At 49.0% G+C, this 72,089-nt stretch overlaps 1 protein-coding gene across 1 annotated transcript; it reads left to right on the top strand.

Moving 5' to 3' along the window:
- The first annotated feature begins 12,697 nt into the window (after positions 1–12,697).
- LOC139048882 (serine/threonine-protein kinase SBK1-like) lies at positions 12,698–70,496 on the top strand. Its single transcript, XM_070523794.1, has 6 exons — positions 12,698–13,913; positions 57,061–57,185; positions 58,563–58,751; positions 64,962–65,141; positions 66,523–66,704; positions 67,337–70,496. Exons 2-6 carry the CDS (start codon positions 57,066–57,068, stop codon positions 67,719–67,721), a joined length of 1,056 nt encoding a protein of 351 aa, XP_070379895.1. The 5' UTR covers positions 12,698–13,913; positions 57,061–57,065; the 3' UTR covers positions 67,722–70,496.
- The last annotated feature ends 1,593 nt before the right edge of the window (positions 70,497–72,089 follow it).

Below are 72,089 nucleotides of genomic sequence, written 5' to 3'. Positions count from 1 at the left end.
TCAGCCGAGCTTCCACCAGTTTGCTGAAGCCGGTCTCACCACTTGTAGTTCCAATATAGTTGGTTAGGGTCTTTCGGTCTGGAAGCTTCAAAAGCATGTCCCCTCGAATATGTTCATAGGCTTTCGTTGATAAATGCCTCAGCACCACACAACGTCGAGTAGTTTCTTCAGACCAGGTAGGCCTTTTTTTTGTAATTGGTAATTTGGTCCACGAGAAACAATGCTGAAGCCTCTTTCTCTGCTGCTCTTTCTCTAATGTAGGAAACGTCTGCAGTCAAAGAGTCCTCCTGCAGTTTCTTGAGCTCCTCTTTGTACTTGTCAATTGTCTGATGTAGTCTCAGTATCTGGCTCCTCAGATCTCTTTCTTTTCTCTTCCATTTGGCCTTTTCGGTAGAGAGCAAAGCAGAGGCCGAATGGCTGTTGACCTGGACACTTTTGTCGCATGAGGCAGCCTGGTCAGCCCTGTGCACGCATTCATTCTGGCACTGTAGACCATGATGGTCTCTTGTTTCGCAGGTAGCGCTTGTAGTATCCATCGGCTCCGATTCTTCAGCTTCGGGACCTGTTGTTGCCTGCGTTGCACATGACAGCGGTCGCGAGGCAGCATGGCTACTGGTGCAATCATTCGTTGACTGTTCGTTCACAGCACGGTCACGTTTAGTGATACTTGCCATGCTTCGTTTAATTGTTGCCTTCGGCTGCAAACGTGAAGGGTAGTCTGCAAAGACGGACGGAACTGCATCCTTCTTGAGCCGCCGTTTTTTTCCTTCTATGAAGTCTTCTGTTCTGAAATGGCGGCTGCATACTCTAGTGTAGTTTGAAGTTGTATTAGGCGACCAATCACCCCGCCTAATTACTGCAAGCCACCTCTCTCGTATACCAGCGGCAGCTGGTATTTCGTGGAACGACAGCCCGACAGTCTTTTTCTTTCCGTTCGATTTGCACAATGGTACACAACAGTAAGACATACTGAGGCATAGGGAACACGTGCTTGCAAAATCCTGAAAGAAGAACAATACGAATTCAAAGTTTCGCAGTGTTAGCGCGGCCGGACAGGCTGCATGTGCAACACAAGCGTGCAAAAGCTTGAGAAAAAAGAAAACGGATACTATGAAATACGAATGCAAGTTTCGCATTGTCAGTGCGACCGGACAGAGTGCATGCAGAATACGTACCTGCAAAAGCCTGAGAAAAATCGGAAATGCAATCGAACGCGGATGCAAACACGAATTCGTCTGCTTCGTACTGCGCGCGGCCCGTCAGCGCCAGCTTACTATCCTACTCACACAGCGCCGCCACGCGGCGGCGGCGACGCGGGCGCCCGACGGCCTGGGGAGAGCGTTCGCCCAGGCACTGAAAAAATAGAGGAGGCACTGTTGTAACGCACGCACCGAAAACTGCAACGAAATGTGCAGCCAGGACCGTACGGCTGCTAAAGATGTGTGGCTCCCGCTACTGAATTTGCACCTGCACTTGCACTGCACTTGCAGTAACGATCAGAGTGCACAGAAGCGTTCCGACAACCTTCGGAAGTGGCATGCTTAAGACCAGCAAGTGGTGGCGACGGTGAGACTTCTTGCTGAAGCTGCGCTAATGCGGCTGTTCGGGCATGTTGGTGTGACATGATTGAGGCGTTTAGCGCGACGCATGACGATGACGAGAAGTAGTGTTCCTGTATATGCTCCCACAGGGAGCAGAGTTGCGCATACCTTTTCCGGCGCCGCTCGCACCGCTATTGGCTGAGCGCGAAAAATGACGTCAAATGATCCGCGCCGCTGCGAAGCCAACTTTACGGGCGCATCGCCGACTCATGCGAACTCGTCTTTTCCATCAGTGCCATCGCCATTGCAATCAGCGGACCGTCGATCGTGCGTTGAGAGGAGCAGCTGCGGGTTTCAGGTACGGTATTCGACGATGTGAAGGACCTTGGTGAAGTGATACGAAACACATCGTACTGGCACTTGTATTCCAGTATGACGGGGTGCAGCGCACCACACTGCACAAACCGCATGGAAGTCAGCCATAGGAGTAAATGCTTCAGCCAAGCAAACTAGCTGGAGACACACTGATACTATAGTGAGAGTGTTGTTGCTAACAAGTCTGGGCTTCTTGACTGAATGCACCCTTCAGAGTTTAAAATTGAAATTAATAATATGTACCTCTCTCGTCAACCGCAATTTCTGAAGAGCTAGGACATCTTTGCAGAAAGCACACAAGGGAACAAGGATAAAACAGGTGCTAAGTTGGCATATGCATATTTAGCTCTCGAGCTGTGATAATTGTAATATATTCCTTCTCCGTGTGAAGTTTTGAGAACAGTAAAATTGATTCTAGTCAATTTATTGTCTTGAAGTGCACAGGCTTATTTATTTTGTTAACTAATTGCTGCCATAGAAGCTAAACCGCGATTGTATGTGTGCTAGCTTGTGAGCATCATGTATCAGCCAGTGGAACAAAAACGTGTCGTTCATTTAAACACGCTAGAAATCTACGTTGTGCTTTGGTGAATGCTGTTTCCTGTGGGTGGGAGTGGAGTGAATGCACTGTTCAATGACGTAAAATTTCCTTGCCTCTGATGCGATAGGTCACAAAGCTTTGTAACCTGGCTTTTTGGCCAAAACCTGCTACAGTGATTTCATTGATTTGATACAGTGTCTTCAACTACTGGCTTTTCTCCGAGTGGTAAGAGATCAAGAAAAATGTGTTGTCAGATTACAGTCTGCACTGTGTGAATAATTACTCTGCAAGTTTGCCATCTTGATATGATTAGTGCAATAAAAATAACCTGTTGTTACTCTTAATAGCTTGTTGCCTTTCCAGTTTCTTTGAATTCTGCCCCCAAGGTTCCATGAACCAGCACACTTGGCCTGCTGCCAGCAGCCGTTCATGCATTCCCTTGTATGAAATAAATTTGATCTAGAAGCTCTTGCATCTTGAATCTTTTTCTACTTGCAGATTTGCTGCTACTATATGGCTGATTAGTCTGCGGTATGAATGAATCGTAAAAGTAAGTAAAATGTGCGCATGTGAACATTTGAAATGCGCTTAAATCTGTGTCTGCACCGCATGTATCGAAAACGTGCAGCTGTTGTCAACGATGGTTAGTGATAAATGACGCTCTGTTAACGGTCACTGACATAACTGCAGGCACGATAGCCCTTTTGGCGACGGTCATTAATCGGCTGGTTTCGGCAGCCAAAATGCGCTAAGTGTCCACCTTACGTGTGTGAAGTTTTAAACACTCTTTAAAACATTTCGTGCTTTCTGACAGTGATAAGACAATTCATATGCATGCTGAAAATCATTGCACCGCCTTTTGTGGCAACGTACTGCGCGTTTGCGAGCGAACTTTGGAGCTGTTCGAGCCACGGGAGTATTTTATTTTGTGGAATCGAAGGCGGTCCTACCCCCTATTTGTACGTTCATGTGTGTGTTTGTATATGCGTGTTTACATAGGTACATACAAAGTTTCGGTTGGTTGGAAGCCCACCCCTTCCGACTGCACGAATGACTCGTTCGAGCATAGCCTGTATTAAGAAGTGCCCTTTGCTAAGTGCCTGCGAAAAATTGGCGCTTGTAGCTCGCGACCACTAGAGAAAAGGGCGGAACACCGCGCGGCATTTGGCTCCTGCGCGCACGAGGAGTGGCTTCGCTGCAGAGCTGGATCACGACGGCGGACCTATGCGCAACTCTGCTCCCTGCGGGAGCATATACAGGAACACTAACGAGAAGTAGACACGAAACACTCTACAGCGCTCACTTAGAACTGCGTATTTTGAAACGCGGGACCATATATACAGGAAAAGGCCTGTTCCACATCACACATGCGCAGCCTGTAGCATTTTTTTTTATGCGAAGCATATTACGAGAGCTCAACCCAGCTCCTCAGGCGCGGCGGTGTCGCCATGAAACCACGTGACACCGTGACGTCACGACAGAGGAGAAGTGGCTTTGGCTCAACTCTTGCAAGACGGGCTGGGTGGGAATCGAACCAGGGTCTCCGGAGTGTGGGACGGAGACGCTACCACTGAGCCACGAGTACGATGCTTCAAAGCGGTACAAAAGCGCCTCTAGTGAATGCGGTGTTGCCTTAGAAACGAGCTGTTTCTAAGGCGTGCGTCTCTTGCTCAGGCGCACATTTCGTTGCCGCGCCGAACGCTGCTTTGCTCGACGCTCACCGCGTCCAATGTGGGGCGCGTAGTCGCTGCCCTGTAGCCCATTGTCTTACACCCCTTGGCGGGTCGACGGGAACGCTGTCGCGTTCCACTCTTGAAGGCGAAGCAGTAATGCATGAGTTGTTTCTTCGTCTAGCCGAACCAAATATAGCCAAGCAACAGCAGTTCACCAGGCTAAACAGTGGTTCAACAACTAAAATAAAGGCTAGTATGCTTCGCATCCTGGGCTTGACCTTACTTAAGCCACAGCCATTTTTTCGTCATTACGCAAATACGATAGCTCTTTGCGAGGCCGTTACGGTGCCTTGTTTCAAAATAAACTGTTGTAAGTCAGCGTTCGTGTGTTTCGTGTCTACTTCTAGCCATCGTTTTTTTTTATGCAACGAACGCTTGAATCCTGCCAGTGCCATTCGTGTGTAGTTGACGAGCAAGCAGGTGGCGACCGCATGGAAGGTGAGTACAATTAAGTGCTGGAAGTACTCTCTCTATCCAGTACTTGCAAGACTCAGTAGCAGCAGCAATGTGCCACTCACTGCATCTTTAAAAAAAGAACAGAAAAGAAAGATGCCAGAGAGGCATGCGTTTTAGACAATGCACAACCAGGTGCCGTTAGAGCAAGAAATACTTGGATACTCCTACTCTGTTTCTCTTTTTATCCCCCTTAACCCTTCTCCCTGCGCAGGGTAGCCAACCGGAACTACCTCTGGTTAACCTCCCTCCCTTTCTTTGCATTATTTTCTCTCTCTCTCTCTCTCTCTGTATTAAGTGGACACAACGCACGTATGCGCTAAATGCTGTCGCAACGCTAGTTCGATACTTGCATGGGATCTGCGTGCCTGCGAGATAGTGTGCAATAGTGACGCGCGCCGCTTTTTATGCGAAGCATATTACGAGGGCTCAACCCAGCTCCTCAGACGCGGCGGTGTCGCCTTGAAACCACGTGACACCGTGACGTCACGACAGAGGAGAAGTGGCTTTGGCTCAACTCTTGCAAGACGGGCTGGGTGGGAATCGAACCAGGATCTCCGGAGTGTGGGACGGAGACGCTACCACTGAGCCACGAGTACGATGCTTCAAAGCGGTACAAAAGCGCCTCTAGTGAATGCGGTGTTGCCTTAGAAACGAGCTGTTTCTAAGGCGTGCGTCGCTTGCTCAGGCGCACATTTCGTTGCCGCGCCGAACGCTGCGTTGCTCGACGCTCACCGCGTCCAATGCGGGGCGTCCAAGGCTAAGCAGAGTAACGCATGAGTTGTTTCTTCGTCTAGCCGAACCAAATATAGCCAAGCAACAGCAGTTCACCAAGCTAAGCAGTGGTTCAACAACTAAAATAAAGGCTAGTATGCTTCGCATCCTGGGCTTAACCTTACCTAAGCCACAGCCATTTTTTCTGATCCACGTTCCGCCGTGCAAGGTAGCAAACCGTACTTTTTCTGGTCAACCTCCTGACCTTCCGCTCTCATGCTCTCTCTCTGAAATTAAAAGCTTTGTGTCCCAATTGAAAGTACGGAGAACTGCATAGTTCACCTGGACATCACTGCACCTCCTGAGAACCTGCTTTTTGTTAAAGACCGGTCGCCCCTTGCTCTAGAGTTGTAGTGGCACTTCTAATGGTCCGAGGGTCCGACAGTAAGCTGGGCGGAGCGTAATACCCGTCAATAGATGCCTTCCGTAGTTGTTTCATGGGCAAGGGGAGTTCCTTCATGAATAGGCATGCCGTTTCCTGCCTGTGGCTGATAATCGAATATAGCTTAGTTTTCGACCGGTCTGGTTCTTGTAGCCATGCCATAAAAACTATTCACTAAATATACATGTACGTAGGAAGGTAGGTGCCCGTGATATCATTGTGCTCTCGCATGCATGATCATCTATATATATGAGCCTCTCATAGCATCGCTACAAAATTATGTAAAGTCACATCATTATTGTACATAACCTTTGTGAGCACTGTATATATTGAACATCATTTTGCATAACGTGACTATTAGTTTGTGCAACTGTGCGTTTCCGTGAGCCTATGTAGTTATACGTTAGTGAGTGTGGGCTCGGACACTTATTTCAGAACGGGCCATGTATACGACGCTTCGTGCTTAGCATACGTGATCGTCCTGGTGGAATTGTGACTCAGCGTTCGTATCGTCTCTTGTTGAAATAAACTTTTTCCTAAAGGTTACCCGTTCTCTAGCACAATATGACGCGACAGCCGTTCTCCACAGATTTCGCCGATCACGTGGTTTGCCGCCGGCATCAGGACTTCCCAGCGCCGGTCGGCAGACGGTGCAGGGTGTGCTGGCAGCGACGCGAACGCTGTGTTCGCTGCTTGTCGTCGAGCTGTCTCGACCATTGGCTGCAACTCCTACTAGTGTTTAGACTTCTCTGTCTTAGTGCCATGGCAGGAGATGCGCATGTGGTTGGAGTAACCTGACGGAAGCCGCAAAAACAAAACTATATATCTCTCTCTCATTTCTTTTTTTCAGGTCTTGATCTTTAATGTATGGCCAGAGTCCATGGAAGGACTCTGGTATGGCACAACAGCCGTTCTCCAGAGAGTCCGCCGATCACGTGATTTGTCGCTGTGTTCGTTGCGTGTTGTCGAGCTTTCACGACCATTGGTTGCAACTCCTAGTATTCAGACCTCTCTCTCTCTTAGTGTCGGGGAGATGCGCATGTGGTTGGAGTAACCTGACGAAAGTCACAAAAAGAAAACTCTCTCTCCTTCTCTTTTCTTTTTTTTTTGCATCGCGAGAAGGGGGAGCCTACCGGATACGCCGCGTCCGTAGAATTGGACGAATGGGCTTCGTCCCCATCTCGAAACACCCACACCTGAGAGGGGTAAATGTTCTGCAGCCGTTTCCCGCCTCGTTAAGGTGCTGCATCCTAAGCGTCGACCCAAGCCAGAGCTTCAACTATTCAGGCGACGTCGGCGCGACGCACTTTCAACGTGCTGTGGTCAGATTTTTCATGGTACACCACAGTGCGTTGGCAGGCTAGTTGGTGCGAATCCATAATTACTTTGTTTAGCGCAAGGCAACGGACACAAGATAGACGACAGAACGAGGCGCTACTGTCAACCGACATCATTTTGAAGGAGCGACGCAATAAAATGATGTCGGTTGATAGTAGCGCCTTGGCCTGTCGTCTCTCTTGTGCCCGTTGTCTTGCGCTAAACAGAGTAATTATTGTGATGGTGCGCACGATCGGAAAGGCGCGTTTTGTGGATTCGCAACTATTTTGTGGGAATGAAATGCGCACGCAGCGTCGTTTTCATGCGCGCTGAAGAGTGAGTGAAAACTTTATTCAAAATGTCCAGCGATTTGGTCGGGGTGGGGCCGTAAAGTACGCCAGCCTAGGGGCACGGCCTCGAGCCCTTGGACACGGGCGGCTTCCTCAGCGTGCCGGACGGACGCACAGTTTTTCGGTGGACCTCGCCGATCAACCGCGCGCTAATCTTAATAAAAAAAAGGGGGGGAGGGAGGGGAGGGGACAAAAACGATGAGGGCGGGCGGGCGGGAGTACACGACTCTGAGATACCTCTTCAGTGTCGTTCGTGTCGTTTCCCGCTGGCAATAGTTTTCGGTGATACTGAAGCTGCAAGAAGCGCAGGCGCAGTGACAGGCTGTCTGTTAAAGCCAAACCACTGGACAGTTTCGAAGAAATCGCGTTAACGAAGTGACTCTGCGCCAAAATCACCTTGAAAAAAAGTGACGTGGCCTGATTCTTAGTGATCGTTATTGACTTCTCTTTAAATATGAAGAACCTGGACTTGGTGCAAAAATAAGCTGTAACTTATTTCCAGTGGCATACCTACCAGCTTCTCCCCCCGAATTTATCGTAAAGTTCGCCGTATTCGGGCGCTTTAAACAATTTTATGAATGTTACATCAAGTTTTACGAAAAGTAAAATTCTTTTCGTGAACACGCGTTGAAGCTGTTGAAGAATGGTGCGACGGAAGATTGCAAAAAAGAAAAAAAAACTGGCTGTGGCTTAGCTAAGGTTAAGCCCAGGGTGCGAAGCATACTAGCCTTTAATTTAACGCGACAGCGTTAAGGAGCTCGTGTCGCAGAAAAGCCGGTGTCGTCGGCTCAGGGGTGCGGCGCTTGCTCAGGCGCACATTTCGTTGTCGCGCCGAACGCTGCGTTGCTCGACGCTCACCGCGTCCGATGCGGGGCGCGTAGTCGCTGCGCCGTAGCAAAGCCACCTAGAAACAGTCTCTGTAGCACGCCGCAACCTTCGCTTCTCATTCCAGCGAGCAGCTCTGTCTCCAGGAGGCATCTCACCTCGTGAGTGTCTAGCAGAGGCAAGCGCAGCTGCTTATATCCCGCCGCGACGCCGCGAGCGACGGCGCGAGTTGGAGCCCCGTTTCTCCTCTGTCGTGACGTCACGGTGTCACGTGGTATTGAAGGCGACACCGCCGCGCCTGAGGAGCTTGGTTGAGCTCTAGTAATATGCTTCGCATAAAAATGTGATGCGCAGAATGCCATATACTCGCCAGTTTGCTTGTGCGATATTGTTGCGGGATGTTGCGAGCATAGACAGACTTCATTTGCGATATATACACAAGCAGAGTCAGTGTAGTTAAGCTGGCTGACCAGCAACAACACGCAGCAGCCAGCGTCTCGCGATCTTTCTCCTTTCTCTTCTTTCATACTTCCGTAACAGGACCCCCGGGTGCTGAAGCGCCGTCTCGGCACATGTTAGGCAAAGAATTGCGAGCGAAGTATGGCTTCAGCCGCGAAACGTGCGCGATGTGAAACAGGCGTCGGTCTTGAAGATGGTTCAAACTGTAAGGGCGATATCTCGCAATAGACGTCGTTAGCTTGACGTAAGTCTTCATAAGAGCCTGTGTAGCGAGAGAGAAGCTTCTGGGAGAGGCCGACCTGACGATATGGTGACCAAAGGAGCACCCAAGCACCCGGGGTGAGCTTAATATCACGATGGCACCGGTCGTAGAGAGAGAGCGAGAGAGAAGGGGAGAAGGAAATGCAGGGAGGTTAACCAGACTGAGTCCAGTTTACTACCCTACACGGGGGAAGGCGAATAACGAGGGCGGGGGGGTCGTAACGCTATTTTTGGCCTATTAGGCTAATAAACGCGATCGGGCGTCTTAATTGACGTGCCATATGAGCTCGATCGATGGCTTCACGAGCGCAGTCAGTTAGAACACGTGGCACAGAAGGGAGGATGGTGTCAAACGGCGATGTGGGGTGGCGGTCATACAAAAGATAAGAGTGACTATTCTGCGGTGCCATGTCGGGACGGGTTATACGCGAATGTCACGTAGGCCAGCGTGACGTCCTAGTCGCGATGATCGCTGGAGACGTACATCGACAGCGTCTCTGCAAGTGTTCGGTTGAGACGCTCCGTAGGACCGTTCGTTTGTGGGTGGTAGGCGGTGGACGGCTTGTGCTCAGTGGCACAAGAGCGGAGGAGGTCGTCCACCAACTCGAGACTGGTACAATAAAACTCGAGGCTGGTAAATTGTGTAAATGCTGGTGCCCTGCGCGACAGCCGAGCACACTACCCACTAGTGAGCGCGAGGGCCACCACTCAATGCGCCGGCGCTGCAATCGCTCCTGCGTCGAAAGTGGGATCACGTGACATCGCTTCGACGCGGCGAGAGAGAGCGCGGCGATCTTATCCCGCGATTTAGGAGGCCTATCTTATGTGTGATTGTTAACAAACGTTGCCTCTTGTCATTGAATAGTACCAACCCTCGTAAACAGAACAGGGAAAAAAAAACGCTCAGGACCTTTGATATTTCTTTTTAAAACGCTCATTGCGGAATTTGTGCAACCGCGACCGGGGCTCGTGTTGTTTTGGTCAGATTGTTCGTTTAGAATGCACCGACAAACCCGCCGGGGTTGCTTAGTGTCGCTGCGTTGCTAAGCAACGAAGTCGTGGGATCAAATCCCGGCCACGGCGGCCGCATTTCGATGGGGGCGAAATGCGAAAACGACCGTGCACTTAGATTTAGGTGCACGTCAAAGCACCCGTGCTGGTCCAAATTATTTTGGAGTGCCTTCGCTACGGCGTGCCTCGTAATCAGATCGTGGTTCTGGCACGTAAAACCGCATAATTTAATCCTAATGCAGAAGATTAGTGTATATGTAGAAGTAAACTGGTCAGGTATTTTTTCGAGAACGTTGTGGGGTTATAGACCACTTATCGCTTATTTTTTAGTCTGAAGTTAATTTTTTGTCCAAGACTCGGCATTGAAGACCCGACCGGGTTACAGTTGGTGATGACGTTTGCCACAAAAAAAAAAAAGAAGCAACTCACTTGTTTTTAAATTATAATTTCTTTCATCAGCAGCGCTAATAAAGGCGGACTTTATGATGCAAACCTAATATAGAATTACGTAAATTTTACAGTACAGAACAAGGCAGTACGCTTTCCACTTGGTTGTTTCACGCCTTTCTTTTTTCCTGTATCGGTGTTTTCTGCGCCAAAAAATTTTAAAAAAGGAAATATACATCGAGGTCCGTGTTATGGTAGACTTGGGCGTATGCTAATGTATGACACACGTCTACGCGTCACAATACGCCTCTTATGCAGGCTAAGGCACGCGCCGGTACCGAATGTTCGAAACTGCGAGGACGATGATACTATAAAAAAAAGAGATTAATCGGCCAATGATATTGCTGGTAAGTCAAGCGAGGAAGATGGTCGGAGCAACAAGTTCGCGCAGAGAACGAAGCCGCATTTCGTCGACGTGGACGGCGAAAGATAACGATTTGACTGATACAGGCGTGTTCACTCGTTGTCCGCGAGAAAGTTAGAAAAAAAGGGAAAGATAATAATAATAATAATAATAGTAATAATAATAATAATAATAATAATAATAATAATAATAATAATAATAATAATAATAATAATAATAATAATAATAATAATAATAATAATAATAATAATAAAACGCGTCAATAAATTCTGAGCATCAAGATCCCTTCGCATATTGCGATCAACCAAACGCCGTCAATTTACAGTCGATTTACGAGGTGCGACGTTTTACCGCGCTCACATGACTGGGCTGCGTTATATCGCGTATACATCTCGCTTCGCGCGTTCAACGGCTTCGCTCTTGCTAACGGAACTTGCTATCGCGTATACGTGTATATGCGCGCTTTGAAATTTGCCACCGGGACTTTACGACCGTCGAGCTTCCCGTAGAACCTACCGTGCGCTCTGTTTCCGCGACAGTACTGTACAGCGAACTCCGGCCCGCGTCGCCACGGAGGAACACCGTACGTTCTCATACAGTGTACAGAACCATAGGATCGGAAATAAAGAGCAAGCGCTGTTGCGTAAAACTACCGCAACCAGCTGGAACTCCACGGCCGTGAAAGGACGAAAAAAAGACCCGGAACTTTGCACGTCATGCGGGCGCTGACGGCAGGTGGCGCCACGGTGTGTATCGTTTGTATAGATACACCGGCCACTTACGTAACGTCGCGGCGGAGACGTACTTCTTTCGGGGTCAGCGTCTCTCTAGGACTCTTTTTCTTTTCTTTTTGTGCGCGAAGGCACAGGGGGCAGGTCTGGTTTTGTGGGCGGAGCTTAACTACGCTGAATTAAGTTCGCGCATAGTATATATATAACGCCGACATTTGTGCCGCGAATACGGCATAATAGGTCTTTAATAGTGCCTAACTGGTACTACTGCCTGACGGGTGGTCATGCAGTTTTTCGCATCACCACTTGAATTTTTTCTCCCATTTTAGGTTCCCGAAAGCGCGCTTCTCCACAATAAGGATGTATGTGCGGTGAAGACATTTGCCTGGTGGAGGCATTGGTCGGGATGCTCTGCTCAACTAAACTGCGCAGCTCTCTTTATCTGTTACCACTTGTTATTATAAGCTAGGGTAACTGTTTTCGCAACGACGCGAACTCCTCAACGAACGAGCACGTCCTGGAACGAGCACAATGTTGCCAGACGTGTGTTCGTGTTTCCCCCCGGTGACTCTGACACGTTAGCATACTACGTAGCGTAGACAGATAAAACGCGAATATCGTAGAGATAAGTAGAAAGCGTTATTTCGTTTCTGGCTTGGCGAATTCGCACGGTGAAGGCGTGGTTTCGGTTTAATCGCGCAGTTTCAGATCTGCGCTATCATTAGTAACAGAACAGGTGACAGCGCACAAAATCGTGCTGTCGTACCGCTGAGAGACGTTCTAGTTCATAATTTTCTGTCCACGCCTCGTTTGTACACGAGATTAGGTACCAAAACACTCGAAGAACAAGTGGCTATGCATTCACTGAATATCGCTCCGGTTTCTGTGGTTTTCTTGAGCCGTAATTTCTTGTGGCCATGCACCGTGGACACCGATGTCAGAGAAAAGCGAATCTATGTTACACATTTCTGTATTTTTTATTTTCGATATCTGCGCGAAACTAAAGCGCCATGAATGAATTGAGGTTTGTTGAAAATGTCACTTTTACTCTGAGCTGACATCAGTAAAAATTAACAGCACGCTAGCTATCGTGTTACTTTCACCTAGAAGAAACAGGCCCTTATAGGGCTTCGTAATCTCCCCAAAAATAGTCTGATGAACCTAGTCTAATGCTACAGGCGTGCCAGCGGTCCTTCAAGTTAGAGGCCGGCCACTCGAAGGAAAAACCCACTCCGAAACACACACGCTCGAGAGAGCAGCACTTCTCGAGAACTGGCACCCGGTTTTCGCACGTAGCGCCGTCTGTCATCGCTGTATTGCAAACCCCAGGCCAGCGTCAATACTCTTCCCTACCAATCTCCGTCGTCGCTACAGCTTCGGCAGCAGCATCCCTTCTTCCCGTCGTTTTACTGTGTGCTTTCCCCATCGGGGAAAAAGCGTGGGGAAGGGAGGTGAAGGGCCCCGCAGCCCCGTGACGCGGCACCGACGTCACGCCCGGTGACGTCACTCTCTGCGTCACGACCTCCGTCGTCCCATTGACGTCACTGCCCTCGCCACCCCTCTTCACCCTTCTCCGCATCCTTCTCTCTTCTTATCGGTCTCGCTCTTGCTTCTCCTGACCGTGTTGCGTCCCTCCCGGGCTTGTTTTTAGCTGCAGTCTCGGCGCAGAGACGAAAAACTCCGGGTACGAACACGCCCCTCTCCCTCGGCGTCCCTTCTCTCCGCTCTCGGAGCCCGAGCTGAGCGCGAACCATCGCTTCGTCGTCGCCGTCAACCCCGTGGCATTTTCGGGTTTCACTCCGCCCAGTGGTTGGCTGGCTCGGCGTCTTACGTTGCGCTCCGGCACTCACTCGCCCGCTCGCCTGGTCGCCAGCCCGCCCGCTCGCTCGCTTGTCCCTGGGCGCAGACACTCTCCTCCCGTGGAAGAACGGCGGGCGCTTTCGTCCATGTTGCGCGTGCATCAGCAGAAGCAGCCGCGATCGCCTGCTTAGTTCGACGGCGGTGTCGTTCGACGCTACGGTGACGGTCACGATGAAGCCGACGGAGGCAGTGGCGTCCGCGACAGGATCGCTGCGAAGCGGCAACGAAGCCGGTGTCGTCTGCTTAACGTCGTCTGCTGCCGCCGCCCGGTGAGAGGAAAAAAGAAGAGGGCCCTGCCGCTCCCACCTCGGGGCCTGCGCTGCAGTACGAAAAAAGAGAGCGACAGAGCGCCGCTTCGGTGGCGGGACGCTCCTGGCGCGTAAAGGTCAAACTGCGCTCCAGTCGACGCCGTCGGCGAGGACGGCCGGCCGGACGGTGCGGGATTCGCTGACCGTTTTCGACGCGGTTGGATACGACGGCGCCGGACAGGTGAGTGCACGCTATGATGAGCTTTGTTTTTTGTTTCTTTCTTGCGTTTTTGCCGCGCGTACGCTGACACGCAGCTTGACCTGAAGACTGGCAGGTATGTGCGATCTATTCTGACTGCATCCGGCAGCGCTTTGCGAGGTCTGGACTGGGCGGGACTGGACTCCGGGACAACAGTTTGTCATCGAGTCTTGCCCTTAGGCAGACGTCTTGTGCAGACGATGTCAAGCTCCGTTAGCGATCCATCTCGCGAAGGAAAGGAATTTGCTAATACTGGCCTAGGTGTTGTACTTGCTAGGGCGTACTCGTAGGTACGCCCCGCTTCTTAAAGGCGTTCAGTTCGGCGTGTAGTTTTGTCGCGCGCAACAGTGGTTTTCAGTCGTTCTCGTGTGCTTGCTCGTGTGACAAGAACGAATGAAAGTTATATCGGTAAAAAAAGCGACGGGGATTTGAAGTGTTGTCAAGGGGAAGTAACGCGGGCTTTGAAGATGCACCGAAATGACCCTTTAGGTTTGTCATTTTCTTGCGTTATGTGTATGCCCTAACCCCCTAATTTACAGAACAGTACTGCCAGGCGTCAGAGTGCCCTAAATAATTTACTCTAATGCTTGTTTCTGCGAGCCACTTTTGGTTTCGCTACCCAGGTGGTGGACGTGTCATGACGTCATGATACATCGGCTCGCTCAGTTCCTACGATTGCTGCAGCTGCCACGTGCGAGTACAGTTGGAAGAGTCGCACGCCGCACTCTTGCTTACTGTTTTTTTGTGTGTGTGAACAACTTCGTCGTGTATCATCTTATAAATGCACGGCTTCAGAAAACCTCGAAGGCTATGTTTTTTTGCTGACTGCATGCGCCGGAAGTGATTGCGCCGCCGGACACACGCAATGAACGCCATGTTTACGCACAACGACTTGTCAGGTGCGAGAAGCGCGTGGTACAGCTTCTGTGGAATCTCGAAAATGCGTCAGTGACTCCTTGGAGCAGAAGGCGCGAAGGCAATATCGAGGAAGGTCTCAACTCCGGCGAGATGGGAAGGAAGGAAGGAAGGAAGGAAGAAAGAAAGAAAGAAAGAAAGAAAGAAAGAAAGAAGGAAAGAAGGAAAGAAGGAAGGAAGGAAGGAAGGAAGGAAGGAAGGAAGGAAGGAAGGAAAGAAGGAAAGAAGTAAGGAAGGAAGGAAGGAAGGAAGGAAGAAAGGAAGAACTCCGGCGAGATGGGAAGGAAGGAAGGAAGGAAGGAAGGAAGGAAGGAAGGAAGGAAGGAAGGAAATCAACTTTATTCGAGGTCCTGCAGGCCACGAGAGCTTTGGGGCTCTCACGGGGTGGGCGTCTCCCACGACGGATAGGAATGCGCAACTGACGCGGCGACTGATGCGGAAATGCGACTTAGATGACGTAAGGAGCTCCACGTGTTTTCAGTTCTTTTGAGCGTTTAGACGCGGACGACAATTTACTGCCAGATACACCACGTGAGTATCAACGTTCCTGCGGCGTTGGTAACGGGAACGTTGTGTGCGCGCGACTTTGTAATAAATGAAATGCACTAAGGAAAAAACAAACTACGCGCGCAAAGCGTTACGCGACAAGATCACGCACCGAAAGAACGGCCGTATCTAAAGAGCTGCGTGCAGCGTTGACGGAAGTTAGATGTAATTCTGGGCTAACTCATCCCGCGTATCGTGGCGACCAGCGCTCTAGAACGAAGGACCATACGCCCGCGTCCCCATCGTTCAAAGCGTACGCGATACCAGCTACATGCATTTCAATATCAGCACAATTCCCTGCCAGGAACGTCACGTGGGTATCAACGCACCGCGGTGTTCGTAACGCGAAAGAGGCATGCACGTATGTTTAGAAGAAATGAAATGCGCGAAGAAAAAGACCGCGCAAAGTGTCACGCGACGAGATGCCCGACATTTTTTTATCTGTCGTGAGACGTAGATGTCGCTTTAGAACTGCTGTTGCTACGGCGGCAGCTGACGGTTTTGGTTCCGTGGTTTAAACCTATTCTTATGTTTGACTATAGGAATGCCGGTACTAAATTAAAGGCCTTGCTCAGTTAACGAAGTTACTTGTTTCAGCCTAGCTTCATTAATTTCTTCCAAAGGTTGAGCGTGTAGTTTTCCAGAAAAAGAATATACTCTGCCAGCGATACCGCGTTGGTCATACCGGTCGGTTAGCAAAGCAACCACGTCTGTAGATGACGTCGCACCTACAAAATCCAAATTTCTTTTAAATAGTTTATTATTTCATTTGCTAATCTGTTTTGTTTACATCAAGTATGATCTATTACATGTGCTATACCTTATATTGTACTTCACGTTCATACCACAGTTGTAACCGTGCCTACGGGTGAATACATGTCCTTGTCAACTACGTGCATTATTTGTAAATCAGCTTAAAAATAAACGTTCCCTGCACTACGCTCTCAAGCAAAATTGCACCCTTTTGCGACACAACAATAACTGTCATATGTCTTGTCTGCGTTTCCTTTCTTTAACGCGGCGAGCCAGGTACTTCCCAGTAACGGACGGCATGCGCGTTATCAGCACGACATAGCATTCCCGACAGGAAAGTAGCCGGCGCGGCGTTTTCAAGAAAGGAAACGCAAGCAAGGCAGATGACGATTATTGTTGTATGGCAGAGATACACCCCAAAGGGTGTAACATTGCCTAAGAGAGTACACTAAGAAAGTTTACACCCGATGTAGAATGTCGCGGCAGGCAGGGGGGCTACCGCGTATCGCTGGCTTCCCGCGTGCTGCTTGCTATCCTGCTTTTCTGCAAGTTTCTGGGACGCTTAGTCACCCCACGCTTTACGCTGTCGTGACTCCGGATTCTTCGACCGCGTTGTTCAAGGAGGAGAAAATAGGGAGAGAAAGACAGGGATGTTGGCCAGTGTAAATGCTAGCTGGGTGTATACCGCGTGCTGGGGAAAGGGGTAAAGGGAATAAAAGGCGATAAAATAAGTTTAAAGAAAAAGAAATACACACAGTAAACGCGATCCAGAGCGCTACGACTTACAAAGTCGGTCGCGCAATTCGCAAGTCCTTGAGAACCTGAGCAGAGCGTTTAAGGCCTTGAGGGCCGAAATCCGCCTGGACCAGTGTCCTGTGGAACTTTTTTTTGCCTCTGTCAAGGAGCGACCGTCCAGTTTTTGCGGGCGCTGTCGCGAGAACTTTGCCACTCCGTAACGGAGGAGGAGGAGGATGAGGAGGAGGAGGAACTTTATTATTGCAGAAACCGTTGCGCGGTTTGGGTGGTTCCCTCTGACAGGGCTCCACTGGCGATCGCGGCTCGCCGGGCCTGGCCGAGGGTCGCCAGCTGGCTTCCCAGGTCCAGTTCGGAGGGTCTCGCGTAACGGGGGACAGTCACAGAGGAAGCGCTTGGTCGTCTCCTCGCAGCCACGGTTGTCGCAAGCAGGGCTGTCGGCCCATTCCAAGGCGGAAGGAATAGGCGCGTTCGTGGATGCCACGCCGAGCCACAGTTCGAGAAACGCAACTCGACTCCTTCCTTCGAGCATTTCAGTGAAAACTCGAAGTTTATAGGTTCTCACAGGAAGTTGGCTAAGACTATCGGCGAATGTTTTTTTCTAATTCAAGCGATAGCGTCGTGGAGTGAACTGAAACATCAAGTTGCGTTTGATGAGAGCGCGTGCGAGAAGGTGAAAAAAAATCATTTTAGTGTTTCGCTTGCCAAAACCAATATATGCGGCACGCCAAAGGGGAAGGCTCCGGATCATTTTTGACCATCTGGGAGTTCTTTAACGAGCGCTTAGGTCTATGTGCACGAGCGTTTTCCCTTCTTTTTTTTTATATTTCGCCTCCATCGAAATGCGGCCGCCACGGCAGGAATCGAACCCAGGACCTCGAGCTCAGCAGCGCAGCGACATAGAGACTGGGCTGTGCTCGCGGTGGGTGACAAATGCCTGACGACGAATGCTTGGGGGCGACGAGGAAAAGCCGACGATGGAATGGCGATCACGGATACAAATAAATGACAACCACGGATCGACGGTGGTGGTCTTATTTATTTATTTATTTATTTATTTATTTATTTATTTATTTATTTATTTATTTATTTTGGCGGCGTCCGCGTTCACGCCACCTGTCGTGCTCCTATGCGGGCCAGATACCGACAAACGACCGAAATTGGATGACGTACCGCAAGAATCCCATAGCACCTAAGAGAGAAAGAAAGAAACGTTTATTGTACGAAACAGTGTCCCGAGCGAGGACGGGTATCACCCTAAGGTGGGAAGGCTCCTTAGTCCAGGAACCCTCTGGCTTCGACTGCCCTCCTGGCCCTGGCGACGAGTTGTCGTTGGTCTTCCAGGTCCCCGAGGGTTAGCTTGGCCTCCCACGTTTCGAATGGGCCGTTTGCTTCTATTGCTCGTTTCGCGTGCGTCTCTGGTTGCATTTCGCTGCCTTCCTGCCACGGGCATTCCAGGAGCAAGTGTGCCAGAGTGTCGGGTACGTTGCAGAGTGGGCGGAGGCAGCCGTAGAGCGTCGGGTAGAGGCGATGCATTATCATTCCGTGCGTGTACGTACTACTTTGCAGGCGTCTGAGGATCAGGCTTTCTTCTCTGTAAAAAAAAAAAAAAAATAGAGAAGCAAAAATGTGCAGATCTCAGGCACTGCGCTAATCAACGTTGGTATGAGGGCGACGGTGACTGCAATGAGATAACAATGACATGCACAATGGCGACGACGACGGCAATGACATCGATGGCAATGACATCAATACGACACGACGACGGGATATAGGCGCGAGACGCTTCTCATCAAGAACAGCGTGGTAGCGACGCGCGGGTTTTACACACTCGGCGACAGGACGTTGCCAACGTTAGAAGATGAGAACGATAATGGCCCGAAGCACGGGAAGAAGCAGCGAAAGCCTCACAAAATAGGCAAATAGCCGCCACCCTTGTGTAGTCGTTCGTTCTTCCTCCCGACACTGTAAGATCTGCGGGTCATTACGGCAAGTTCAAGTTCATATAGTGACGAGGCCGTAAGTTAGGAGTAATCGCTCATAATGGTTTAGATAACTAAAGTAACATACCTGTTAGGGCGAATGTTTTAATTTTCGAAATGCTACGGCAGCCGATGCCCAAGGCACGTCCAATTGTACTAGTAATCATGGAAGCGCGAAGGAAGAACAAGAATGAGGGAGGCATATACGGACAAGCGTTGGACCGTACCCTGTCCAGTCCTTCCTGCTTTTTTTTTTACTTCATGCTAAAAGTTTACTAGCCTTGGGTTCTAGAGTCTCGCTTGATGCCCAATTACCTTGTGTCCAGGGATGACCGCCGGTCTTATGAAATATTTGTTCTCAAAATCTGACGGGATATACTTATATTCGTGTTCCGCACACTTATGTCCGACATGAAGTACGGCGTAGGCTGTCCTAAAATAAACCAAAAAACAGTAAGCGGAATGACAATGAATTTCGCAGTAAGCTTTCGGAATGATGGCTGTCGCTAAAACACGCTTCCAAATAAGAATGCAGCGTGCGCGGATGTCTTATATTGTGGGCTGTTAGGAACGGCTTTAATGACCTAAATGACCCATATATACTTGACTTAAAGCGCAAAAAAATGAGTACACGAGAAGGACGCAATACCTCCTGTCTGGTCTTCTTTCTTGTGTCCTTGTTTTTTTTTTTTTTCGCTTTAAGTCGAGTACGAACTCTTCCAAGCTCCCCCAAATTTCAGTTGTTGTAGGCTTCAATGACATGTTTTACGCGGATTTGTGATCTTAGCAGCTGATGCGTTACGACTTGTCATATATAAGCTTCGGTTAACTGCACGCAAGGCTCACGGTGAGAGAGTGGAACGACACTTTGCATATTATAGTGGCACACCTTGTGTATCAAGTTGTTGCTGTATGCAGGCCAGACGTGCAGGAAGTACCTGACAATTTAAACACTAATTGCTGCTTGGATAAAGTATAGAGGCCTCCAAATCGGGCTTCATGTTATAGACGACATTGAGGTGCATAAAAACCGGTTACTCTTCATCCTGCGGCGCACATCATAGGCACATGCAGTCAACCCCACAAAACTCAACGTGAAATTTATTAGCTGTATACTGAGACAGCCGGTTCTAATGTGGTCTACTTTCTCATTTGTATGCGCTGTTATGCAACAGGTTTGGCACCTCAAAGTGCTGATCTTAGCGCAGTAAACCTAATTAACGCAAAACGCACAGTAGCGTTTTTTAACACACAACATGAGCGAAGTTTCATAGCTCACTAAACCAATTACTAATTAATTCATTATGTACACTAATTACATTACCTTAAACAACATTTTCATTTTTTGGTATGAACGTACTCTCCACGTTCAGAAATAGATGTGATCGAGTTGCCCGGAATCTTCCTTGATGTGGAACGGAATTCGGTGATAGTGGGGGCTAATTTCGCTTGTGCGACAAACAAACGTTGATTATACGTTCAGAAACGCAGTGTATAGCCTACTTGCCAGAGCACATGTTTATTTCATATCGTCATAAAACGAAAGGAAAAGTGGACACTTGCGTGGTCGCCTTATACAGCTATGCAGGTCAACTAATCAGTGACGTCACAGAGAGCCATACAAACGCCTTTGTCCCATCTAGGTGTAATGCCACAACACGTTCCAGTTACGTTTTGGCGCGTAATTGTACTTCGGTCGGCTGCCCCACAGTTGGTCGACGAGGAACAGCGCTGAAGAGCTTGCTGCGCCACGAGCTCGCGTACTATAAACAGCGATGTTTTTTTCTATTTTTGCTCCCCAAAACGCAGCTCACATTTAGAAGTCGTGTATTGACGCTCAAAGACGTGCACGTCAATCGAGGCAACAGGACTGCACGATTACCTGGCGTGATGCGGACGCCAGAGTATACTATTAACAGAAATTCAAAACGCGAATGATTCCGAAACTACTCCAATGCGTTGTTTCGTTTCCAGGTTGACCCGCTGCATTTGCGACTGTGGCTTAATTGAGACTCGAAAATGTTCACTTGGGGCTACTCCGTGCTTCGAAACCAGCTACCGAGCGATAACATGTTGCACTTCCGTGCAATTAAGCGTGAAACGGCGTTGTGATCGATCGTTTCCTGTTCTTGTTTAAATTCACGCTTACGGTACACGTAGAGCGTCCTAATTCGCGTACACTTTTCAAGTTCGCGACTACGCGGTTGGACAGTGCCATGTGACATGGGCGAAGGATGAAAGTCGATGAAAATACGGGACATATACACTGTTTCGTCGTTCATTTATTCTTTCTTTTCGTATCTCTCTTTTGTTTTTCTGTATGCTTGTTACGTCTTGCTGCACGAGAACAGCTGTGAACCCGCGCCTTGTTGCCCACCTTTCAGTCATCCGCAGCTTTGCAAATGGTTACAGTTCAAAGTAAGAGTGCAGAGCCGCACATGAAATGTGAATACATGCGTTCTGCTACACCTCTGCGTGTGACACGTGACAATCACAACGTTCGCCGACCGTACCCTCGTGTTGCTGAGGCATTGTCTCACAACTTGCGTCTTCGTTAATTTCGCGATAAGAGGCTGTTTACAAGAAGGCAAAGTGCCCCAAGAAAGAGGATGATGATGATGATGATGATGATGATGATGAGGAGGAGGAGGAGGAGGAGGAGGAGGAGGAGGAGGAGGAGGAGGAGGAGGAGGAGGAAATAACTTTATTGGGTCCCGAGGAACCCCTCCCCACCCACTCTTGGTTTAATGGTCGGCAGGGGTCGCGGGCCGCAACCACGTTGGGACGGGAAGCCCGTGAGCCCGATTCGCGCCGATGCCCCAGCTCCAACACGTCAGTGCTTGTCGCGGATGTATTCTTTTTTTTCTTTCTTTTTTCCTTATTCGGGCCAGTTTGGCTTATTAAATCTTCTTAACGCTTGCCGAGTTCGGTCTATGGCTCTTTCAGAATACCAGTGTAGTCCATCTTTAACGACAGAAGATTAAACTTGACCCGAGCAGACGGCCGTCAAAATCCGTATGACGTCACGGCGAGGATGCGAGAACTTCAACATGGCATCGCCGCTAGCATTTGTTTTTTTTTCTTGCGTCTTGTCTGGATACCCAAGCCTCTTATCTTTTGCTGTTGTTGAATCGTAATTGACTAATACAGCAGAACATTATTTATCTCATTAATAGCCCTTTGACATTGCCGTCGCAGTAGAACCTTTACGACCTCTGCGTGATAGGATGTGTAAACAAGTTCTCATGAGGGCCTAAGCAAGCGCTGTCATATACTCGTTATAACCATGTAACCAACACGGTATGTGTCCGCATAACCAACGTCGTTGCACCACCCACGGAAGAAGACCATCCTCGAATCGCTTTGGGCACCGATATATTGACAACTCGTCGCAATGGGCACGGCCTTATAGTGCCTTTTCGCGTCCCAACGGTTGCGGATGACAGTCTCGCACTCAACGAATTGAGCTCGCCATTGACTGAAAGGTCAAGACGACATTTGAAACTCTGACTGACGCGTACGCGTCATTCAGAGGCGTTCTGCGGAAATCCTGAGCGACCATGAGCCGCGTCTTCGATTCCAACCTACAAAGCTTCGGTTGTCCTTTCACGAAGTCTCACTCCTTAACTTTTTTTTCTTATTCCGCTTCGGCAATAGCACCGTTGTTCGAGAAAAAAAAGAAAAACGGAAGGGCGTAATGCCAGGCAGGCTATCACCGCCACATCAGCCGTTCCCACCTTTGTCATCTGCGAACGTGGGTGACGGAGACGGACAAATGGTGGAGGGCGTTGTGGGCCTCTCCCTCGCGTGGGAGCCCTGGCCGACGCCTTCGAGCTGCCGGCCGGTCGTCGTCTGCTCGTTCGATAAATGGGAGGGCCCTCTGTCCTTTGCCTGTGTTGTGCTACGCCCCACCCCTGCCCTGTATTCAAGGTCTGACACGTGCGTAGCAGCGTTTTTTTTTTCTTCGACGGATATATGCTATTATGTCCGGTTTTCAAATTTCCATTTCATGTTCGTCTGCTCAGCTCACGTTTCACTTCTGCGTGTTTGGTTTTCTTTTTCGCATTGGCTGTCTCTGCTCGTCTGTTCTGCGAATTTGCTTTTGTTTGAGATTGATAGATACGTGCAGACGACAGACGAAGGGACATCTGACGGTACAGACGGACAGAAGCAGACGGGCAGAAACGCTGTCCGTCTGTTCTGCCAGTTTCCGTCTGCCTAGTAGATTCGGTCACTGTCCGTATACTCTGCGCGTACCTGTCCGCATTAGATTTCATCTACACAGATCAGCAGGCAATGAGAGATAGCGTTTTTCTCGCTCGTGCTATATACACCAGCCCCTTCGTCTGTATCGAAAGTGTGACGCATTGTCCGCGCTTGCTTTCCTTTTTCATATCTGTTATTGCTTGTCAGGGTGTCAAAATTTTCATTTAATGACCGTGTGATTCGCTCGCGCTTGACTTCCACTTGTTCGTTACTTCTGAAAATGTTATTTCGTTGTCTGCGTCCCTGGCCCGTCTATTTAGACTATTTGCGCCTTCCCGGTCAGTCTGCTTCTGTTACTCTGCAGGATCCTCGAGCATGTCGTCTGTGCGTCATCTGTCTCAAATAAAAGCAAAAAGAACATCGATAATAATTTTTTCCCCTCGGTCATCTTACTTATACTCTTGCCAGCTAGACATGAAAAATCGGGCGCTTAGTTCGCAGTTTTACCACAGTAGCGCGGTTTTTGTGGTCATGTCTTCCGTAGGCCTTCAGTACATCAGGATGCAACGGAAGCGACGTCGTATCTGAGTAGACATGGTCTACTCAGATACCACCTAGTCTACCCACTTCAGGCCGGACGTGTAGCCGTTTCAGACTCAATCGCCCCCCTCCACTGGAAGTGTTTGGTTCTCCGCCCTTTGTCTCATTTCGGCAGCAAGGTTTGGCCGTCGTCCCGGCGGTCTTCTTGAGATTGGCTTTCGATATCGAGGGGTGAAGGACCAGCCACCAACGCCGTCCCGTCTTTATAAGGCGCAGAGTTTCCCGCAAATATCCCTAAATGGCACTGTGGAGCTGGCGTCTACGCTTGGTGGCGCAACCTACCGCCCCGTTCCAAAGAGGACGCTCATAACATACATACATACGTACGTACGTACATACATACATACGTACATACATACGTGGGTGCGTGCGTGCGTACGCACATACATACATACATACATACATACATACATACTACGGAAGCTGCAAGCATGGTGATGATAATGCACAGTGCGGGGATTTGCATAAAAAATTGGAAGACGCTTAAGCTTCGCCTTAAAGAGTGGAACGCGATAGCGTTATCGCACCCCGTTCGCACCGCCTACTCAAACGCGCTACGCCAGCCAAACGTCGCGATCGGCAGAGATAGCCGGGCCCCGACGCGCCATGAAGGCGGACGCGGTCATGGGGCGAGTGGCACGCCACGTGTCGGAGCAGCGCCGTACATTGCGAGGAGGGGGGTCTTCTGTGTTTGCCGCAAGATGGCTCTGCGTATGCGCAGAGCGCAGAAGAAGTTTAGCGGAAACGTACTTCGGTACTCGTGAAACTGCGACTTCTGTAAGTTACATGGTCATAATTACCGAAATACACCACAGTATAACTTTCTACGGCACGTTTCTAAGGCAGCACCGCATTCACTAGAGGCGATTTTGTCCCGTTTTGAAGGAACGAACTCGTGGCTGAGTGGAAGCGTCTCCGTCTCACACTCCGGAGACCCTGGTTCGATTCCCACCAGCCCATCTTGCAAGATGATTTTTATTTATGAAGTCCCTTCTGCGATTTATCGCTCCCGGCCAACGCCGCGGACGCCGACACCGACAACACCGGCTTTTCTGCGACACGAGCTCCTCAACGCTGTCGCGTTAAAACTTCGTCCTTCCCTTCGCAAGGAACCCGAACGAAGGCATACATAAGGCTTCATGAATCCGGCCCCAGATTTCTCGTAACGCTCTCCGTGCAACGTTTATTAAAAACCGCGATCGCTTTGAAACGACTGCCGCAACAACAACAGCAAGGGTGACAGCACAAACACTCGACGTGAACGTAATCGCTCGTTCGCTTTTTACGAAATAACTCGTCCAGGAGAGAGAGGGGGGCGAGGGGGGGTGGTGGTAACGCGACTGGCGTTCGTCGCGTGGTTCCCAAACCCCGTCGCAACCGCCAACGCTGTTTTCCACGGGTTTATGTTTCTTTTCTGGGTGGCCACCGCCAGTAGAGCAGAAGGGTTTGAAGAGACGAGGAGGACACACAACAGGCAGGAGACGGAGCTAGGAGACACGAGAGAGAGAGAGAGAGAGGGAACATACGCGAGGTGTTCTAGATAGAGGGAGAGGAGGTGCGGGTGACGCGGCGAGATGGTCGTGCCAAAATGGAAGCTGTGTTTGCTGCATGGTCGCCGGTGGCGGCGGCGATGGGGTATTTTTAGCCCAGGCACGCGGTATAAGAAAGACAGCATCGCGAACCTCCGAGAAAAGAACATCTCGGACAGTTGGGGGCGCGCGCGCGCGCGAGGGGAAAGGGGAGGGGGGGAGCAGGCCAGCCGCTTCTTGGAGGTCGGAAGTGGCGGTCGACGGAGACGCACAACCTACACACAACCGGTGACGTTCGTCTCGATCCACGGGACCCTCCGACTCGTCTTCGTCGTCGTCGTCTTTCTCCGGGGGGAACGCGCAGTCGGAACGGGGCTAGCTCGACTCCTCGACCCCCCTCACCCCCAATCCCCTCCTTCCCCCTCGATAAATCCGCTGACTTTCTTTATTTTCGTTCCGTGTTGTTTATCTTTGCTCTTTGTTTTCATTCTATTTCTCGCTGGCGGCCGCGGAGCTGCGAGAAAGTGTGTGTACGAGTGTCGCGTGAGTCAGCACCAGCTGCGGGATCCTGTCGAACCCATTAAAAATAGTCTGGCGGAGGAGAGTGACGGCTGCCGTGCCACTGAGAGTCAGTGGAACACGAGGTCCCCGTGTGTTGTTCTTGTTCTGTTTTGTGGGGGCGCTGCGGGCCGGGTGTCGCTCCTCAGCCGAAGTTTCGCTCGCTTGCGTCATCGTGCCCTGCATCTCTGTATTCCCTGGCTTTTTATAAGCTCGCTAGTTCGGTGTGCAGGTATCGCTGCTGTGAACGACGAACCAGATGGGATGTTATGGGACTGCGTGCGCGTGGGTGTCCCGGTCGTTGCCTGAGTTTCCGTTGCGCTAGTCTAAGCGCGTGTGCGTCTGTTATCGTCGCAGAGCTTTTCCGTGATGTCCAAGCGTTGCAGATGCATGCATTGCAGCGAGCAGACCGACAGTGGGAAGGTGCAAACCATAGAGTTTCTCACTACATTGCCTAGAGGGAAATCTGGCGCTGCTGCGCCGTGGTATGCATGGGAATGCCGGTATATTGTGACTTCGGATTGTGCATCGTTCTCGGAGAGACGGGACACCTTGAAGACGGGCTTGGCAAGCACCCATCCGTCTGTCACAATAATTCATTTTCTACTAAAACAGCACGTGAAAAGCTGTTTTGGTTTTATTATTACGCAAAAACATGTTTTGTTAAACTATATTAACTTGTTATTGCGTGAACGACTATATGTTACGTAAAAAGTGTCAGCGGGCCGCTAAAGTCGGAGGACAGACGTCAAGTTTCGCGCACGCTGTGAAACAGTTTGTCGTCTGTTCTCGCTTTTCTTCGCTTGGTCATGCATTGTAGGTGAGTAAAAATGTAATATGCGTGAATGGAAACATTTTATGAAGATTTTACTTTGAGAACGCGTTATTTGTGTAGCCATATCCACGTTTTAGACGAAGCCTCTTACAACACCAGCCAACACGAGCCTCGCAGACACATGTGCTGTCATTCCCATGACGGCACAGTACCCCCTTAAGAAACCCCCATAGACGGTGGCGCCAGATTTCCCTCTAGGTGTTATAATGAGAAACTCTATGGTGCAAACACTTTCTGTCCTCGTAACACGAGACACTGTTGTGCTCACCAGAGGGCACTGTAAGTGGTTTTTCCCCTACGCTACAGCGAAAATCCGTAGTCTACTCAGCTGAGTGGAGTGCAAAGGAATTCTCCCAGTGAGACCTGCGTTGGTAACGTACACCTTCCAGAAGCTCTTGGACTTAAATTGGACGGCAAGATGAGCCGGTCAGCTGTCAAGCAAGATACGTTTAGAGTATTGGCAAAAAAAAAAAACGAAAGAAGCAGGGAAGAGATTGATACGATCGGATCCGTTACAGGCATAGGTAGCAGTACAAGTTAGGTAGAGAAGTATTGGGGAAGAGAAAAAAGACCAAAGAGATGTACGGGGAAACGCTAGAATGAAAAGCGTGTGTCGCATACCTGATTAAGCCAAGCAGGCTGGGTGACGTCGCCGCCCCATTTCTAAGGGGATGTCAAAAAGTCCTCCTCCTCCTCCTCCTCCTCCTCCTCCTCCTCCTCCTCCTCCTCCTCCTCCTCCTCCTCCTCCTCCTCCTCCTTATCATCATCATCATCATCATCATCATCATCAACTCTGCGATGAGGATAGCCGGAGCTTTGAAAGGGTGTTGTCCTCGGGCTGTAAGCGTATCAGGAGCGACGGGCGCTTGGCTGGCCGGCCGCACAGGTTGATGCGCCTCCCTACCCAGAGACGCATCGACGGGTTGGGTTTCCGAGTTCCGATAGGACTTGTTGCCGGGGCATGCTGGCTGTGGTCCTTTCAACACGCGTTAGCGCAAGAGACGCAGCACGTAAAGGAAGGACAGGACTCATTGCTGGACTTCAACTGAGTTTAATCGTAAGCCAAAGCCTGACAAGGCAAGCACACGTCATCAGTGTGTCAGCTGAAATTCATTGCGGCAAAGACAACCATATCTACATCACTGTCACAGGCAGAGAGAGAGAGAGAAACAGGAAAGTGAGAAGGTTGACCAGGAGAAAGTACGTTTTCCTACTCTGCATGAGGGATGGATGGATGGATGAAAAACTTTATTAGGGTCCTTTAGGGCGCGCCCTAGCGCGCAGCGGGCCGCTCCCACGTCGGGACAGAGAGGCCGAGCCTCTCCGCTGCGTCGCGGGCCCGTTGGACAGCCCATAACTGTTCTCCGAGGTGTGTAGGACAGCATCCCAGCGTGAAGAAGTGTTACTTTCATCGCCGCGTAACGCGGGGCATCGCCAGCGCATGTGAGGTAAGTTCGCTAAGTCATTGCATAGTGCAGATGCATTTGTCGTCTGAATTTCCGGGTACATCTTGTGAAGAAGTAGAGGGTTTGTGTAAGCCCCCGTCTGTAGAAGCCTTAGTGCCAAAGCCTGAGGTCTATTGAGTTTGCAATGTGAGAGGGGGTAGGTCCTCCGAGCCAAGTAAAAGTGCTCGGTAATTTCGGTGTACGACGAAGGAGAGTCCCGATTGTCAGTACCCCCGGCGTCACGCTGCCCGGTAGCTACGCGGTTGATGATCCCTCGCGCAGCTCCGTGTGCCGACTCGTTGAGGTTGGGCGGGGCACCCACGATCTGTCCCATGTGAGCTGGAAACCATGCATGAGGGAAGGAAAAAAAATGGATTTACGGATACGAAGAGAGCATAAATCCGTATAAGAAGGGGCGGAGAGCGCCATTTCTGAATGGTGTAGACGTCAGTTATTTTGGACACCGCCTATAGTCGAAATCCACTACAGCGAAACCACCTTGTATAACGAAGCGTCGATTACGTCCCGGCAGAATTCATATCTTTCATGCGGTCTGCGAGCGACCTTGCAACTAAGATCACTACAGCGAATTTCGCCTGTACAACGAAGGAACGTAGACGTCCGCCGACGCCTGATTTGTCTTGCTTTACAACGAACTCCGCGTAGCAGTGACGTCACTGCGCTCCGCTGACGTCACCGAGGTGGGCTCTGCGCAAACGCGCAACGCACGTCGCAATTAAGGCAGCAGAAGTCGGAAGTAGCCCTGCTGCAAAGCTCCAGGAATCGCTCTCAACTCGTACGCTATGCTTGTCGGTGACGCATCAGCAGGTTGCCATCGACGGCTGACTAACACCTACCGACGACGTCTTCAACGCCATCCACGGCGGAGAGGACGCGAATGTCGACGAAGGCAACAACAGTGATATGAAGGTCGAGATCCTGCAAACGAACCAAGATTTTTTTGGCGGCAAGGGAGTCAGTCGACACAGTGTCGTTCGACGATCTCGGCATTGCGCTGAGTACGTCTCCTGCATTTCGCCGCGGAGCATGCCGGGAACGTCGCTGCAGTAAGGTTGGCTGCAGTATGCAGACAGTGTGCACAAAAGAGTGTGCAGACAGTATGCACAAACTTATCAGCGACATGTTTTACGAAGTCTCTGTCGAATTCGTGCTGAATTAAATCGCGGCCTGCTCTGTTGTGAGTGGTGTACGGTGCGCGACCTTTATACCGAAGTAACCTTTATAGCGAAGCATTTTGGAGGCTTCGAGCGTTTCGCTCTAAAGAGGCGTTTGACTGCATTTGTAATCCTAAACCGAATGGTCGGAGTACGTACACCCGTGAGCAAAAGTATACGGACCAGGCATTGCTCAATAAAACTCATTTTCTGCTCTGTCAGTTAATGTAACCTGAAATTAAAGACTGCAGTGAAAACTCGGCATTACGAATTTTCTAGTGTACTCATCAGTTTCCGTTTATGCATGTTAATTACGGAGAAATTCTTTTTTTTTTCGGCGACCCCGTGGTCCGTATAATTTTGCTCACGGGTGTACCTGCCCTCCGTGGGCGTAAACTTATTAATTATTCAATTATGGGCTTCTACGTGCCAAAACCACTATCTGGTTATGAGGCACGCTGTGGTGGGGGACTCCGGAAATTTCGACCACCTGAGGTTCTCTAACGTGCACCTAAATCTAAGTTCACGGGTGTTTTCGCATTTCGCCCCCATCGAAATGCGGCCGCCGTGGCCGGGATTCGATCCCGCGACCTCGTGCTCAGCAGCCTGGGCGTAAACTAGCGGAAAAATGAAGCGCAGGTGTGCAGCCGACTGTCACGTGGCCGTCGCGCCAACGTGTCATTCCGTTGTCGTCACACGTGGGACGGGCACACGGTGGTAATCATTCTTTCGGAAAGTGAGGCTGACGGCACACTGACACGCTGTTCTTTCGGCCTATCGATGGCAAAGTCTTTGCATAATCTCGCTGCCCAAGCCGATCGGCGACTCGTTTTTTTTCCAAATACGCGCACTTGAATCCAGGCCGCCCTACAATCTATCTACCGCATTCCCGGCAGTGCACTGCCAGACGGCGCTGCCGTTTTCCAGGTGCAGTGCCAGCTAATCCGCAGATTTTCTCTGATACGTCAAGAGATAGATAGATAGATAGATAGAGAAAGCAAGGACAGGAAAGGCAGGGAGGTCAACCAGAAGGGCATCCGGTTTGCTACCCTACCCTGGGGGTGGGGGAAAGGGGAATAGAAAGAGGGAAGGGGATTAAGTGAGCACTGAGTGCGTGTGGGCGGGACGCTACGCACAGGGACACTACAAACGGCCTCTTAAACCGGCGCACTTCAAGCATTTCACCACTGCACGAATCGCTTTTCGTGCCAGTGACGGGTGTGGCCACAGTCCGAATATCTTTGACTCGGTGAACGGTGTTAAGTCCAGTCGGCGCAAAGTTGCCCGCAGGGAGAGGCGTTGCACGTCGTAGCGGGGACAGGTACACAATACGTGCTCGATGGTCTCCCTCGCACCCACAGGAATCGCACATCGGGTTCTCGGCCATTCCCGAACGATAGGAGTATGAGTTCGTGAACGCTACTCCCAGCCACAAGCGGTACAGCAAGGTTGCTTCGCCGCGGGAAAGGTTAGATGGCAGTTGTAGCCGTAGCGTGGGGTTCAGTTTATATAATCGGCGGCTGAAGGCACCTGAACTCCAGAGACCTTGCGAAAGCACCGTGTTAGCCCTTGCGGGTCAAGGTGAACACGTGACGCTGCACCGGGGTCTGCAGAAGAACGCGGTTAATCCCCAGAGGACGAGTTTCACTGCCAGACCTCCCCTCCCCGCCTCTCCACGTTTTTTTGTCGCACGCTGTAGCAGATCGCGTTCTGGTGGAAAGGTTAACGGTCAGCTCACTACTGCGTACCCGCCACGTACTACAACGCGCACTGCCTCCCCTGCGCCCATTCCGCGATTACGGCGAGAATGCGCGCTCTTCCGCGGTATACGTGTGCCTAAGTTGGACCCCGCCCAAGGTGACATCACTCGCCGTAATGGATTCGGCGGCGAGGGCGGGGTGGTGACGCCGTTGGAGCACGTAATTTCCAAGTGGAGTAGTGACGGGATCGTTTTTTTGTTTTTGTTTACTTGTGTGGGTTTCTTTCCTCCTTTTTCTTTCCTCCCCTCGTTTGAAGGTGGCCAGGTCGGCCTTTGGTTATGCTTCGCCTCATCAATACCGTGCAATGCAGAAAAAGCTGCTTCGCGGGTCGCGTCTGCGAATTGGTAACTCGTAGGGGCGGCCGGTTTTGATCCGTTTACGACGAGATGCTCCTTTCTTTTTTACACGTGCATCATAGAGCCTGGTATACGCGGGCGTTTTCTGTTTCGGCATTGCGCTTCCATCGGAATGCGGCCGCCTCGGCTTGGAAGCGGGCCCACGATCACGTGCTCGGCATGGCAGCGTGATCGCCTCGTGCTTTTCCCGTTCTTACGCGGCTGGCGCGTTTTGCCTAGCTTTCGCTCCACTGCGCGGAACCGGTGAAACGGAGTACGCATATCCAGGCCCATCATTCTGAATCCTACCGAACACCCTTTTGTTTCTTGTTCCCGTATTTTTTTTTTTACCTTTCCTCCACACTGTCATCGGTCAAGCTGCGCGACGAGCCGGTTATAATGAACTCGCGATCTGATACCGAGGAAAATTAGACACGTGTAACGAAATCGGTGTACGGGGACGGCGACAAATCTGTGCGCTTCCTGGTGCTCGCCGTTACAGTGGCGGTCGCGCACAGGGGCGTGGTCCCGCGGGTAGACCGTTAGCGGTCGCGCGGTGGGCTTTACCACCTCATTAGTTTAGTCAGTCCCGGCAGGGGATCGAGGTCGCGCTAACGCGCCGTCTGATGAACGGTCAATTGCTCGGGGGTCGTTAAATTAATGGTATGTACGGGGGCGCGGAAGCCTCCGGCTTAGGGCGAACCGCGCGGTTAGAGCGTCTCCGATTTTGGTTGCCGTGCAGATTTTGCACCCGACTAGCCGTCACAGTGTGCAAGGAGGTATGCATATATATGGTATGCATACCTCCCATATGCACACTGTATGCACAGTGTGCATATGGGAATACCTATAAGTGAGGTATGCATATTAGAGGTATGCATATATATGCTATGCATACCTCCTATAGGCATACCTCCTATGCGCACACTGTGTGCACAGTGTATATAGCGCACTATATGCACACTGTATGCACAGTGTGCATATAGGAGGTATGTATATATATGCTATGCATACCTCCTATACGCACACTGTATGCACAGTGTATATATAGTGTATAATATAGCACACTATATGCATACTGTATGCACAGTGTACATGTAGGAGGTATGCAAACGTCGCTTCGATAAAATGAGTGTGCAAGGTCGCCCGTGACCATACATACGCGCGCGCAGCTGTCGAGGCGTCACAATCTAAGTGTGCCATCGCATACTTGTGGAGATTGTGGTGCGAAGTTCTCGCCTGTCTTTATTAATTTCTTTTGGGCATGAGCTGCAGCGTCTTATTCAGCCGCTTACATCGTGCAGCCTTGGAGGTGGCCATGGGGGGTCGACTTTCAAGTCGCCATATATATGTATATGCTATCGCGAAATTCATTGCCTGTCCGTAATCGGGGTACATTGTATCCATGCAATTTTTCTTAAGTGGACCGAGCGCTGTTGGCTTTTGTCGTGGTTTTCCGGGGTCACTATATCGTTATATACACAGGGCTCTGTGCTAGAACCCCTGCTGTTCTTAATATATATTAATTATCTACCACTTAATGTCTCCAGATATATCCGCGTATTTGCTGACGATTGTTTTGTCTACCGTGCCATGACTATATCATCGGTGGCCAAATATTGCTTCAGAACGACCTAAACAATATTCTAAATTTGTGTAATGACTGGCTGATGCTACTAAATCCTTCTAAATGCTAAGTTATGTCAGTGAACCGCCGTCGAAATCCTCTCGTATTCTCTTACGTAATAGAAAACAAGCCTATTGAACCAGTTAAATCTTTCCAATACTTAAGCATCGCTATTTCTCACGACGTTGACTGGTGTCCGCATGTGCATAACTTTGCGACATCTGCTAACAAAAAGCTGTTTTTTTAAACACCACTTAGGAAAAGCTCCTCCTCACGTAAAACTACTAGCATACAAATCGTTGATCAAGTCTAAACTTAGGTACGCTTCTGCTATCTGGTGCCCGCCTGAAGTTTAGTTTACTAACGCCCCTGAAGCCGTACAGAATCGCGCTACAGGTTCATTCACTCAGCATATTCTTGCATCAGCGTGTCGTCCTTAAAAGCAGACTCTGATTTACAAACTCTTTCGTATCGCCCTTGCATCGCGAGCCTATAATTATTTCACAATTTTTTTTACACTCCTCTCGCCATCGCACCATAAATTTCACCGCTGACACGAACATCACGTCGCACAGGTCATTCATTAAGTGTCGCTCGCCCCAAAACGCGCACTGTCACTTTTTCGTCTTCTTTTTTTTTCCTCGTGTAGTCGTAGACTGGAACGGCCTTCCTTACGACATCGCTGCCACCACCAGTTCATCTGCATTCACGTAGGAAGTGTCGGCGATTCTCTCACCTTAACTAATATTGTTTGAACTGTTGTTTTAACGCCACCCCTCATGTAATACCCCGTGTGGGGTCTTTAAAGAAAGAAAGAAAGAAAGAAAGAAAGAAAGAAAGAAAGAAAGAAAGAAAGAAAGAAAAAGAAAGAAAGAAAGAAAGAATAGTTGTCATGATCTAATGTCGTGTGCCCGAAGGTCGACCAACAACGAAACGCTTTACTGCTACAGTAACTGGGACTGCACCGACTACTGCACGCGTGACCCCCACGCCGAGTGTTGGAGGCCACGTGACGTGCAGGTGCTGCATAGGACGAGAGCGAAGGCGAGCCGCGAGGGCTGCGTGGTGCCTTGATGCGCGCGGCGTTCCCGCGCGTGCGCGTAGTGTTGGAGGTCACGTGATCTCCCGAGCTTCGGGGGGGGGGGGTGCGACGAAGGCGAAACGGTAGAGGGAGCGGCAGCACGGAACGTTCGCTCCGGGAACGAGCTCGCACGCCTCCCCGCCAACTGGCCGTCGTCGTCTCGTCGGCGCTGTGACAGCGAGTGTTCGCTCGGGGGTCATCGAGTGATGCGGAACGAGCCTCCCCCGCCAACTGGCGATCGTCGTCTCGTCGGCGCTGTGACAGCGAGTGCTCGCTCGGTGGACATCGAGTGAATTCCGGCTGCGCGTGCCTTTGAGCGCGTTACCCCACGCGTGTTCAGTTACAACGCGGCTGTTTACCGATGTTTATATACTGCGCATCAGAATACGAGCCTCATTTCGTGTAGTATTGTAACATATCCCGCTGTCGCTGCCGAGGCGCTGCCCTTCGGGTGAAACTTCGAATTTGGCACGCACGAAAAGTTTCGGCGGTAAGGGATCACGGCGGCCCTGCATTATTGATCGTCTTGGGAGACTGTCAATACGTTCGAGCCTCCTGCGTCCTCCTGCGTGTGTGTCTGCATTCGGCCGAGCTTCATCTGCGGGACTTAGGTCCTTCGGAGAAGAACCAACTCTACTGAAGCCGCCTTTTTCTCTCGCTGTCCGCCCCGTAATCCGCACGCTCCATTCGCATCTGCCGTCTCGACGGTTACGCAGCCTAACCGGCGCACTCGCAACGTACACTCTAAAGATTTTTACACCTCTATGAGTGCAGAAGGGGTGTTTGGTTGTCCCATGGCAAACACCCTCACGTTTAAGGGTTAAGATCAAATTGTTGGTGGGAACCATTGATCGTGTCTTGTTCGCCGACTTTTCCTTGGAAGTAAAAAGGATGACAGCTGTGTGACAGGTGACATAAAAGTGCATCAAACCAAGTTTCAAATATGCCGCTATCGAATTCTCCTGTCGAGTTTCTCCGTGCGCCCAAGGCTGTAAGAATGCTTACATAGTTTTCAATTGCGTTTTTTCTCGTCGCACGTCTAGCTAGAGTTACTTTGACGTCCTCCATAAATTTTAGGCGCCCTAGCAGTAGGGGTGTTACTCATGGGACAGGCAAAGACCATTAAGAGTGTAGAACCTTTTACTGTGTGTCTTGCAAATAAGCTTGCTGGTTTCCCGTCGCTTTCAACGAACGCCTCGCGTCACCGCACCTCCCGTCTCTGCCTCACTGGCTGGCTAGCCGCCATGAGGTCAACCAGCGAAGCCATGTTGCACACGGCTACGCGCACGGCGGAGTGGCTTTCCCTGCACGCGTGCTCGTCCGGCCGTGTAGTTCCATGTCGGCGTTGCCGGCTCGACACGTTTAACTTGTCTCATGCTCCAAATTTCTCCACATCTCAATTTCTCCAAATTCAGACCACGGCACGTAACACCTCGTTGTAACGGCTCTCGGGAGATCTCGTGACAGTTCAGAGAGCCGGCTTTCTCGAGAAAAAGAAACTATACTGAACGCCTTTTGTCGCCGTCGTATACCTATGTTGCGTTCGACCACAAATGCGTAGTAGGTCCGTCGGTCCACCATATATGGCAAGGTTACTGGCCTTTTCGAGGTTTTCGGAAAGTTTATTTGTTTGTTTGTTTGTCTGTTTGTTTATTTGTTTATGTAAGTACGGCGATCTTATGAAGATCTTAGCAGCGTGATACACAGGTAAGTGCACCGAAAAAAAAAAGGCAAAAGAGAGTTTCATTACGAAACAAGTTACTGTGAACGTGAATGTAGAAAAAGAAAACACGACCGGCATCGTCATTCTGATGATTTTCGTTTCTGTCAAATTATTGCGAAAAGAAGTGAAAGGCGGCGCAACTTACAATGAAAAAAAAATAAAAAAAGGGAAACGGACAATCTCGACCAGAACAAAATCCTGTCTCCGAAGGTATCTTTCGAAATTCGAGAACGAATCCTGTGTTACTCTCTTGTTGGACACCTTATTCCACTCCACTGTTGTGCCGTGAAAATTCGAATACATTCATTCATTCACCTCACGCGGTAATACTAAATACAAACCGTCACGATTGACACCGCGGAGCCCCGAAAATAAGCTGGCTCACACCAGCAGAAAGCTTGTTGTTGACAGGAAACGAATCTAACTTCGGTCGGGCGCCCTATAAACGGCCAAGATCAATCCCAACGAACTATCCTTGGCTCGTCTTCTGTCTTGGAATCCGAGGCCTTTCGTGACAGTAAAAGAGGGGGGGGGGGGAAAGAAAAGCAGACGACGGGGCGCTATATTTGTACCAGACGTGCGCGTTTCTCCGAGTGTGTGCAGACGTGTGGGACTTGTCGATATCGCGCGTCCCCTGACAAATAAATAATAAAAAAAACGACTAATGCTTGTACTCGAAATGATGCAGCTTCCTCGGTTCTCACTACTAACCCTCCCACGTTGTTGTCGGGCATATACTTCGCGAATGAGGGAGGCGTGTCGGCGAACGCCAAGAGGCCTTGACCCACTATACCGTCGCCCAACTACGGGAGCGCGAAGCGAATCGAGCGGTCCCTTCCCCTTCCCCAGATTTTCCCCACTGCGCCACAGGTTACTTGCGTCCGCCCCCGTAGTGGCCCGTCTGTGCTCCCTCAACGCAGGATACTTGTGCCGTGGCGTCTACAAATGTTTCCATATATATCTCATTCGGACCATCGGGGCGTTTGCTATATCGGTACGTGGTCGCCAACGGGCCCGAAGGCGCGATGTTCCCGGGCGATTCTTCGATCTTCCACCCGACCCACGCCTTGCAGCAGACGACAGAGCCAGCTTTATAGATGGTGTCCAAATCCGGGCCCCAGCGAGGACTCTCTCTCTCCCTCTCTTTCTCGCTCTCTCGATAACAAACGGGTCTCGAAGGCTACGCTTTTGCTGCTCGAATGCGCTGGAAGCGCAATTCGAGAGCTCGAAACACGTCATGGACGTCGCATTTTGGACATCACTTGTAGAGACGAGTAGCATACAAGTGAGCGACTGGAATTCTGAGCTCAAATAAAAGTGCCGTTCGAAAGTACTTGAGATACCAAGTTGGAAGTTTTTTTTTGTTGTTGTTGTAATCTACGCCGCTGACGTACGTACACTCTTTGACTAAAGCATACAGGTCACGTTGCCTGCGACCGCCAGCATCACTACAGGGGCTTGAGGGAGTCCTTTTCGATTTTACAGAGTTATAAAGTTGACACTGGAGTTTCTTGAAATTTTCCGATTTTCAAGAATTAACACATAAACGTTTGGCCTAAGTAAGGACTCTCCTCCATACCGTGACTAGTCTTTAAATGCAACAAACCCTGTCAAATTCGGTGAAGCAGGTGTCGGGCAAAACGTTTTTCCCGGTTTCGTGTATTTAGATAGGAGCTCCAGAGCTAAAGCTTGTTCTAAGCTCGCTAGGAAGCACAGAGCTTTTGGTGACAGCAGTATTCAAACGATGCACCAGTCCTACACGTAAATTACTGTATAATCCACCAGTTTCGTCTCCTGTATGGTAGTATTTTATCCCCGAGTTACAAAGCTGTGAAACTATTATATACGCTTCAATTGTCACTTCCAAAACTTTTCCCGACTTTTGCAATTTCTGTTGATGAAATGACTGACTTAAATTTAAAGTCTGCTTCGTGGAGACGGCGGATATTGAATACCTCTTTTAAATGCAAGGAAATTCATCCAGGCCGGAAGAATGGAGATCGCAAATTTATTTCTCCATCCAGATGCATTTGAGTAAGAGCTCACGAGGTTGAATTTCCTCTCATATAAGAAAACATTTTCTTCTATGGGTAAAGAAAATCAATGCTAGAAGATTCAGTGGCTGTTGAACAAAGGAATTCCTGAGTTATGCGTAATTTTAATGAGAAAACTGACGTTGCCCCCGAGCTATAGACATCTTAGTTTTTGTTTTAGTTAGATATCGCGTTCTGTTTCTCCGGTATACAGATTTCGCACACCAGAGCGGCTATTTCGCAGACGACAGCGCGAGCAGATGACACTGCGGCCAGACGAAAATGCGACGCTTCCATTGGCTTCCATGCAACACCGGTCGCAGGGAAAAACCGGCTTCACTGTCGCGCGGAGTGAAAGAGTGGGGGAGAGCTGTCCGCGTCGCGCTATTTATAACAGGCCTCCCGCTTCGCCAGAAGCCCGGAGCGAATGATGATGAAGCGAAGTAAAACAATGAGCGAACAAATCTAACGCAAACAAGAAAGCGAGCGGGCTGGGAAAGAGTGGAGGTGCTGCGATCCGTTTTGTTCCGTTTCAAGCATTCGCTTCTCCCTTCTTCCTTGCGTCGTCTGCTCCGCTGCGTCGTCTGCACAGCTCGAAGGCAGCAAACCACTGTTGGCTCGAAACCCATTTCCCCAGCCGTCGCCTCCCCCGCCACTCCTTCCTTTTATTTCTCGCCATTTCACCCGTTCTTCCTCGCTATCTTCACTTCTATTAACTTTTTGTTCTGCAGCCTGAAATGGCACCACTTTTCCCCGCGCTCCTCCCGGTCTCCCGAGCGCCTTGTGCAGCATCCGTATCGATCACGTATCCAACACGTTGCCGACGAGAGTTGCTCCTCGGAAACCCGTGACGTCACCGGCTTTCGAGCTCGCGGCTGCACGCTTCGCAGCAGCAGCCTCGCCGCTTTGCAGGCGTGCCGAATGCGCATGACCGCTTTCGTCTGGTACGAGAATCTAATTGCGGACCTAGAATGAAGCTTACGCACTAAATTCCCGCAGAAAGAGGGAGACAGCCGAGAGGTAGAAAAGGGCGCTACATGTTTTCGATTCCAACCTCTCTCACAAATGTAGCTATAACCGAGAAGGTAAGAGTGCGCCTGCGCGCAACGTGGACGGAACAGACGAACGAAAAAAAAGGAAGTGTAAGGGAATGGTGGAAAAGGGGGGGGGGGGGCAAGAGAGGTTTGGTGAGAGCGAAGTGGAGAGGAAAAGGGTCAGGCCAAGGCCAAGAGGGAATGGAAAAGGAAGGGGGCGCGCTCGTCTGGTGACCTTCCGTGACGTCAGTGAAGGAACTGCGCGGTAATGACATGGGGAGGGGTGGTGCTGGTGGAAGGGGTTCTTTTAAGTCATCTGCTATAAAAGGAAAGAGCCTGATCCGTTTTTCTGCCGACGCTTGTAGCAAACTGAGTAACGTTGCACGGGAGCACTTAGAAAGGAAAGGTCACCGTGGCCGTATATAGCCTGACCGGGACCACGCGCTTTCTTTTTCCCGCGGGAGCATGGCTTGTCACTGACATTGATGCCGGTGAATGCAGGCGCATCAACTTTAAGGCAAGATGCGCGCGCAAGAGGATGCGTTTAGCGGCAAAAGTTGTTTGTTTCATTCACCGTGACGGCGCCGCTGTCGTGTATAGTTCCCTAGTTCCCTAGAATAATTACTTCCCCATAGTTCCCTAGAATAATTACTAGACAGAACTCTGGCGCTCTTATGATTCAGCCACTAAGGAAATGATGATCAATATATGCATTTGTCTGATCTTCGCACTTGTGTGTTGAGACGTTCTTGGCGGCTTTGTTTATTCCTCTTTATCTGCCTTCATTGTCCCGGATTTCTAAGCAATCTATGCTTGTCTAAATGCAGTGCACCTACGATCACGCATAATCGCTACTGATTGCGGCGGCTTAGCCTGTCGAGGAGGCCAAATCGAAACGCGTCTAGCGCCTCGATGCGCTCGTTTGACCGTGAGTAATTCGTAAGGCATAAGGCTATATGCCTTTTGCCGCCGCATGCGTCCTTGGCGTAATGGTTTCAATATTGGGGTCTCTGTACTATAAAGGTCCTCTGTTCGAATCCTGCCGCCGGAAAGCATTTATGATGTTTATTTAATTATTCATAACAGTGCTTTGTTTAAAATGATGAGTTCACGATGCCGATTGAAGCCAGAAGGATGTACTCTAGGCGGATCCAAGCACTAACTTAAAGCAGAAATAGGTGGTTGGCTTACTCAACTATTTAGACTGTTTAGCTGAACACTGCACGGAACTCGGGTTCACAAATCAGTAGTGTAATTCAGAGCACCGCGTAATAAACCAGTTTTTTTTAAATATCTACTTTCAGATCCTAATCGGTGCAGAATTGAGGGTTGTGGCATCAGTTTTCATTGCAAAGTCGCACACAGTTGCAAGCGATGCTCTTCATTTTCCGCGGTCTTTACTGCGATAGCAATCATATGGATACTGCAAGCGAATTTTTGCCGTCGCTGTGAGGCTCGGTATACATTTGGGTATGTGTATGCTGTATGTCATACCAAGCTATATGACATGCGGTATATGCGAGTTATATTGCCTCACAATTCTATCGCTAAAGTTGCTCACACCAGGTCTTACATTCTTGACAGAATTACCGTTCAGAATTTTCAGAATGGCAGCCGACGAACAAATGTCACGAAACAAAACACCGACGACGCATGTATATTATGTTAAATCTTCTCAGATTTAAATAGTAAATTAGCGAAATAATAACAGAGCTCAAACCTTAAAATGATGCAACTTTCTTGGCGCGGCTGTGCGCTATCTCCGGGATCGGGCCAGGAACGAAGTTCGAAACGTACCCGATACAGAAAAGTGGTGGTAAAGTCGCCAAGAAAGACGTTGGCTTTAATTAATAAACATACGTGAAATTGTCCGATGACATGATTCAAACAGAGCACCCCTAACACAACATCTCGTTTTTACTTATAGTCAGCTTACGTTGACCTCAGTTCATACTGCCACTACAGCGCTACGAGTCTTCCACGTCGTGTAATATTTTAACGTGTTGCTATTGCATTCGTTCAATCGCTCTTATGGCGAAACTCTTGAGATATCTAGATTTTCGGTAATATTGTGAAAAAAAAAGGTAGACGTACACCAAAAGGTTGCCTCCAACGAGATTCTCAGGAGAACGAAAGTCATAATTTGCTGCAGAACCTCGAATAATGTTGATTTCTTTCCTTCCTTCCTTCCAACGAGGTTCCATTTTTCTCACGATTCTATTTTATACCAGACAGACAGTTTTCCAGATCCCCTTTGCCACGAAAAAAAGAAAAAAAAACAATTTCTCCTTTCCTGTATACTCAATATGGGCGTTCTCGAGATAAGGCTTTTTTTTTAAGAAAAAAAAAACCACCCAAACTATCTTGAACAGCAGTCGCCATCGGTCGGACGCATACGCATGCGTAAAGGCCCATTCCAGGCGCTGTATTTCGTAACGATCCATTTCGCGTTCCGTTTTGTTAACGATCCGTTCGATTTTTCTATTATCATTCGTATTTCGGAATAACCTATTCCGGTGATAACGGTGGCGCAGCGCGACGACCGAACCGACAACGAAGGCTTAAAAGAATTATTAAAAAAAAAGCAATGCAAAAATGAAATTGGATCGTTACAAAAATACGGTCCCAGGAGTGGGCATGCAACCCGCTGTCGCACTGAACGTCTCGCGATAAGCTCTTTTTTGTTGTGCGCGTGTGTGTGCGTGTAATGAGGACACGTCGCACTAATTGCACAGCTTTCTGCATGCTAAACGCGTTTAGTACAGAGACTAGCGCGCCCTAAAGCGGCAGCTATACCGCGTGATCCCAGCTAACGTTAGCCAAGTTAAAGAAAACAAAATGAAGAAAACACGGTACAAGTTATAACTGAAAAACTTACGTAGTTTGCTCGTCGCAAGTCTGACGACCCAACGCCGTATAGGTCACATAACTACATCTTGCGACCGCATAACCGCGTTTCTTATCTTCATTTTTTTTTATTACGCGAAAGCTTCAAATGGCTCACTGAGCGAGAAAAAATAAAGCCGGCGTCTGTGAGCAGAGAAACGGCACCTGAATTCCCATTGGCTGCGATGCCAGGTCGATTCTCATTGGCTGCGATGCCGCCCACTCGGCTCCGTCGACGACGATGCCGCGTCGACGGAGCCGAGTGAGCGAAAGGGGGAACTGCTGGCTCCAGTAGCGCGCCAGGTGTAGCGCGAGGGGAGAGGGCATCGCCGCGACGCCACGTCACCCTCCCTCTTGGAAGCCTGCGTTATCCGCGCGTTCCTTGTCCACGCAAGCTCTCGCCTGCTTTCTAGCTGCGACTCGGTGAGGCCAAATCAAAGCGCGTCAAGCGTATCGGCGCGTTCGCTTGCCCGCGAGGAGTTCGTAACTCGAGGGACCTCTCAGCGGCGTTCAATCGGACAATAACGCTTTCGCGTTCACGACTCGTAAGAAGTGCTTAGGTGTCCAACGGCATGCTTTCTTTCTTATGACAGCTTTGGCTAAAGTTAGCTCGGACCACAGAGTTTCGTGCAGTAACTACTAGTTAGATTTGTACTGGAGTCGCAACATTTTTTTTTCATCGTTTAATGAAGGAACTGTATCGTTTGTCTTTTTCTAATATGTACATTACGGACCCTGTTATTTTGTACAATGCTTTAATGCTTGTATAAGATGTGTATACATTTTTCCACTGTCTATTAATAATGTATGTCTATTATGTTTTGTTATATATGCCCTATATACTAGCTCTTTTAATCCTACTGTAACACCCCCTTACCCAATGCCTCATACGAGGCCTGTAACTACATCTTTAAATGAATAAATAAACTCTAGCGCGTCTGTCTACAGGTGCTGCAAGTGGTGTTCATCCAGCATCGGAGCGATGATGTCGTAGTAGAATTTACATAATTGTCTTTATTTACTTTGAGGGATGTGGAGCTACTATTAAACAAGTGACAGCTCAAGCAGTGGAATAACTTTTCTCTTTACTCTCCTTTTTCTGGCGTTGTTCTTTTCTCTTCTTTTTTTCCCTTTTGGCAGCACTTGTGGCCTACAAACCTTTGTCCACGGCTGTTTGCATCGCCAGAAATGGCACACAACTCAGCTATAGCCCCGCGTTTTTCGAGAATGCGTAACGTGTTTTCTAGCCTCGCGTTGGTTTCTGTATAGCTGCCTAGGTTGGGCTACGTTATGTAAACTGCTTCATGTTGTATAAAACGTACGGGTCATATTCCCCCCCCCCCCCCCTCGGTTCTAGGTATAGCCGAAAGCGTATAGCTTACCTCGTCAACAACCTTGAGTCTCTCCGTAGAAGCGTGTCGAGAATTATTTTGAAGCTAATATTAGCGGACTCTGGACCAGCCCAAGCGACGACCGCTAATTTATTTTGCTTAGGCGTTTCTCTTTACCTCCGGAGCTTTCCGGTCATGCCGCTGACGTCATTAGCTGCGTCCGTGACGCGCTCCTTATGACTAGCGACTTCGCTCGAGCGCGTCACAGCTTGTATACATAAATACGCGAGGCGCCCTAATTGCGTGCTTCGGGCTTCGTTCGGTTAGTTTAGCTAAAGGCGTTGCGCGTTAAGTAAACTATCCCGTTTTTCTCGACGAGGACGCAGTTTTCCGGAACCTACGTTCGCACGGTTAAACAGCCTTCCCCTCCATCGAGTGCACTCGAGGGATTCTGTTATTGAAGCTAACATTAGCCTCATAGCCTCACGGGAATGGTATCACGTGGCCTCCAATTTTTGGATGACGTCACCAGAGCTACCCAGACGAATACTACCTCATACGCCTCTGTATTTCTCGCATGTTGCTGGTAGACTGAACTTCGTTTTTTTCTTCTAACACTTCTAATACTTCATTGTTCTGCTGTTAAGGCTGATATTAAACCCTATAGCCACGTGGGAAGGCATCACGTGGATGGTGCCCCGGTATTCGATGATGTCGGGCCTGCGCAAATCGATGAGACTTAGTAGAAACCTGTATGCCTCGCCACTTGCTCGCACATTGCACTAGTTCATTTTTAGTTCGTATTGCCTAATTGTCGCAGATCATCTCGCTATCGTTTGCAAAACATCGAAGTGTTCGCAAGCAAGCAAGCAAGCCTGCGTGTGTTTGGCTTCACGCTGTCCTTAACCTTCACGTCCGGCCTCTAAGCCAGCAGGGCTAAACCGTCCATCAGCATCTTACAACACGTATTTGGCAAAGTGGCCTGGCTGTTTATCGCGCAGATGTGCTCTGCGTAACCAGAAGGTCGAAGTGACTCATCCAGCCTTTAACAAGAGGCTTTAGTCAAAACTCACGGCGTTTACTATAGGATCGCACTGAACTCGGAGACCTTGGGGAACCTGGTTACTTTTTGTTTTTGCAAGCATCACGCGATCGAGGGCTATTCCGTTTTTAACTGCATTGACGTTGTACCGCTCTGTTTGAAGACTGGATAAGGCTTCAGTGTTGTGTTACGCGCGTTTTTATAGCCTGGTGCATTGACTTCGCGATCTCGAGCCAAAAAGACTGCGTTATCCATCAGCGGCTTACCACAGAGGTCTGTGGTCAGCCGAGATGGCGTGTTTATGCTAACGGAGAGAGTCTTCAAGCCGCGCCTGAGCCAACTGCGCATCTGCATGTTTCAATACAACGTATTCTAGGTAGGACAACGTGTGCGGTGATGCGATTTAGCGGCCCTTGTGTACGACGCTGTGAACGACAGCCAAACAACGTGAATATGTAATGAGCAGTTTTGAATATTTCAGTGCATTGGCGCTATTGGGATAACAATGTGATGGTCTGATGTACAGTATATACGGTCCCCCTATCGAAGGAAGCGCCTAAAGTTTGTATTGCAGCCTTCGTTGCAGTTCACGTTTCAGTTTTGATACCAAGTCCTGGATAACATTTTTTTTTATCAATAGGTTTATGCTTAACGCGTTATATAAATAATTTCTTACCCATGAATTTTTGAAGAAACTTAGAAGTTACGTTTGCTTCAATACTAATTCTCTGGTATCTCTTTATTATTGAACCTCGCTCCTTCACATGCATGGAGGAACTTCGCTACACAATGAGCGATTAGCCGAAAATTCACCTGATGATGAAGTGTTCACCTATCGCTATTTTCTCTCAAATCGCGCAAGCTATCGCCTAAACGTATCCTCCTTAATTTTTGGGCAGTACAATCGGAATGAGTATAATTTATCATCTATTTTCTAAGGGCACAGACTAGTGGGTCTTATTTTGTATCATCAACACGTCAATCCGGTACACCGAAACCAACTTGCCCAGCCTCGTCTACTGCCTTGACAAATGTAACATAATAACAATAGTCATCATCGCCACACTTACGTGAACAGCAGGACAAACGCAGCTTTGTTGACGCAGACCCTCGCCCTGCGTCAGCCGAATCCACACTAGAGAGTTTTAGATTAGGGGGACGCAAGCGTTTGGGGCACCCTAGCGCTTGGGGCCCGAAAGGCTTGCGTCCCCCAAATCTGAAACTAATAACTAACTAACTAATTTGACGTCTCTACTAAGACGTCAAATTTCTTGACACCTCACCCTATCGGAGTTTGCCTCCTTCGACTGCGTTTTTTCTTCGCCTGGCATCTGCACACCGTTGATATTTTTCGGCGCACAATATACTGGCCCTACCCCATTGCTATTTACCATCGGCCGTACACGCAGCTTGTGACAGGCGGACGAACGGACGGATGAATATAGATACAGGCATAGACAGAGGCAGATATAAACGTAGACAGACAGATGGGCATGTGGACGGGTAGATAAAAATCAAAACTAAAAAATGAATCGTCTTTCTTTTACGTGTTAAAAGTACGATATCGTTATGATACGCTTCGTTATGGAAGCACGCCGGACTGATGTCGACCATCCGCATGTAGTTCACCCTTAGACTACACACAACGCTGTGCGTTGTCGAATGTGCCTTCCTGCGTGCGTCCCTGTCATGCTGCCTGCGCTACAACAACGCAGGAGATGCCATATCAACAAGCTCACGTAACGACCTTCATCGTGCATAGCCTGTTTTGCACCGCAGCGGCGTGTGGCCGATAGAGGGCCTACACTCGAGTCTTGCTTGCGATTCAAAAACTTCGGAACCCTGCCCTCCCCCTAAAAAGAAAAGCAAATCCCAATCGCGATTGGGAATCGGGATTCAAAATGGCGGCCCGTCAAATCCGGTGGTGAATGGCGGGAATAGCGCTTAAGATGTTGGAGTTGTCGCCACCCTGAAATATATCGCTTGCATGCACAGGTTCCCTGGTAGCCGGATAAGCGTGGAGTCCGGATAACTTAAATGATATTGCGCGACATAAAAACGACACGGACGTGACAGAAGACGACACACCCACGTCCGTGTCGTTTTTATGTCGCGCAATATCATATTAAGCAATGCATTACCAACTAGCCCGGAATGCTGCTCTCATTAAGTCCGGATAAGCGCGGAGTCCGGATAAGCGCGGAGTCCGGATAAGCGGGGAGTCAAGGGCCGGTGTTTTCGAATACGAAAAGAGCGCCAGCGTGACATTCGGTACTGACGTAGTGTCCACGCGTCTTCTAGGGACGTACGCGGCGAGGACGGAGGGAGTGCCCGTAGAGAAAGTGGAGAGAACGAAACCACCCTCGCTCGACATCGAGCTGACGATGATTTAAGAGCCCTTTCACTTGTTCCAAGATAACATTGCAAAAAAAAGAGGGGGGGGGGATTCAAGGCAATCTGCATTGTAATGCACAAAGGGCGGGTCGCACGGGGTTATATATAAGAACCACTTTTCGGCACGTGGTTGAAAAAGTGCTGCCCGACGACTCAAGCCGAGACCGCGGAGTGCCGGGAGAGCAAACAGAGCTCTCGACAAGGCGTGGAGAATAACCCATATTTTTTTTCTATTCCAAAGACCCTGCGGACGTGCCCCTTTCAACGGCCTCAATGCTGATATAAACACGACCGAATTAAATAAAAAAAAATCGAGGGAGAGGACGGGACCGAAATACTGCACCGCGTAAACGCCCCGCTCGTGACCCCACGCCGCAAACGTTTACAGAGGCACACACACCGGGTGTCCGAAAAAGTAACCGGGCGTCTTTACGCCCGCAGATTGTTTTAAAAGTATACATACAGCTGGTGCAAACAAGGCGGGTGAAAAAAGAGTCCTGTCCGCCTCCTCTCTTTCTCCGAGGGCCTCGAGAAAGCGGCGGCCCTCCTTCCACTCGCAACGAACGGTCTGCAGAAGGGAGAACAAGCTGCTCCCAGTTGAGGAGCGCTTGCTTGCGAAATGTGCAAACATTTTTCCAACGCGTTTGCAACGGCAAAAGGAGGCTGTGACGTGCGCGCGCGTGTCTATAACCTACACGCGTGGGAACACGTGTTGCAAACATCTGGAACGACGTCGGTGTACGGGGCTGCGGTCGTGACGGCGAACACGTACGAAGGTCAGCGCAGGGTTCGGAAGGGTTCTGCGCGAGGAACGGACGTTCTGGCAGCGATAAAAAACAGTCGGCGGACAGGGGAGCACTTCAGCCCGGAGCCAACCCGTTTTGAGACGGAGATTTTCCACAAGAAAATTATATCATTATATCCAATACTCCCACATCATCATCATCATCATAACCACCACCAGCACCAGCGTCGCCACCAGCGTCGCCACCAGCGTCGCCACCAGCATCGCCACCAGCGTCGCCACCAACATCGCCACCAGCGTCGCCACTAACATCGCCACCAGCGTCGCCACTAATATCGCCACTAACATCGCCACTAACATCGCCACTAACATCGCCACTAACATGGCCACCAACATGGCCACCAACATGGCCACCAACATGGCCACCAACATGGCCACCAACATGGCCACCAACATGGCCACCAACATGGCCACCAACATGGCCGCCAACATGGCCACCAACATCGCCGCCAACATCGCCACCAACATCGCCACCAACATGGCCACCAACATGGCCACTAACATGGCCACTAACATGGCCACTAACATGGCCACTAACATGGCCACTAACATCGCCACTAACATGGCCACTAACATGGCCTATCTTTATGTCCACTATAGCAGGACGAAGGCTCCTCTCATCGATCGCCAATTATACCTGCCTTGCGCTAGCTCAGTCTAACTCGCCCCTGCAAATTTCATAATTTCATCACCCCACCTAACTTTCTGAACGAAACATATCGCGGGTCCAATATCGGGGTCGTGCAGTTGGGGCAGGTGTCGTCATCCTTGGCTGAAGCCCCGTGCTGCTTAGGTTGCAGCAGCCGCTGAAGTGCGCCGCAGTTTTTCAGCTGGTGGCTGAACATTCCGCGTAGGTGAAAGTTTGGACTACGGTTACGAGAGCAATGCAAAGAAATGAAGCGGGGACCGTCTCTCTAAATGTCAAATACAATTAGGAGCTGACGTCAGGACCGTCTCTCATTAGTCCCGGCATACACGTAGGCCCAAAAGCTGGGACTCGGAAATAGCACAGGCAATCAGAGCGCTTATGAAAGGGCAGTGCTGACGTCTATGGGCGAAGCGTCGCCTTCAGAACTAAATTTTCCGCCCGCTATCGACGATCTAGCGTTGCCATGTGCGTGCTCCGGCAGTTCGTAAACACGCTATACGCTAGTTCCCTAACGAAGTTAACAGCCCGTTTCGTAACGCCTAAGAGGCGATCGAAATCCGAGCCTAATGAGTTTCCTTCCCGAGCTCCCAAACGGAGTCGACCTACGCGTATTCCGCCTATTCAAATACATGTAAAAGGCTGAAATGCTTTCCTGAGATAACCACTTATCCAATTTTAATGGAATCAGTTGTGTTTGAGAGAAACAGTTGAATTCTAGTGACTGTTGGCTGCGTAATTTCGATTTAGGGTCGGCATTCTTTAAAAGAAGTTTTCAATAATTGCCAAGTCTGAAAAAAAAAAAGCTAGAAGTTTACAAATGCGTCGTTCTGCACCAAGAACAGATATTGCAGTTTTGTAAACTGTATCTATTAAAGCACCCGAAGCGGGCAAACCTGATGTATCAATTTATATATTACGTGATTTTTGTAACATTTTTTACTAAGGTTTTGCAAGAGTCTTACTCACATAGTAGTGGTATATACAAGAGCCATGTGTAGTAATCAATTTTGTCTTTATTAGGTGTGCTACTAGACGCAGCTCACAGAACTGTGATACTGTTTTTCATTGCTGGGTTAGAGTTGTAAACTTGATAGTTTCGTTTTCTGAAAATTTCCTACCAACAGTCACTAAATTTTTAAGTCTTTCCTTTAAACGCAGCACACTTTATCAAATTTGGTGCAGTGGTTGCCGAGAAAAACGATTTCTCATGTCCCATGTATTTAGATAGGAGACCCCTAGTGAAATCTTCCTCTTAAGCCTCGATCGCGGCTAAAGAGGCTGGACGATCAGATTCTTGTGACATCATCGCGCGTTTCCACGACTACGACCTTTCTCAACAAAAGCCCGCTGGCTTCGCTTACGGTAGACTCTGCTTAAACGAAACTCACGGCGGAACGAAAAAGGTTTTCCTCTAACAGAAAGTTTCGCTGAAGTAACATAATTTAAAAAAGCATATCTTAGTCTAAGGAGCGTCTAGTGTTTCTGTGTTGCAAAGACAAATGCTTCTGCAATTTGCCTAAACTTTCGCGGCTTATGTGTTAACGAGATTAAGTGTCTCGTGAGCGCAAGGCTTAGCCCTCACGTATTCTGCGCAGCTGTCGTATTCGAAGTAACACTGCTATCACCTGCCTGTTGATGCGATACATTAGTGCACACTGGAACCGGTACTATCCGGGCAATTACCACGACACAACTCCTGTTACGACCTTACTCGTCAGTTTGACATGAATACTCATTTTGGTGGCGTTCGTCACCGAGCGAACATGAACGTTTTTGTGCAGTCGCATTTTCATTGCATCCATCACGACGCGCAACAGACATGGGGGGGGGGGGGGGCACGCTCATAATGTGACACAAACGGAGCATTGCCCAGCGGTCGTTCACATCAGCGTGAGTGAGCTGTATACCGCGGACGCGGTCAAGCACCGCCATCTTGGCGTTTTGATCGAGCCAATCAGAGAGAGAGCGTAGCCGCCATGCGAGCCAATCGGAGCCTGTCATACGGCGGAGCTCGCCAAGGTGGCTGAATTGTACTGTTCAGAATAACACCCCTGCGCAAGGCGGAATTCCGCCGTATTGTGGAATTCGCCAGCACGACAGCTCTCATTGGCTGCTCGCTAAGCCCTTCCTGATCGGTTGAAAGCGCCAAGATGGTACAATTACGATATGGCTGAATCTGGAAATGTCCATGATACCACTCCAGAACTGCATCCCGGGGCAATCGTGTTGGTGGAATTGGTTTCCTTGGCGCCCCCTTCACACACGGCTGTAGAACAGACGCGGTTTCGTGCGCACTGCATACCAAGTACTGAACGCAAGCTGTGCGCAGCTTCGTTCAAGCAAAGTTCACGAAAAATGGTACCGCATAACCTAACTACGGTATCCCTGTAGCTGTTTTCCCCAAGACAATATCGGTGTCCACGGTCTATTTATTCACACGGCCTGTTTAAGCGAGTTTCGTTTATCTGGAGTTCCCTGCTCGCTGCAGACGGACCGCAGTCGGCGTATTGTGGATGCGGTGAACGGCTTCTGGCGTACGTTGCTCAAGAAAACGTCTCTCATGCCGCCGTAAACCAGTGAGAGAACACATCGACGGCAAAAACTAATTGCTGCCGATACGGTGACAGAGCCCACACAAACAACACGAGGCTTGTCTTGGCTCTATCCTTGTAAAAAGCTCACTCGTTGTTCTGCTGTATGCTGCAAGTGCCGTCTGTTTTCTTCGTCAGTGTATTTTCATCTTCGCTTACTTGTCGTCTGGACGTTTTTCGCTTCCAGACGGCGTGGAAGAAAATCGCAAGAATATTTTTTTCTGTAGGGTTGGGAGTTTGATTTTATTTCTTAAAACGTGTCAGAATTACAGGGTGTGATGTGGGGAGGGTAACAGAAGAGCTGCATTAATGCAGCTTTGACTGGCTCCACCTTCCCAAAAAAACCTGGCAGCAGTGAGAGCAGGCGACTGCTTGTATAGCAAGAAATAAACTCAGCAGAAAGACACTACATTAAGTTACACACACACACGCACACATATAATCCCCATTGTGCGAACATAAGTTACGCCTACATGTCACAATATCAAAAGTCAAAGAAACCATACACCAATGCCTTTCGTTGTACTTGCATATGAAATCAAGCAAAAAATTACACGAGAATTTAGGTAATAATTAAGACCTGAACATTGAGAAAAACCATTTAACAGCATATTCGGCAACACGTGAAGGGGCAAGACGACAAATTGCTCGGCTACTAACTGGATTTTAGTGACAAAATAGAGCCATATGAGCAGAATTGTAAAATCGAAAATTACTAGTAGGCAGCGTTCAGCGATTCATCTGCTTTTGAACTCACTCCCCACGACTACAGAGAGCTCCGGCAAGGGTTGGCACCATCTCATGAAGGACAATCTCTCTGCCATAATCATCCACGATGTTACAGTATTGTTACAATCTGTTACAGTATTGCCTGCTGTGGTCTCCGAAAGTGTATGACAATATTGTATTTAATTTGATGGCTTTGTGAAAGTGTACGCAAATGTAAACAATATGCCAAATGGACGCAACAGCGCGTGAAATAATGCCTGCAGATACGCACGCGTGTACACGTTTAATGGGCGACAAACAAGTACAGGTACAGTCTCGTTCAATGTGAGCCGAAACAATGTGCCCGTGTTCGAAGGGGCTCCAAGGCTGCACTGCGGCGTCGGCGTACGAAAGATCGGTTTAATAAATGCCACTGATTGCAACCACGTTTAGTTCTCCAAATTTTTTCGCATCTCGTCGCTACCGCGCGCAGCCCCGGTGCCCCTTCGAACACGGGCACCGTGTTACAGCTCATACTGAACGCGACTGTACATGTATATAGTGCAGATCATGTAATATAGAGGTATTCTTGTTCTTGCTTTCCTTGTGCGCATGTGTATGTGTGCACCCTCTTTCCGCTATTACATGACTTAAGTTCTATTCCCAGAGCTGCTACGGAAGGCGAGCTTGCTCAAGCCTTTCGCACTTGTTCGTTGTACAGTCTTTCGAGAAGTCTTTCGTACTCTCTCTCGCTTCACATTCTCTCGCTTCACATTCTCTCGCTGCACAGACTCTCGCTGCACAGTCTCTCGCTGCACAGTCTCTCGCTGCACAGTCTCTCGCTGCACAGTCTCTCGCTGCACGGTCTCTCGCTGCACATTCTCTCGCTGCACATTCTCTCGTTGTGCAGTCTCTCGTTGTATATTCTCGCGTAGTACAATATCTCGTTGTACAGTCTCTCGTTGTATAGTCTCGCGTAGTACAACATCTGGTTGTACAGTCTCTCGTTGTATAGTCTCGCGTAGTACAACATCTGGTTGTACAGTCTCTCGTTGTATAGTCTCGCGTAGTACAATATCTCGTTGTACAGTCTTTCATTGTGCAGTCGCACTACGCGAACTGCGTCGCCATTCCACCACCCAGGCGAATCACGCGCTATTCCTCAGCCCCTGGGAGCTTCTCTCGACCCTGGGCTCGAACTGGAGGCAACGCCCATCAGTTTTTCTTTTCTTAAGCATTTCTTTTTTTTTCTTTCGTGCGGACCTCGCCTGTTTGTTTTGGCAAGCTGACGCCCATCGCCGAAGCGCTCGACACGCGCAATATACGGTCACGTCTCGGCTGCGTTTAACAGCAGCGCAGCTGGCGGCAAAGCGTCTTTTCTTTGGCCGCGAATCGCGTTTGCGCACGTGACTCGAATCCGGAGGACATCGGGGACCTTGGACGCAACCCTTGGATGGCTACGCGGCTGCGATGATCACGACAGCCACCTTGAAGCCAAATCAACCGAGAGAGGGGGGGGAAAGAGAAAAACGAAAGGAACAGCAACTTAGCAAGCAAGAAAGGAAGGAAGCAAGCAAGCAAGCAAGCAAGCAAGCAAGCAAATAAACAAACAAACATGAGTCATTCCTCCTGCACTGTACTCGCTATTCACCGCATGCAGCAGCAGGCTTTCATTGCGTACACCGACATCTTGCTTTTTCGCTCGCATCCTCCTGGAATCACGGCGAAAAAATTCATTTGTGGTCGCTGTGTACTTTTCGCTGTTTTTTTTGTCTTTACGGTCCGACGCTATTTATTTGTTCTTACCTCGAAATAAAGTTTTCATTACAAGTGAGGACTCGTGTCCGTGTGTGCCTTTCTTTAGTGGCTTTGTTGTCTGTGCGTGCTGAAGTATACAATAAAATGAATACGTTCTAACTCGCCCAGCTTTCCGTTCAACTTCTTTTGCCCGATGTCCTTCGTCTGCTGCAGTGTACGTATAGCCTACCGTGGCCTGCGATATATGTGCGCCAAGGCCACCCCGCTTTCGAAGTCAGCCCCATTTGGGCATGAAACCGCCGCAACAATTGACCAGCGCGAAAGTTTCGCGATAGCACACTGGTTAGAGCGTCCGGCTCGCAACTGCACACTGGCCGCAGAAGACGTGGGCTTGATCCCCTGTTGGGGCGGTGGTGGGCGCATAGCTTCGTTTCTTTTTCGACATATGGCGAGGGTCAATCTGAGCCGAAGGAGATGGCGCTGCGGGAGGAACGGACGGACAGATGCAGCCACACCCAGTCTCAAGCACTTAACTGATGTCGCAGCACAAAGCAGGAAGGCAGCGAGCCGAGCCACAACACAAGAAAGCCGCTGTGCTGCCCTAAACTGGGGACAGGGGAAGGGGAGATCAAAATACAAAGAAAAGGAAATTGAGGAAAGACACCGCACATATGTGCAAATGCACAGTCGATTCTAATTTGCTTGTCATATGTTTTATTGCGTTGAATTTAAGAGTCAGTTTGTCCTCGGAGCCCCAACTCCTATTTTTCGATTCAGATAAATGTAAAACGCATAAATACTCTCACTCACTCGCACAGTCACTCGCACAGTCACTCGCTCACTCACTCACTCGCTTATTCACTCACTCGCACAGTCACTCACTTCCTTACTCACACAGTCACTCACTGACTTGCTCACTGACTCGCACAGTCGCTCACTCACTCACTCTCTAAGTCACTCTCTTAGCCACTCTCTTTCACTCACTCACTCTCTTAGTCACTCTCTTTCACTCACTCATTCTCTTAGTCACTCTCTGTCACTCACTCGCCTAGTCACTCACTCACTTACTCATTCTTACTTATTCACTCTGTAATTGAGTCACTCACATTCCGTCGCTTACTCAACCAAGCACTCATTCACTAACTCTCTTTCTCACTCAATCAGTGATGTTGCTGAGCAATTAACAAGTAATTGGTGCATCGGCAGGAGCAGGCTTTCCCATTCATAACATTATCGTGGCGTGTCAGCCTATATTTGCTTTCCGCGTCTACGTGGAAGAACTCTTTTGACGCGAGGGATTTCGCAATCGCGCGGTCAGAATCGCGTGTCGCAAGCATTCTTCTGCGCGCTCCTTGCAAGCCGCGAGCGACTTTCGTATCGAGCACGACAGATGGCGCGTATTGGTGACGTCACGATCGAAGGTCTCTCGTGACGTCGCGTCGGCTGCTCCCGCTTACACGCCGGAATGTGGAATCGACGACGATCATCGACCGCCCGGATCGTTCACTGCTCGATCTTTCTCGTGGTCGGGGATGATAGCGCCACCTACAGGAAGGCGGCAGAGTTTCAGTGATGCCTAGGCGAGAGATAAGAGGACGAACGTACATTTTCGACGGATATTCGGCCTGGGAAAACGAAACACTTCGGTTTAGCGTGAAGTTGTCATTTAAAGCGCATAATACGCATGTTTTCACGTCGTGTTCGGTTCAATTGCGTGTTCTCCTAAAGCACGCATTGAAGTATCACGTGTATGTTATCTATTCAATATGAGAAAGACTAAAAAGCTTGCTGTATGAAGAAACTCACAATGAGTATTTAGTATTCGAATCCACTGTGGGACTGTTGACAGTACACTCTTCCGTCTAACGTGAAAAGCCTTATTAACGTGAAAAAATTATTATTATTATTATTATTATTATTATTATTATTATTATTATTATTATTATTATTATTATTATTAACGTGAAAAGCCTTATTATTAGAAGTATTATGGGCGTATCTCTGGCAACAATCATTGCTATAACAAATGCCTAATGCAGCTAATCGGACATAACACGTCAGGCACGGCCGGTTGGCTCCGTTCAATGGGGCCTTGTAATTCGAACCAGCTTGCCTCGCAGATAATTATTTCCAACTGCCAGTCAGTTCAGTGGTGCGATAAAGAGAAGAAAATGTCACGCCGCGTTAGTAACCTAGAGAACGAGATGGCGTGTTCATGTATCAGTGTTCTCATACCAAGGTGCACAAATATTTTTCTTACGCGCCTCTCCTAACTGACGCGTAGCATTGTGTGTGTGTGTGTGTGTGTGTGTGTGTGTGTGTGTGTGTGTGTGTGTGTGCGTGCGTGCGTGCGTGCGTGTGCGTGTGCGTGTGTGTGTGTGTGTGTGTGTGTGTGTGTGGTCGGTCATTCCATAGCCTATACTGGGTGTCTGTTGAAACGTGTCGGTGTTTTAGGTAAATATTGCAGGAATTAAACATATCTTTTTCTGGTTCTGATTCTTGCAACCTTCATTACTTCCTGCCCGGCATTGATTATTCGCTCGCAAGTGGCTTTTTCAGCCTAATGGCTCAGTGATTATTTTTTGTTTCTTGAGAACGGGTTTCTTGGCGTGTTTGCGGATATTTTTCAGCTGCAGATACACACCCTGCTGCACACGGAGACATGCACACTTATGGGGTTAACATTAGTTTGGGCTATTTGTCCCGACAACCTTTTCGCGCAAAGTGCAAGCGTGTATAGTTGAATAATAAAACATCAGCGGCTGCATCAGTCTTTGAAGCTGTCTCAATAAATAAAAGAACGCTGTATAGCGCAGTTAAGTGGTGAAACTAATTGAACTGATAAAGACTGTGCACTGATGAGGGTACAGCTTTATCTGAGCCGTGCCCTTAAGAAAAGCAGTTTACTAATGATCCCTTTAAAAAAAAAAGAACGAACGTAGACGTGGTCCGTGAACTGTCGATATACTTTGTGTATACTGATTTGCCTCTCTATTGATTTGTCCTTCTGTCTATGGAACTTATTGACTGTATGGAGAGAAAATTTCAAGTCATTTATTTTGTCGATTTGCGGTCTACCGTACCAACTCTCTCTAGATAAATGGATTGAAAATATATTTTGTTTTAGTTAATTCCCAGTCCATAGAGAGTGTATAGACAATATTTTAAGCTGTCTATTTCTTTTCGTCAGTTCCAAGCCTATGGACTGTGCATAGAGAAAGGTACTTAAGCGGTCTATTTATTTTAGTCGATTCCTGGTCTATGTAAATGTCTATTGCCAAAAGTTGTTAAGGCGTGTATTTATTTTAGCGTGCTCCTTATCTATAGACGGTCTATTTACAAAAACTCGTTGTCTCGATCATTTCGAGTTTCACGGTCTTCAGGCGGCGTACACCCGCGCGCTTACAGGTTTTCCTCTTTGTCAACTAATTACGGTCATTAGTAGCTTACAAGGTCGTGTTTAAGAGCTTACATTGGCCGTGCACTGATTAGGAATTGCGGAGTGTGCATTATGATCTTCTACATAATGAGCATTGTACGATACTGGTCGAATGCACCGTTTAGTCAGTTCTGTAGTTATTCACAGCCTGAACTGATTCAATTGTTAGAGAACGGCATCAGTTTCGCGCCGACGTTGGCACATGGGAAGCTCCTCGAGCGCACAAAAAAAGTCGGGTGCTGCTCCAATTAGCCACACATATAGTGTAATGGATTGACCTTAGTGTACTTAATTTGGGGTGCTCGAAGCCAAGGGCACAGACAACACTCGTTAATATGGGGAAAGCGTAAAAGCAGGAATTACAAATAAGCCCTGATACAATATAAAGATACGTAAACTCGGAAGTGCAAGATGATGATGTTAAGTAGTATCAAATTGTAAGATTCTCGACATATGGAAAATCACACGTTTCACATGTGCATTTTTGTTTCTTTCGACAAACTGCTAATTGCGATGTTTTGCACCTGCGACGCGAATATCGAAGTGACCTCATTTGCATTTGAACGTTTCAAGAGTACGCGCCTCTGAGATGTGCATCTCCGTTCTCTAAGCACTTCTTTTGTTTCGTTTTTGCAGACGTGATGGACAAGTCTAAGCAACAGGCCACAATCCACAAGGTCCGCGAGCTTCAGCTGGAGGCGGTCCAGATGGAGGAACACTATGACGTCATCAAGGAAATCGGCTCCGGAGACTACGGCAAGGTGAGTTCGTCCCGCTTTGACGTCAACTTGGCTGTCGCTTTTCTTTTGCGCCACATCTGGCTTCATGGTTGCGCCGCGAAAAATCACCAGAGTATTTGCTTAAATGAATAATTTTCCTTTGTCTTTCTATGCAAGGAATATGGTATAGCTACATCAGCGATTAACGGACGTTGACGTAACCGCCAGCTACGTGGCCTAACAGTGCGTGGCAGTCGTTAAAGCATGACGTTGTTAAGGCATTCGTTCCTTCTAAACGTTGTAAAATTTCTTCGAGAAAACATTGTAGGTCTGCTGCAAGAAAATACTTTTTGAAAAATACTGTGGATAAAAGAACACTTGCTTTATATTTACAATCCTGCCTAAGCTATGCATGTCCATTTCATTGTTTTGTATCATGTCTGTTTTGTTTGCTCGCGTGCGTGAAGGATAAACGTACACTGAGATTATATTTACCTTCGCGCCTAAGTTATGTACTTTAATTTTATTATTATGTACTATGTCTGTTGTTTTGTTTCCTCGCGTGCTGCGTTTCTTTTTTTACATTAAGTTGACTGGTCCTGAGACTAGCCAGCGGCTGTGAGTCCAGTAATGCTTTCGCATTTTGTAAAATATGTTGTAAATAAAGAACGAATGAAATGAAATGAAAAAGAATACAGCAATAAAACATGAATGAAATACTTATAAAGAAAATGTGTGAGGTGTTACTATTGCAAAGGGCACTGAATGCAGAAAAAAAAAAATCTTCCTCACAGGGAAGTTCAAATGGGAATTAAAAGGATCAACAGTAATTCTTATAAATACAATGTTAGTCTCGACAGGAAAGCTGCGAGCGCTGTGTTTTCGAGAAAGCAAACGCAAGCAAGGCAGATGACGATTCTTGTCGTGGGACAAGATAAGCCCCGAAGGGTGTGAACTTTTTTTAAGAGTGTGATGAAGACGGTGCACCGATGATATTGACGCTATAGAGCGTTCGAGGCGGACATCCTTACAGACACCCTCTTTCATCCTTTTAAAGTGTAGGCAAGTGAGTTATAGGGTGACTTACACCCTTACTGAGTTTTAAGGGCTGAATTATTTTACAGTGTGAAAGTGCAACGTGTGATTCGGAGAATGTCTTTCTTGTTTGAACATTATGTTACGTTGAACTTCTTAAATTCGCAAGAAGCACTGTGTTCCTTTGCTTTCCCCTTGGATCTCCAAATGTTTCGCTAGTTTCTTTTTAGAATTGACTGTAATTATCTTTTTAATTGCATCTGTTTACTGACCAATCCCACATAGCCATAATTAAAGAAAGAAACAAACCGACCAGGCAACCTTCGCCTACATGCGCCATTAGTTCATCGTCGTCAACTGGCGCCCGTGCCTTTGTTCGCGCAGGTGGTGCTGGCGCGGCACCGCGAGACGGGCTCGCAGGTGGCGCTCAAGGCCGTGCCACGTGCAACCACGACCCTAAGGGACTTCCTGATCGAGTTTCACTACAGCTACTTCCTCTCGCCGCACTCCAGCATACTGGACACGTACGACGTCTGCTTCGAGACGCCCGAGCACTACTACTTCGCCCAGGAGGTACGCGTCTCAACACTCGCACAGTCTCTCTCTCTCTCTCTCTCTCTCTATATATATATATATATATATATATATATATATATATATATATATATATATATATATATATATATATATGACGTAATAGTTCTGCGGGAACGCGCAAGGTGGAGAGAGGTAATTAAAGGAAAATGAGGCATCCACTCAATCGTAGCAGTTGCTACAAAGGAAAGCTATACGGGTTCCTCGAAAGAAAAGCCTCGCAGTTTGTATCAATTGCTACGATTGGGTGGATGTCTCCATTTCCCTTACTATATATGTGGAAAAATTACTTATGGAGAAAATTAACGCTTGCGCGAAAATGAATCAATTCCATTTTCTTAAAGTTTGGTGCGATAACCTAGGCGCTAGTACGCCGACTCTGAGGCTTCGCGGCAAGAAGTGATATGTGAAGTACGTACGCGGAATTTATTAGAGCGGGATTGTGTGATGGTGGCATATTGCACATTTCGTGAAAGCGTTAAATTGTTCTTTGTAAGTTAAACGTGTTGTACGTTATATAAATGGTCATCCGCTTCTGAAGCCCTAATTCGTGGTTGGAAACATCATGTCCGTGATTTTCATGTTTTTCACTGCGGTGTTAGAGCTGAAAATTGAAGACCAGTAATGAAAGAATGCTAATTTTAGCAGTATTGAGGAAAATGATGAATGTGTAAGTAAAAATAATAGGCTCTCAAAATTGGTTTATTGTATTCCGAGCAAAACTATTTTTTTACGCTCGCCATACACATTCATGTTTAACGTTAAATCCTGAAATCAAGCTCCCTCTTAAAGTGACACGCGATGATGCGAAAAGCTTATGAACTGTTCTTGCTTTTGTGCATTCGACGTTTACGGACAGAAATTCAAGCAATACAAGATAGCTGTGCGCGAGCTATGCGCCAGCAAGCTATCATTTAAGCAATACTTAGCGAGGCATATATTGAGTCCAGTGAATTGTAGGAAGGCCAATTACATAGGAGCTTTTTAAAGGGCTGATAAAGAGTTAATCATTACGACAGTGATGAACTTGATGGTGATATGACGACGATAATTAGATGAAAATTATTTTTACTGCGATTGCAATAGTACGGACACGCCAGTCGCATTTTTGGCCGTCACGTCTTCGCCACCACGCTGTCCCGGATAAAGTCAAAGTGCGAGGAGGATGATGGTCCCGTGCCCTGGTGGTCACGTGACGGGCAGTGGGTGCGAGGGCAAGGCACGCGAGGGTGAGCCGAGAGGAATGGCAGCTTGACGCCTTCCTACATTAAATCCTACATGCTTCACGCGCGCCATCTTTCCGCGTATCCGATGTTCGAGGTCACGTGTTCGAGTGCACGCTGCCGCACCGCCATCTGGAAGAGTAGGAGCTCGCGACGTCTCCTCTAGTCCGGCAGTGGCTGCCCAGCCTTGCACGGCCGAGCACATATGCGGCCCGCGAGCCGTATGTTGGAGGTCGTCTCCCCCGAGTGCAAGGGCGAAGAGTGAGCGTGCAAGGGCTAGCCGAGATGGCTGGTTGCTTCTTACGCACTGTACCTTACCCGCGCAGTCTGTGGCGTTGGAGGTCGCGTGATCTGAGTCTTACGGACGCGCCACAGTTGAAACGGCGACGCGAGCAGCAGCAGCGCGAAATGTTCAGTTTGGGGGCATGCACGCGCTATCCCTGCCGCCGGTACTTCTCGGGTCAGTGTTGTGACAGCTGATATTCGCGGTCATCGAGTGAGACCTGTTAGTGTTGTGACAGCAGGTATTCGCGGTCATCGAGTGAGACTTGTTCGTCAGTGTTGTGACAGCGGGTATTTGGGGTCATTGAGTGAGACCTGTTAGTGTTGTGACAGCAGGTATTCGCGGTCATCGAGTGAGACCTGTTCGTCAGTGTTGTGACAGCGGGTATTCGGGGTCATCGAGTGAGACCTGTTCGTCAGTGTTGTGACAGCGGGTATTCGGGGTCATCGAGTGAGACCTGTTCGTCAGTGTTGTGACAGCGGGTATTCGCGGTCATCGAGTGAGACCTGTTCGTCAGTGTTGTGACAGCGGGTATTCGGGGTCATCGAGTGAGATCTGTTCGTGCTTGCCTGTGCTCGCGTAGTCAGCAAGCGAATTTTTATCGCAATTTATGCGGCCCATAAAACTACGAGCATTACTTTGTGTAACCGCCTAATACTTCGTTATCGCTATCGATGCTACACCAAACTGCGAATTTTTTTTATTTACGGGGTGGTAACATTTGCGACGAGTTCGTTTATTTTAAACCTTTCTGCTGTGCCACTTAGTGTTTAAATTCGTGAACTATTATTCTACTAGCGCAACATACTATATTAAAGGAGCACAGAGTAGACAGACGCCACGCACGCTAAACTACAGCTGACATTTAGTCTAGAACGGGCAGAAGTCCTAATAAACGAAACTTTTACCGATTGATTTTGCAATGATAACACGTCTCCCACTACTGGCAGGCAGCTATACCGTCAACCAGCATTAGTTAATGTTTCAATAGTTCTTTTAAAAAATGAACAGTCGTGATGCGCGCGCGGAATTCTACGCGAGCACAAAACAGAAAATGACTTTCATTCTCGCCCGATAGACTCACGCTATCTCGCAGAAGGTCAAGGGTAGCGATTCTTTTTGTACGTGCGCCTGTCCTCTTGAGCCAAGGTTACAAAAACAACCTAGCTGTAGAGACGCAGCTGTGGTACTTACAAACATCTCCCCATGCACAAGGTTACCGAGAGAGGGCACTGTTGTTTTGCGCTCACGAACGCGGAAACTGAAAAGGGGGAGGAAAAGATGGTGGAGACAAGCTACACCGGTAGTGGAACATCGATAACTGCTCGATCGAATAAGTTTCAAGAGACAAGGGTGTAGGACACGGAGGGTTGGAATCAGAAATATCGTTTATCGATGTCTCCTCGTCTGACGTTACGGCCCCCTGTTGACGAAAGCACTATTTTCTGCCCCGTCCTATTTACCCAGCAGCTAGAGAGGCACGTTAAAATACGGCTCGTCCGGACGGTCATGTCATCGGGACCGAGAGAAAGAAAGCAAAACTAAAGGGTGGGGGTGGGCTCTGTCGCAGTCAGTCAGGGCAGAACGCTAGCGTAATTTACGAGCTTTTGGGGGCTAAGCAGAGCAGCAGCCAGCGGCCTTTCGGACTTTCTCTTTCTTCCTTCGTTTTCTTTTTTTTGAGTTCTCCGAAAGAAAAAAAAAACATACACGTGGAGTCTCTTTCCTGTGCCTTGCAGCATTTCTGCCGGATGCGCAGAACTGTGTAACTCTGTCCACTTCTGGACCGACGAACGGAAAGGCAGCGTACACGGTGGCCCGGTGATTGCAGTCTCAAACATGCGCGGCGTGAGTAACGCTCAAAACTGACCGGCTCCGAAATAGCAACGTTGCTTTTTCGCCTCGCGTCGGTTGGAAGTTCACTTCGAAGCGCTGCTTTATTTAGTCGGCATGGCACGCCCCTGTAAAGGTCTGTCTGCGAGCTTGGTTGGCTTAGACATCTGGCAGAGGTCTACGGGAAACGCATATAAGTTCACTTAATGAAGCGTGTTCAGTGCGAGCACGCTTCTTTGTCACTCACTGGGGTTCTTGGTGAAAAGATGAAGTAGCCTTATGGTTTCTCGATGTCTACGTAAGCAGCTTGGTGTGGGCACCTAGCAGACGTCTAGGGAACCGTGTGTATTTTTATCGAATAAACAATCAGTTGAACGTTCAGAACCTCCACGAACACTTCTGGAGAACATTCAGCTGGACTTCGTTAGTCATCGTTATTTTATTGCGATAGCAATTATATGAACACTCCAAGCGCATTTATGCCGTCGCCGTGATGTTCCGTATAAAGTCCCAACACGATAACATCGTCGCGGTGCGCCGTACGCTGTATGTGCGAGTGAAAGCGCAATCTCGCGCGCACGAGGGAGGAAGATGGGGCGGAAGCGCGCCGTCTTCTGTCGCACGCGAGGCATTGGGGGGGGGGGGTGAGGAGGCAGAGGGGGGTTCGACTCCGGCGGCAGCTGTTTGCGGCGCGGCCGCCGTGTTTTGCAAGCGTTCTGCGACGTGGCCAAAGTGCGCGCCTGCGCGGACTTCTTCAAAACAATCTGCGATGTAAACAAAGTACGCGCAGTGCTGGTAGCTTCGCATGCGCTGTGCTTCCGACGTTTAGTTCGCGTTGCAGCGAGAGACAGCACAAAGGTCCGTTAACTCGGTGCTGCTGCCACGCGTTTTTTTTTTGACAGCGAGTTTCGCGATCATCGAGCGAGATATGTGTTCATGTGTGCCTGTACGCGCGTGACACCGTGCTTGTTAATTTAGGTAGTCAGCGAATGTTTGCGAGTTTATACGACCGATAAAAACTACCACCCTTACTTCGTATACCTGTCTACTAATTCGCTATCGAAATCGATACTTCGCCTTTCGGGCTAAACTGCGATTTTTTTCTGTTGAAAACGAAAAGACGCCGTAGTGAGTCTCGTATCAGGCAATCCGCTTCCTCGGTATAAGTCACGTTTTCAAGGACTTAACATGTCTGCATAAGTAGCCGTTACGAGGTTTTACTAGATTCGCGTGAAATTACATTCGGTAAAATAATCTATATCTCACGACAGTAACTTTTGGTTAAGGTAGGATGAGCGCTGACTGCCACTCGCTGGGGAGAGCGAGCACCTGCGCTCTGTAGCAAATTATTTCAGTGCTGCGGTTTATATGTTACAGTTAGTGCCGACGACTCCGATTTTCAATCAGCTCCACCAGCCACTGAACGTATATGGAAGTCTGCTGCTGAGCATGAAGTCACGTGTTCGATTAGTAATGGCCGCTTTCCGAGCCAAAGTCTCTTGTGTAGCGATTCATCAATACGCATTAAGGAGCCCTGGGTAGTCGAAGCGGATCCACAGCCACACATCGATCCACATTCGTGGGCGTCTCTCCTAGGAAAGCTGTAGCTTTGAGATATTAATCACGATCGAGTCCGTCACTGAGTCACTATTTTATTTCGTTGGCTGCGTACGCACTCACTAATTCTTTGCATCAAGAGATCGATCCTTCTTATGAGGCAGTCGCATTTGGCCAGCTGCCATGACGATGGGCGCTCTACGCTACACTTGCTTTTTGTGGTGTCTTCGCGACAGGCGTCTTTTACGAAACGCTTCCTGTTTTCGACTCGTTGTCGTCACCGCTATCGTCACTATCTCCTCCATCTTTCTTGACCCTTCCTTTCCCCCAACTTCACGCACCTCAGTGCTGAATGGGTGGCCAGAATGCGCTGACTCAGGCTGAGCTCTGTGCTTTTCCGCACCAATAAATCTATGTCTTTCTCCTAATTCGATCGTCAATACTACTCGGACGCCATCGACACCTTAACGACCCTTTGTCTGACGCTCACCCGCTTGCTGAAGTTAGACGTCATTGATTTGAAATGACGTCTACGGTCATGTGAGATCGCCTACAAAACATCCTTGCTAATTAGAAATTGTCGGATCAGCCAGTGGCTGGTGCGGTGGTGGTGGTGATAAACTTTATTGAAAGGGGGAAGGGTAAAGGGGGACGTGGCTGAGGGATTGGGCTCATGTAAGGCCCTGGGCCTGCTTGGCCTTCTCCGCCCAGTCCACCAGTTCAAGCTGTCGGTCGACGTCCCCGGAACTGAGCCAGGCTGTCCAGTCAGTCTCGCTGCTGACGGGGGATGAGAAAACGAGAGCGAGGTGCATGAGATCTTGTTTTTGAATGAGACGTACGGTCTTAATAATACACTGTGCATGACATGCTTGCACACGCAAAATGGACATACCGAAAGTCAACAAATACACTGGTGAGATCAAAAATGCCGCCATGCTAGAAATGTTGAAAAAAAATACAGGAAACGAATTATAACGTTCGTCATATCTGAATCATAATTCACTGTCTTTCAAGTTTGTTTGGTTTCTTATAGTTTCAAGATAGAAACACTGAACCGAGCACACGTTTTCGTGGTGCTACGATTGCACAGTTACGACAGGCTCAGTTCACATGACAGATAATTGCGGAAGCTTGATTTGCATTATTGTATTTCGTTACCTCACTGCCTACCTAATTCCAAGCATGGCTGTCAAAGCGCTATATGGCCACAGTTACTCCAGGAGACTCGCTCTCAGAGACCCTCTGCCGCACGTCTCACACCATATCCGTGCCTGCTGCTTCTTTTTCTTCAACCAGGTGGCGCCCTACGGAGACCTGTGGCATGCCGTCGAGTACTACGGTGGCATCGACGAGCGCGACCTCAAGATTATCCTGAGGCAGATAATCCCAGCCCTCGAGTTCATGCACAGCAAGGAGCTAGTGCACAGGGACGTCCGTGCCGAGAACATACTCATCTTCAGCAAAGACTTCACCAAGGTATGCATGCGCTCAGGAAACGTATCTCGGGCGGGTCCGCTCTTCAATTTACAGTGCTGACGCGAAATGCGAGGCTATGGGCACGGGATCGTCTTGGCGTATAGGCTAGTTGTCTCGTCCTCATAGGGTAAGCTAAAATAGCGAAACCCGCGAATCTGAAACAGCGAGCACGAAGAATCAAACGCACAGTACATAACGAGTGCTGCCTTATCGAACTGGTCAGATGTGTTAGTGGGATCGAGCACATAGGCAGAGCAACGTGAGAAATCGGGGTGCCGGTCACGTGGCTGCCCATTGCACCAGCTGCTACTGGACCCTAAAATTCTGAAATAATCGATGGGACGAAAGGTGGCGGTAAAATGTTGTCAGTGTGCCATTCTCTTGTCCTGACAGATAAGTACATTTTCGAGAAAGTACTGTTGATATTGTCCTGTAATCTTGTAGACACGTGCTCAACTTGGGTAAATGCTCCAAAAATCTAGGGCCCACACACACAAAAACAGAAGTTTTTGTTTAGTGACGATTTGCCAGTTTGCTTTGTATAGGTGCAAGCGTTTTCCTTGTCGGCATTCTTCGATAGCGATCATGCAAACAGACGAGGCTTCTAAGCTTCTAAACTCATAAAACTAAACTTTACCTCGCGAGCTCGTACTTAAATACGGCGCTTTCGATACGTTGGCTGTAACATATTAAAACTATCCTTACGGCTTTTTAACAAGGGCAAAAGCTACTTCAAGTTACCGAAAGCACCAGGGGACTTTACAGATGATAGCAGCAATGGCCTAGACAGAGAGCATTCGAATGGAGATTCTTTATATGCGTTCATAAATTTCACGAGAACGTTTCGAGACGATTCCGGGATATAGTGGAGACAAAGATAAGCCAACTAGTAGTCAACCGGCACACAAGCTGGCAACGAAATGGCACTGACAAGAACAAAAGAACTGAATGCCCTACAGATTACTTATTCAATGATCTCTATGATCATGTGTGTTTTGTATGTTATCCCTTATGTTCGTACGATATTATTTTTTAATGACGCGATCAGGTATAGCGAGTTGCTGGCGCCGGACGTAGAATAGAAGATATCGCACACCTTAACAGACACACACATAACAAAAATAACGACAGACACTACACCAGAAAGACGCTACAGGCGTTAGGCTGTATTCGCCAATCTCGTTCAAGGAAAAGCCTAGAACGAAACTGGTGAATGCGAATGTTACGTGACGAGGAATATTTAGCTGAAATATTCTTTTTCTATGGAATGCAAAGCATATTCGCACGACCGGTGAGCTTTACAGCGGCCCCATTCTTCACTCTCCACTGCTCCTCGCGTCGTGTTGTCGCTCACGCTGTGTCTCTCGTCCTCGCGGCCCAGGTCAAGCTGACCGACTTCGGCCTCACGAGAAAAGCGGGCACGTTGGTCAAAAAGCGGACGAGGTCGCTGCCCACCTGCCCGCCGGAGATATGGGAGGCCGTTCACCTGGAGGGCTACACCGTCGAGCTGGGCTCGGACGTCTGGCAGATCGGCATGCTCATCTTCTCCTGTCTCACTGCGAGGTAAGCCGGGAAAGAAAGTATCTCGCGAGGTCAACATTGCAATCGGCAAGAATTGTAAGCAAGGACGCCAACTCGCACAGCATACGAGAGTGTCGACCACGGCAACGTAGACGTTTGGGCGAGTTTGGTGCGGATTAATAACGAAAGAAGGGTTGCTTGTGGTGTCTTCTTTCCTTGATTTTAATAGTTTATTGCGTTATGTTCATTTAACATAGAGCATATACATGATGACCGTATATCGCGAATCAGTGGGAAGCACTGCCAAAATAACTTTTGTTTAAACAGCCTACATCACAGTGCCAAAGAGAAACCAAACAGCTTAAAGATATATGCGCAAGAATTCTCGAAACCTGGTGAACCTAGCGTCAGAAGCAACGTGGGCTGGCCGGTTTGTTCCACTGAGCTAACGTGCTAAAGGGGAGGGGGTGGAGAGCAAATGATAAATGATAGGCAGGGAGCTAGGTTAACCAGGACTGATCCCGGTTGGCTACCCTACACTGGGGAAAGGGGGACGGAATATGTATATCAAATGCGCAGCTGCTGCTCCCGTGCATGCTTGTTGCATCAATTTGTTCGTTCGCTCGCAACTCGCGAGCTTGGACGCACCCGCAAACGCAGCTCTCGACTCGCAGGTTTCCCTGGGAAAAGGCCGACATCACGGACGGCCGCTTCAACGAGTTCCTGGACTGGCAGAAGCGCAAGACGACTAGGACGCCGCGCGAGTTCAAGCGGTTCACGCCCCGACTGCTGCGCATGATGCGGCGGCTGATGGAGCCCAAGCCCACCAAGCGGTACCCCGTCACCGAGGTGAACAAGTACTACGGCGACCGGTGGCTCATGGTGCGGTCCCCGCGGACGTCCAAGGTCTCCGAGATCTGGGACCCCGCGACGGCGGCGGCCGTGGCGGGCCACGACAGGAAGCTGGGCGACGAGCTGCTGTCGGAGTACGGCAAGGAGCAGCGGATCCAGAACTGGATCATGTCCGGAGCCGAGGGCCAAGCCAAGGAGAGCCAGTAGGGAGGAAGCCGCACGGCCCGAGTGGCGGGTTCTCGACGATCCGGCCGGGTGGTTCCTCTGCGAACACGAAAAATGGCCGAGCGTGTGCGTATACCTTCGCGCAGCCGTGTCCCTTCGAGCTGCGCGCGTATTAGAGCAGATAAAAGTGCGTAGGCGCACATGACCGGACACACCTCTCTTGTGAAGGATAGGGGAAAAGGTGATGTCAGTAATCGGATGTCGGTGGCTCGTGCTTGGCTCGGATTGCTTCCAGGGAGAGCAGTGTATTGAACATGTGAGATGTGAAACTTGGCATATGACCGGGAAGCTCATGATAGAGAAGACGACGCTGCGAACATCTAGGCTGGGGACCGGCTGAAGCCGTATGGCAGTGGTTCTGGGACTTGAGGCTCTAGTACTCGTGGCAGCCACCTTGGAATGGCACATCGGCTACTTGATTTACTGGGAGAGGGTCAGGAACATTCGCCGCATGAACAGTGCCTGTGTTCCGAAGCAAGAGAGAGCGCCGAGGAATCACCACGTGTCCGTGAAACGCGTCCTTCAGCAATAGTGCTGACGAGAAATCTCGGGAATTGGCCCGAGAGGGCGTGACCGTCTGGCAGTGGGTGATGACGTGCAGGGCACCACACCAGATGCCTCGGCTTTACTGTCAGCAGGACAACGGGATTGCCGAGTTAAGGGAGAGACATCAAGTTACTGGGGCACTGCAAGCAACTCGAAGACTTCGAGATGCCCACGTGACACCCTTCGCAGCAGCACCCTACAACCCCCCCTCCCCCTTCCCTGAAATACAAGCGACGTCGCAAACGAATGGTTTAGCCAAGAAGTCCATGGCATCGAGAGAAGACGTCGAAACAACGAATGCTGGAGGCGGCGGGCCGGATTTATCACTTGAACAAGCGAGGACAGAGTTTCCTTAATCTTACGGAAAATCTCATACTTTCGAGATTTGCCATCATGCATCGCTTATGCCCATTCCAAGTGATGAAAAAATTGCGATATCTTCGTTTATTTGACCTTTGGCCTCCAGAAAACGGAAACAATAGTCGGAAACAAACAAATAGTCGGGAAGCCATTAAAGATGTAAAAGTTTGCCCGCAGCAGCAGATAAACAAGGAAGCGCGAAGCTGTGTTGTCAGTTGAGCAAGACGTCGCTGTCTGCTACTGTATTATGAAATATAAGAGAGAGCACACCCTAAAAATGACAGCGCTGGTGTGTTAGAAGGTGCTGTAAGATACCGTGAATATATCTGTGCCACTTTTCTGACTGGTAATCGGATGTCTCGTCGGGCTCCACCCATGCTCTGCCATTTCGTCTTCCGAGATCATGTGTCCGTCGCAAATAATTGTGGCCGTTGTGGTGCGTCTACGCTTCGTTTTTTTTTTCCCTTGCTGACGTGAGATCGAAAACAGACGGCCGCGGCTGAAATCTCTCGGCGTCTTTTCGACATGTCAACTTCAACGCAGTACCGACGTCTGCAAGTGGTGGGCGCGACAGACGAATACGAAACCAGTTTATCGTCTGCAGCCGATAATCTCAAGTGACACCGTAGGCGGCCTGCTGCCGTCTGCTTGCTGACTATTGAGCAGAAGACTATAGGTACAGAGGCGCCGCATTGTGGCAGTTGCTCACGTCCCCGGCATCCGCTGTGTGAAGAAAAAACAAAAACCTTGCTTAGTTAATCGATCGCCTGCCGTGACGTAAGGCACGCGGACGTCATCACCCACCAAACGAGTCGCGAGTTGTGGTCTTGACAGAACTAGACAATCTGTGCGCCGGTGCATTAGGAAGTGCGGTGACTGTCGGAAACTGTCAGCTGTGAACACTTGTAGTGTTGTCGTCAATCGTGGTGACTTTTCTTTCTTTTTTTGCGAAGTTTGTCTTTCGCTTGCTGCTGAGATGTGTTTGGCGCTGGCGATGCCGTGTTGTTCGCGAGTGTCGGGAAGGTTTTGCGTAAGACTTCCAAACATGCATTCAGCCAAGATATAATGCCACTGCATAGTGTTCAAAACGAGGCTGAGGTGGAGAGCGGACCGATTCCCTTGTTTTGTTCTTGAGAAAGCATTGCCGTCAGTGACGATAGTATTCCATAAAAAATAAAAGATTCCACGCCTGGTTTTGATTTTCGAAGAAAGCAAGGACAGATCTTAAAACCGATCGACAGCGTCAAGGAGACTTGTTTTAGGGACTTTTTTGTGTGGCCTAAGCAATGCGACATTTTCTGTCCTTCGAATCAATTGTGTGTATACAGTTTCTTTATAGATCGCAGCGATTCAGTATCATGCCCTGAGCTAGGGCTATACAGTATCTACCCCTTATGAAAAGTATTGATGCGGTGTAAAAGTGAGATCTCAATGGCCCCGGTCCTGCTGAAAATGTTTGCTTGTATCACTCGCAAAATGGTTCAATGCGTGTGTTCGTGTTCCCGCCGCTTGCGTTACAATTAACCTAGTTTCAATGGTTGCGGGGGTCCCTCGTTCAATAATATCGAATCCCCCCTGTCTACTCCGACGCTCGCCTTGTCGGAGAACGTCGATGTAAGGCTTTATTTAGCTCAATGACCGTAAGTTTATTCAATGCACGATAAGAACCCGTTGGTGAAACACTCGTAGCAAGCGGCTATATACGAGGCAGCGAAGTCTTAAGTGAAGTCGGGTGGTTCGGTCGTCTTCGAATCGCACTCGTGGTGTCAAACAGCTCCGGAAGGCGTGAAGTAGCGCACAAATTTTTTTTTTCGAATGTAGGCAGTGAACCTGCATCCTTTTTGAGAAAGAGAACGCACACCTGTGCGAGTATGGAGACGTGGTGCACTTTGTCTATCACAAACACACACAAAAAAAGAGGACCCTTACGCGAGTAAAAAAAAAAAAGTTTCCATGGCCTACAGTGTCGCGGCTTCGTGAACCGTAATGCGACGAGGTTCCCGAACTGTGACGCTGGGAGGAATGTTCAAACAGGCTTCATTCAGTACAAACTTGATCGCACAGACTTCCCGTGTCTTGCGTGGAAAGCTAAAAATTTTTACTCCCGCCAACCACTCGGAAGTGTGGACAAAAAGCATATTTTTTACCACGTCGACGTACCTCTCAAAGTTTTTGGTGTCCGTCGCCCGCGCGCGATACCCTGCGACAGACTGAAAGACGCTCACCCTGACGCGGACGTGGAAGCCTTGAACGCACTTGCTACTTATCGCTTCGCTCATCAGAATGCCGAGACGTCATCTGTCTATCACTATCGAACATGAGAAGACCATTGCCGTAGTGAAAATGCGCTTAAAGAAAGCAAAGAGAGCCCTACTTGCTGTAGATGCCCATTTTTTTCTTGACTGCGCAGGAAATGTCGGACAGCAAGAGACAAAGGGTCCTTTTCAGTCCGGTGCCAAAATTTCGACAAGAGGTCTTTCTGTAGGATTTCGCCAAAGGTGGAGGTTTTCAAGATGGCAAGCCCTGTTGTCATCTTTGCGGCCTTTCCCGATAACAACTCCGCTAGACGAAGGCCTCCACGTTAGACGATCGTCTTCACAGTTCGTCAGGGCGTTGAAGATCAGAGTTTCACTCGGCGAGGTCCTTCACGTGCGACGAACACCTCTGCAGAAATAAGCACTCTCGCCTCGGCTGCAGTCTTGAAGATGACAAGTCCGCTTGACGAAAGTCTTGACCCCTTGAAGTAGGTCTTGTCTTCAGTCTCGACGATGACAACTTCGCTTGTTGAAGGCCTCGACCTTTGAGGAAGGCCTCTTTTTTTTTCGAATAAGGGCACTCTTGTCAAAACGTGTTGGCATATGACTAAGACGTCCAGTTCCCTCGCTCTCCCATATTTCCTGCACGAGCTTCCATCTTTGCAAACGCGTCGGCTTTTCGTATTGCGCCGCAGTGCGAAAAGTACACGATCCAAACTTTGCCCTTGCAAGCAGCGCATTCACTTTAAAGGAATACGAGTAATCTGGCAGGCTTCGAACGCTCAATATAAGTGACTTCACCTTTGAAAAGAACAGAACTTCGCGCTGCGCCACGATACGGTCACTTCTCGCAACTAAGACAAACGAGCGATGCGGCAAAAAAACGAATCGCCGACGCGGCGCCATCTACCGGCAGTGCGCTTAAAGATGGCGTACAGGAGGAAAAAGCGGGGGATTCGTAACTTAAAAAAGCAGTATACAGCCAGATCCGCTGGCCGCGTGGCTTGTCTTGTCACCCACTCGGGTGTACATGCCTTAAATTACAAACCGTTCTGAAACGCGCAAACGTCTAACTACTTTCCTTTCCCGTTTCGAGAAACTCGTCGTTCACACTCGACAGCAGCTGCACATTCAGGTATATTTTTCTTCTCCGCCGCGCCAATCGCTGACGGCGAATATGTTAGACGTA

Source organism: Dermacentor albipictus, chromosome 8, assembly GCF_038994185.2.
Source record: "Dermacentor albipictus isolate Rhodes 1998 colony chromosome 8, USDA_Dalb.pri_finalv2, whole genome shotgun sequence".
Taxonomy (NCBI): domain Eukaryota; kingdom Metazoa; phylum Arthropoda; class Arachnida; order Ixodida; family Ixodidae; genus Dermacentor; species Dermacentor albipictus.
The sequence above is the reverse complement of the archived record's forward strand: the minus strand, read 5'-3'. Positions and strand labels throughout refer to the sequence as shown.

Excerpts from the sequence above, each read along its gene's own strand:
- LOC139048882 (XM_070523794.1), top strand. The coding sequence starts at position 57,066 with ATGGACAAGTCTAAGCAACAGGCCACAATCCACAAGGTCCGCGAGCTT. Across the intron at positions 57,186-58,562 it reads GCTCCGGAGACTACGGCAAG|GTGGTGCTGGCGCGGCACCG; the intron begins GTGAGTTCGTCC and ends TTGTTCGCGCAG. Across the intron at positions 66,705-67,336 it reads TTCTCCTGTCTCACTGCGAG|GTTTCCCTGGGAAAAGGCCG; the intron begins GTAAGCCGGGAA and ends CTCGACTCGCAG.